This window comes from Mytilus californianus, unplaced genomic scaffold (assembly GCF_021869535.1).
Source record: "Mytilus californianus isolate M0D057914Y unplaced genomic scaffold, xbMytCali1.0.p SCAF_11, whole genome shotgun sequence".
Classification (NCBI taxonomy): domain Eukaryota; kingdom Metazoa; phylum Mollusca; class Bivalvia; order Mytilida; family Mytilidae; genus Mytilus; species Mytilus californianus.
Window position 1 is genome coordinate 61732022 of NW_026262593.1, and position 69128 is coordinate 61801149.

The 69128-nt window shown below is 32.3% G+C and overlaps 3 protein-coding genes across 3 annotated transcripts; 1 reads left to right on the plus strand and 2 right to left on the minus strand.

Moving 5' to 3' along the window:
- Positions 1-658: 658 nt before the first annotated feature.
- LOC127719270 (alkaline phosphatase-like) lies at positions 659-12215 on the minus strand. The gene is made up of 10 exons (XM_052225285.1): positions 12206-12215; positions 11298-11518; positions 9144-9321; positions 8068-8246; positions 7537-7644; positions 6847-6949; positions 5452-5598; positions 4211-4402; positions 3146-3271; positions 659-997 (listed from the first exon to the last, which is right to left on the minus strand). Exons 1-10 carry the CDS (start codon positions 12213-12215, stop codon positions 690-692), a joined length of 1572 nt encoding a protein of 523 aa, XP_052081245.1. The 3' UTR covers positions 659-689.
- A 16089-nt stretch (positions 12216-28304) lies between these two features.
- Positions 28305-38606, plus strand: LOC127720469 (cytidine deaminase-like). Its single transcript, XM_052227053.1, has 5 exons — positions 28305-28372; positions 30827-30946; positions 33743-33854; positions 34705-34762; positions 38404-38606. Exons 1-5 carry the CDS (start codon positions 28339-28341, stop codon positions 38524-38526), a joined length of 447 nt encoding a protein of 148 aa, XP_052083013.1. The 5' UTR covers positions 28305-28338; the 3' UTR covers positions 38527-38606.
- A 2224-nt stretch (positions 38607-40830) lies between these two features.
- On the minus strand, positions 40831-59668 carry LOC127720464 (uncharacterized). The gene is made up of 5 exons (XM_052227049.1): positions 58966-59668; positions 54561-55172; positions 47698-47744; positions 46346-46492; positions 40831-45255 (listed from the first exon to the last, which is right to left on the minus strand). The coding sequence occupies exons 1-5, from the start codon at positions 59471-59473 to the stop codon at positions 45169-45171; spliced, it is 1401 nt and encodes a 466-aa protein (XP_052083009.1). The 5' UTR covers positions 59474-59668; the 3' UTR covers positions 40831-45168.
- Positions 59669-69128: the final 9460 nt, after the last annotated feature.

The window sequence follows — 69128 nt, forward strand, 5'->3', positions numbered from 1 at the left end:
TGTTCGGTGTGAGCCAAGGCTCCGTTTTGAAGACCTTACTTTGACCTATAATGGTTTACCATTATAAATTTTGACTTGGATGGAGAGTTGTCTCATTGGCACTCATACCACATCTTCTTATATCTCTTTAGAATTCTTTTTGAACACTATACCAATTGGCATAAAAAAGCTATGATATTAGTATACCTATTATAGTTATCTTGCATACATTTAATCTTTTTTTTTTAAGAAAGAATCTATTATTCTATACAAGTACTTTATTTCAGTTTCAAAATGATAAAGACAATCCATTCAAACTTGGTGTGCATGTTTAAGATCACTTAATGATACTTAGAATCGTACATTTAGGATGACAGTTGATATACAATGTACCATGTACCATGTCAACATCGTACAACTTATCGAAAACTTTAAGTTTGGTTTTTTCATCTATCTTCAACTTTGTATCTTATTTGGCCGTCCAACTGTTTCGTTCCGAACACAATGGTGAGTTTTGTTTATACAAAATGCACTTATTTGCGATTAAAATATAAATCTGGTATGTTTGATGAGTTTAACATGGACAGGTATTGAAGAGAATTATTGTTAACCTCTTTTTTTTTTTATTTATCAATATATCTAATAATTCTACTGTAACAAAGAGAAAAACAAAACAACATTTAACAAACAGTTCACCAGTATATTTTTTTTTAAACAGTAATAAAAACTAATAACATCAACAAAAATATACTATTAGTATTCTGCTCTCCTCTGTTACTTGGATTGGGGTTAACTGGTTTAGATTTTGGCGGATTAGCAATTGCAGCAGCACAGTCCTTTTCTTTAGCATATTCTCCAACACAGGAGGCAAACGCCATGACATGCGCAATATAATGCTGCTCATGAACACCCTGAAACAGATGTGACATTGGACCTCGCGCGAAGATAGCAACGTCATCTCCCCCATGTGTCTCCAGACCCATTTTTATTGCGGATTGCTGATGAAAATCTTTCTCGTCTATAAACAGAAAAGTAAAAAAACCTTTTTATTTGTATTATACATATTGCTGTATTTACAAGAAGTCAACCGCAAAATCGCGGGCATGTGCATTGATTTTTATGTTTATTATCAAATGGGCTTGGTAAATTAATAACGTACATAATATATTAAAATTTAATACTTAATAGGTTGAAAAAAGTTGACATTTTTTTATCTTAATTACTTTATTCTGTTTGTTAGGGATCAGATTTTGTAAAAAGTAAAATAACAAAAATACAAAACTCAAAGGAAAATTCAAAAAGTAAAGACCCTTATCAAACTGCAAAATTAAAAGCTCAAACACATCAAACGAATGGAAAACAACTGTCATATTCCTGACTTGGTACAGGTTTTTTCTTATGTAGAAAATGGTGGATTGAACCTGGTTTTATAGCTAGCTAAACCTCTCACTTGTACGACTGTAAGTCATATTCATTGTGTTTTAATTGACACACGTTGTGTTGAGTTGTTGTTTAAAATTATTGGTGTTATAAAAGCAACTTTCAATTGGTTGGCTAAAGTCCCATCTGTTTTCTTAAGGGAACACGGTGCATTTAGCAATAATTTAATTTTGGATGTAACACGGCTTCTGATTGGCTGAAAGTTTTTTGTCTATCAGCTCATAGACATAATTTTGTCAAGTGATCGTGACGTCATCAACATGTTTTCATGATTTACTCCTTAAAAATGGAATTTAGAATTAAATTATAAGAAATGACTGTAAAAAAATTCTGTCTATTCGAAATAGCCTCAAAAAAGGTGGTGCACACTTTAAATAACCCGCAACGATTGTTATTCAGAGTGCACCACATTTTTTTAATGTTAATTTTTCAAAGACAGAAAAAATATTCAGTCATTCCTTAATCATATTGAAAAATTAGCTGTTATGTATTATTGTTATATAGTCTCTAACAATTTTGATCATTCGTTTTCAGACATGTGTTTGGATTTTTAGTGATATCATTCGTCCAATAACTATGTGCTAAAATAAAAAAAAACGAACTCCAACGTAAGTTAATTAAAACAGGGGGACCGAAGTCCATAATTTAAACTGACAAAACCAAATGATCGACTATATCAACCAACGGAACGAATGGAAAACAACTGTCATCTTCCTGACTTGGAACAAGCATTTTCTGAAGAAAATGAAGGATCAAACGCTGGGTTATAGTTAGCTAAACCTTGTATTATCTTCCGTAGTGTTATATTGATATTGAATTTGTTGTTTGAAATTTGTGGTGTTTTTTTGCTCCAAAATTGATTAATTTAATGTTGTAGTTAGGTGAGCTTAAAAAAAAAATCTTGAATTAAAAAAAATTGATACTTTAAGTCAGAAGAGCATTAGTTAAGGAACAAAATAAGCTAAAAATATAGATAGGTTATAGAACTATTTTTTTTTATTTTTAAAATATGGCGGGAAAAGACTGACTCGGACTTTTACCTTATATTTAGCATTGGCATTATTTGGGTCTCAAATCGCAATGGTAATGACTTTTTTATGAGCTATTGAAGTCTATTATGAAAAAAATGTGGGTGGTATGGGGCAAATGTTTTACCCTGTATCGTAGGAAAAAAAACCCAAGAGTCCAAACAGCTGACAAAAAATCCTAAACCTGACATGACTACATCCTTAAGTCCGTTATAATATGTTGTTGTTTAAATGTGCCATTATTTTTTTGTAATGTCTATCACTAACTGACAAAGCTGTTGAATTTGAAATGGGCGTATTCAAATAAATCCCTAATCATTTTTTTTTTATTTAAGAACGTTGTGTTACACTGTTGTTTGATTTTTGTCCAGTTTGCGACATTAATGTCGCGAAAGCGAGACAAAGCGATCATAGTTAGTTTGTATTACTCCATCTTGTTTCAATAAGGTTCGGAGTGATGCGTTTCCGTTTGAAACTAATAATCGTACACGTTTTAAGCAGTTCTAATTATTTGCCTTTTAGAAGATTATGGGTACTATACGATTGTGTGTGGTGTTGTTGTATACTGTGACTTTTAAAATATTATATATGATTTCTACAGACATAATGATGAAAACACTACTAATAACTGTAAGACATGCAAAATGTTCAACTATTAAAGGGTAGATCGTAAACATTATTTTCACAGATAATTTTACCTGTATGTTCACCAGTTAGATTCCTCCTTGGACTTTGCACTGCACCTGGTCCATTTGCATATGCAAGTGTGGTGTATGGCAAATTGTCCCCAGCCATAGCAACTTTCCCATTGGTTTTAACTAGACCTTTGAATCAACATATTGTATAAACTATTATTTGAAAAACTTCACTTGATCTGATGCAACTTGAAATATTAACCTTTTCTGATGGCATTATAGAAAAATAAGAAGATGTACTGTGATTGAAAATGAGACAGACTGAGTTCTCCGCTAGTGACCAAATGACGTATTTCTTATCATCTAAATCAAATTATATCCCAAAAAGGATTTAGAATAACAGACCTCTTGGTCTGTGTCAATGAAACATCAGTCAAGTACCTGAAATCACCCCCGGTTATTTGTGGGGTTCGTATTGCTCAGCCTTAAGTTATCTATGTTGTGTTTTGTGTACTGTTGTTTGTCTTTTTATCGTTTTTTGTCTTTGCATTTTCAGTTTGATTTCGACTTATGAGTTTAAATATAGCTTTGGTATTTTTCGCCTCTCTTCTATAATACTTGAGTGAAAATGTTTTTTACAGCATATGTACCCGAGTTAGTGCAAATTACTTGATTGTTAGCTACTTGCGTCATAAAATCCATTTACATTGTGGAGATTTAACTTAACAATTCATTTTTAAGAGTAAAACGGTGGGTATCACATGTAAAGCAGGATCCGCTTACCCTTCCAGAGCACCTGTTTTGTTTTGGTGGAAGGGATCTTGGGTTGTCTGTTTTTCTTCGAATTATGATTTGTAGTTGTCCCCTTGGTAGCTTGACAATAATGTGTCTCTTTTTTATAAAGTATATTTTGAAAAGATTTTTAAAACAATACTGTTACAAATTGATTGATAATTTCACTGTTATATACTGAAACAACATAACTACTTTACATCATTATACGTGTTGAATATCTACGCAGGATATTATGTATGAAAAGTACAACTATTTCGAATGGACTGCAATTAGTTATAAGATGAACACAATTTGCAAAAACTATTGTTAAACTAAAATGTATTTCATTATTACCAAGTACAGGATTGCCTCTGTCAGGATATCCAACAATAGTCATCGTGTGCGAATGATCAGCTGTGACGATTATGAGAGTATCCTCATCACTCGTGAGATTATCAGCTACAGCAACAGCATCAGCCATTGCAATAGTTTCAGATAATGCGTAATCCGCTTCTCCAAAGTGATGAGCCCAGTCTATTTTTCCTCCTGAAAATATCACAAGTTTAGACATTGTGAGAAGCATTATAGGTTATAGCTTAACAAGGAAAGCATTTGTTGATTTATTTTTTGAGCGAAATACCTCATGTTCGGGTTCCAAGTTTAGTTACGACAATCACTGAACTTCCATTTTTTGCCAGTTTATCAGGGATTTTGTAAAATCCCTGGAATAACAGTTTTAGTGATTTTGTAAAATCCCTGATTACAAGTTTATTAATAAACTTGATATTAAAAATGTGTTTTTCTAAATACAAATAAACCAATGATTTTGAAATATATTTTTTTAATAAATGATACTAGTTAAAACTATTGTACAGTGATTATGAATGATAAGCATATGAACTGATATTAAGAGTATAATGTTTATTATATAGTGTTTCTGTAATTACTGGAAAGTATAAACCAATTATATCAATTTTGTAATCAAATATAAAGACAGTACATCGGAGCGATTGCCATTTAGAGAGGAGGAAAACACATATGGAAAGAGTAAGATATTGATTGGTTTAGGCTATGCCATCCAGTAGCAAATATTACATGCATATCAGGATGAGAGTATCTTATTATGACATGAAAATTGATATACAAAAAGCATATAAGTTTTGTATTCTTAATTTGCAGCCTATAAAACACATTTATATCCACACAATATTAGTTAAAAAAAGGACAACAGATAGGTATTTTTCTACAGTATGTCAGTTGTTTGATGACAATAACTCACTTAGTATTAATATAAAAGGCTAAATTAACCTCAAACTTGTTGAGTGACACTGCTTTAGACTTTTTTTCAAGAATATTGTAACGAAAAGAATCATATTCTTTTTAAAATTCACTGCATTTAATCAGGGAATCTGTAAAAAAAGATCTTCATTAATTCAGTGATTTTGTAAAATCCCTACTCAAAATCAGGGATTTTATAAAATCGTTTATCAGTTCAGTGATTATACAAATTCACTGTAACATATATTCATTATATCGTTATTTACATGTATCACTTTGCTCTATACTATAAGTATCATAAGATGAACTTGACATACCCTCTACAAGAAGAAAGTAGCCTTTATTATTGTCGTGCATACGTAATGTTCTGATAGCTTTTTCTGTCATTTCTGCTAACGTGGGTTCCGGTACAGGCTGACTAGCTTTATCCAACTCAAATGACATGTGATCAGAGTTGAATAAGCCTACAAATATTAAGGATTGTTTTAGAAAAAGATAGTTATATCTTCAAGCAAACACAGGAACCCCATCACACAACATCTACTTTACACAAATATAAGTGATGATGATGATGATGAGGGGTGTCTACTATATCAAAGTCATGAATTCTAACCACTAAGAATGATAATTTATTATAATGTTTTAAAATGATTTCTTTTAATTCTTCTTATTTCCTTACATGATAGATATGTCAACTTTATTTGCCGTCTGCAGATCTTTGCTATTTGAAAAGAAATAAGTTAAACATAGCTCCTGTAGTACATGTATCATTTAAATCAAACCGACAGAACAATATGTCGTATGTAGTTCAGCTAATGTGATTGAGGAACTGTATTCAAGCACTTTTCTATAATATATGATATGTTTCAAGAAAAAGCACTTTTTCTGTAATATATGACTATTTCTAAACGTATCACGGAACTTGCTATCTTTTTCTCTCTAACATATTTAAATTGCATACTGCACAGAGAGTTCGACATTTGATTCTTTTCGTGTAAGTTTGTCGTGTGGTGACGAATTATTTTGTCTTTCTCAGTAGGTTTTGTCCTTCATTTTTTTACTTGTAATCTCAATCTCTGTCCTGCCTTTTTATTTTTCACTCTATTCAGTTCTGCATGTTTTTTTATTAGTTTATCCTGACTTTTTTTACATAAATTGTTATCCTGCCTTTTTTTTTGCCAAGTTACTCATCCTGTCTTTTTTTTTACTCAAAACTCCTGTCCTGCCTTTTTTTCAAATTTCATCCTAGTCCCCCCCCCCCCCCCCCCCCCTAAAAATCAAATGGTAGCTCCCTAAGCACTCGCTCCTTTTTTATACTTGATCGATGTTTTGGAGATCCGGAGATCTAATTTTCTGTTAATTTAGTGTCAGACAACACAAGTTCTCTCTAGGATATTAACAGTTAAAAATGATATAATTATACAATTGAAACTATGCATATGCTGGTGGTCTCAAATGAATTTAAAGGCATGCCTTCAAGGAGGCTCTTAATCCCTCTGAATGTGTTGGTCGATGTTACTGATGACAGTAGTTTGTTCCAATCAATGATGGTCTTGGCAATATTAATTGCCCGTATGCAACTATACATGTTTTTCACTGGGTAAAATTGATTTTTTATTTGGTTATGAACTAATCTGATGGAGCATTTTGTACCTTTTTGGTCCGAATTTTTTTTATATGTGACATTAAGGCTAGATTTACTTTGTTCATACCTAAAATATATTCAGTAGATCTAGGATCAATATTATTGAATTCTGTAGCATTCCATACGTATTCATAATTAACTTTTCTTTGTTGCTTATCGTTAATCCATTCCTAAAAAAAGTTTGTTAAAAACAATGAATATGAATCATACGCTATCGCAAATATCTGCCATTTTTTGTTACAACAATGTTTAATGTATAAAGTAAGGATGAAACCAAAAGAGGATGAAAACTTGGTAACCACGGGAAGCATAAGGTTACATTTGAAAGTGCAAAAACTGAGAAGAGGTCAATAAAAACCCGTAAAATGAAGAAAAACTTACATCACCATGGCCAAAAAGAAAACATAAAAAATACAAACAACTATGTATAAAGCATCACACAAAAATTAAAGATTGAACAAAACCCGTGAGTTAACTCAGGTGCACCGACAGGGATAGGATTTTATACTACGTAGATAATGACATTCCTTTCGCGCCTTCTGAAGATAATTTGATAAAGTCCTTGAATGTGTTATTTGTGTTAAATACATGTAGTATAAAACTAATGACACTTTTGTTTTTTTTTCAAATTTTTAAATCATATCAAAGTTATTTTTTCGATGCAAATGACCATTAGCTGTATAATAATGACGCTTTTGCAATGCTTTAGGTTTTTTAGATTTTTTTTTATAGGTTCTTATTCATTAATTCTACTAACTTCAATCAAATTTCTGTTGTCTCTCCTTCCATCTTTGTTGTTCAACCCAATGACAGGATCAGATTCGTTGCTTGGTAGGAAATATCGCCGTCCTCCTCCCATCAATACCTACATAGAAGCAAACGATGACCTGAACATGCTTGGTGATCTTTTGCAATATCTTCAGGCAAATGCTTTTTGAATTGTATAGCTTTCGAAGAGTTTTAAATAGTAGACATGCACAAAAGATACAACTAGACAGTTCTCATCCGAGCCTTGTTTGGTACCGTACCATTTATAAATTACTTATCCAGGTAGAGCCTTCTTAAATACATTATTATAATTTCGAATCCGCGCTTGCTCGTAGAACACTGTTAGTTTGTCTTAGAATATTTTTTTTGAGCTTTTCGTCTTAAGTTAATAATCCGAATAATGTGAGTGAAATGTGTATTTAGAGCTATTTGATTGGTTGCAATAAACATATCACTAAACTGAGATATGCTTTATGCATTCTCTTCAAATCTGTAAATTTTCTATGTAAACATGACATACCTTAATGCTTGATTTGTAGTCATTGATTAATTGTTTTGCGATATCAGGACAATTTTCTTTGTTGGTAACATTTTCTAATTGCCAGTCAACTTCCCAGTTCCGATATGCTGTATTGGCATATGCGGCCCCTGGTGTTGCATGAGTAATTCTTGTAGTTGTTATAATTCCTACAGATTTGTCTTAAACAAACAAAACAAACTAAATAAAGCGAAAAAAAAACTACACTGCTGATAAAAGATTATCGATTTAAGTTCCATACCTACTCAATTTCATATCAGAAATTTATAAAAAAAAAACTAAAGGGAGGTTATTTTAATAGATATAAACCCGTCATCACTGCTCAAAGCACTTTTGAGTTGTTTGTCCGAAAACTGGAAAATCCCCCTTTTTTAATGAATAAAACTCCATAACTCGGAAACGTAAAATCCAAAATTTATAAAACTCGAAAGGAAGATCGCGCCAATAGATTTAAACAATTCAATTCACCAAAGTTTCATGAATACTGCTCTAAGCATTTTTGAGTTATTGTCCGAAAACTGGAAAATCGCCCCTTTTTTAATGAATAACACCCCATAACTCGGAAACGTAAAATCTAAAATTTATAAAAATCAAAAGGGAGCTCATGTCAATAGATATAAACAATTCATCAAAGTTTCAAGCAAATTGGTTAAAGCGTTTTTGTGTTATTGTCCGACATGTTGACGACGGACGGACGGACGGACGGACAACGGTATACCATAAAACATTCGGTAAACGGGGCATATAAAAATTGAAAACAAAATATATAATTAGTTTATTTTTTCAAACTGTCAGTGTTTAATGTGCAGTATAGATAAGGGTTTCATTGAAAATAGTTTACATTTGCAAGAGGACTTATTTCGTATAAAAATATTGCGTACGGCACGAACTCGGATTTTTGCTCTCATACGAATTTTCTTTTCTTTTTATGGCAGTTTGTTTTGTCTTCTTTTTCCTTTGTTTGTTAGCAATTTTTGGGTATTTTTTTGTTTCATTTTCGTTGTGTGTGTGTGTGTTGTTTTCTCTCTCTTCAAGAAAGTAACATTTAGAAAATTTACCTTTCTCTAATGACCAGTCTGCAATCGATGTGACCTTTGACTTGTCAGTCATTGAAGAACAATCTTTTGGCTTAACACTACCATCTACTCCTAAAACCCCAGAGTTAGTTTTTATACCACACAGAAATTGTGTTGCAGTCCCCGCCGAATCTGGTGTTTGATGATCCTGATTATATGTCTGCAAAAACAAAGTTCGCAAGATTAATACAAATATATTTCATTTGGTCGTGTTGTTTGCTTCAAAAATGAAAAAAATTCGCAAAAAAGAACTGATAGTAAAAATGACTGGGAGACAACCCGATTGAAAGACCTCAACTGAATGACATACATGAATGATTCTTTATTATAGCACCATTTAAGATATAAGTCATATTCAGAAGATCAGTTAAGGTATAGATATTGAAAAAGTGAGAACAATATTTTTTTATTTTTTTTAGATCATTTGTTGATTATAATATGATAATTATAGAATTATGAAGGAATACAATTTTTGCTTTATTCAGATCAAACATCAAACTATATTTTGTTGGTAAAAGTAAATGGAGTGTCTAAAATTAAAATCGACAGAATTGTATCATAATTTACCAAAATGAAGTTTATATTATGCTATAAGTGTGGGCCACGGAGCTTTTTCATAAGCTACAAGTTGTGAAAATTAGTCAGATTTTGCAAAAATTATACCCTTTTGAGTCAAATAAAACAATAGAAATTTACAATGGTATATAAGATTTAAAATAAAATGTAATCTTTAAAAACGTTCCTGTTTTTGTAACGCTAATGTCTAGTTAGTGGTTTAGGAGGAGCTGCAAATACAAATCGCGGACTGTCGCGTGTACGAAAGATCTGAAATACGGACCAGTCAATCTTTCATGTACATGTAAACTCCTCTTACTCAAAGGGGGATGAGTATTCAGTTATAGAAAAAATATGTAATTATGTTGTGGTCACTTTTCATATATATGTCAATTGTTGTGGTCACTTTTCATATATATGTCATTATGTTGTGGTCACTTTTCATATATTTGTCATTATGTTGTGGTCACTTTCCATATATATGTCATATGTTGTGGTCACTTTTCATATATATGTCATTATGTTGTGGTCACTTTCTATTTATATGTCATTATGTTGTGGTCACTTTTTATATATATGTCATTATGTTGTGGTCACTTTCCATATAAATGCCATTATGTTGTGGTCACATTATGTTGTGTTCACTTTCCATATATATGTCATTATGTTGTGGTCACTTTTCATATATATGTCATTAAGTTGTGGTCACTTTCCATATACTGTGGATTCATTTATTTTCGTGGGTCCCAATTTTCGTGGATTTATGAAAACTTTAATTTTCGTCGATATCAAATTTCGTGGATTTTGCAAAGTTTGCATACATTCCTTTAGAAAATTTGTAATTCGTTGAACTTTTAAATTCGTGGTTCCCCTGTCCCCATGAAATCAACGAAAATTGGTATCCAACGAATATTAATGAATCCACAGTATATGTCATTATGTTGTGATCACTTTTCATATATATGTCATTGTGTTGTGGTCACTTTCCATATATATGTCATTATGTTGTGATCACTTTCCATATATATGTCATTATGATGTGGGCACTTTCCGTATATATGTCATATGCGTTCTGCCTTTGATCTTCAAATTCAACTGAAATCATGCTGTTAATATAAATCTGTTCACATCTTCGAGAGGCATGATCACAAAAACAAGAAACATATCATAAACCACCAACAGATATAGATAACAAAGACAAACACTAAACTCATGTCTTATCATAGTCTTGTCAATATTGAACTACGTATACATTTCGTCCGTAGTACCTCGAGGTAACCAGTTTCTACTGGTAAAACAAAGCAATCTACTTATATATTTTCTACTTATTTACGTATTTGTCGAGATTATTAAAAACATTTTTTCGTTAAAAAAAATTATGATTAAAGTTTGCAATATGTAGATATATCATAACACTTACAAATGTAACTTTAAGTCACCAACATTTCGATTTTTTTCGGATAATCAGATAATATAAAAAAATAGAAATATTCGAATGTATAAAATAGGAATTAAACAATAGAATCAATTGATATTAATCGCAGTTGGATCCCAAATTAGGAAATATATCATAAAGCTGACCTTGGATAATGCAACATGTGGGAATTTCTCCCAGCTGAGTACATTTTCTTCTCCTGTTTTGTTGTTAAGTTGACCTTGTCTTATTCTAGCTGCTGTTATAGTGGGTATACTCATTCCATCACCCAGGAAGAAAATCACATTTCTTGCGACTTTCTCAATTTTCTGTGATTTTAAATATTTATGAAGTTCATCTTTTGCTTGATTTCGCCAATATACTTGTGCTGTATAAAAAAACATACATTATAAATAAGAAAGAATAGTAAAATTGAATACTATCAGTGTAAGCCGTTTTGAGAATTATCAATTGGATTTCCTCTCCAAAATCTAGCTTTGTGTGTACTGCAAATTGCATTGCAGTTCGTTTGATCATGAATGTTTATTGCATACTGCAAATGTTTGCACCTGTCCTAAGTCAGGAATCTGATTACAGTAGTTGTCGTCTGTTTATGTAGTTCATACGTGTTTCTCGTTTCTCGTTTTTATATAGATTAGACCGTTGGTTTTTCCGTTTGAATGGTTTTACACTAGTAATTTTTTGGGGCCCTTTATAGCTTGCTGTTCGGTGTGAGCCAATGCTCCGTGTTGAAGGCCGTACCTTGACCTATAATGGTTTACTTTTATAAATTGTAACTTGGATGGAGAGTTGTCTCATTGGCACTTATACCACATCTTCCTATATCTATCTATCCCAGTACTTGTTTATGGAACGAAAGTAAATTAAATCCAATGTGTATTGCTGTCAATGAATGTCATCAAATGCATAGAGAGTGCAAGTGAGTAATAATTTTCAGAGTAAACGCTAACTTTTATGCGTTAGAAATCCACTGATAATAAGATATCAATTTCTTTACGGCCAGTGGCAAATATTTCACAATTAAATATTAAATTGAGATGCTTCTATAACTTACTGTTAGACATAAAGTAGGGGGATACAAATGATATTAACAAAGCTTAAGTAAAGAAAACTAGTACTCACTTTCACCGTTTCCTGAAAATTTGGAATTCGTAATCGGACCAGTTTCCTTTGATGGAAAACCAAATCCAGAATGCATTAAAGTTACAAAAAAGAAAAAAACTTCAACATTTTTAACCAGGTTTAACATGGTTATCTTTCGGATTGCTTAAGATCGAATACGAAGTAATTATCTAGCGTAAGAGGTGTTTCACAGTTCTGTAAATAAATATTCACAGATAACTATGTAATATGGTTGGAAACGAAGATATTTACCTACTGCTCCTTCCGTACGTTATCAAAATATTGCGTCTTTTTTTACGACGTATTGTATTTGTGTAATAGCAATACAATATTGAATACGAATAAAATAATTGAACATTTAAGAAATTTCAACTCTTAAATCAAGTTTACAATTGGTAAATAATCTCTCTCACTGGTAAACTAAGACTTATACGTATATTTTATGTGACAGATTAAGATAGCCTAGTAAAATATATGCACATGAAATTAACACTTAATAAATGTTGTTCGTCTGAAGCACTTTTCTGGATATACCTTCATCAGGAACGATCAATCCCAAACATCTTAAAGTCAAAAGAAGTATAAATACCTAAATATAGGAGGAGTTATATGAGTTATATGAGGTATATGAGTTATATGTGTTATATGAGTTATATGAAAGTATATGAGTTATATGAGGTATATGAGTTATAGGAGTTATATGAGGTATATGAGGTATATCAGGTATATGAGTTATATGAGTTATATGAGGTATATGAGTTATATGAGTTATATGAGGTATATGAGTTATATGAGGTATATGAGTTATATGTGTTATATGAGTTATATCAAAGTATATGAGTTATATGAGGTATATGAGTTATATGAGGTATATGAGTTATATGAGGTATATGAGTTATATGTGTTATATGAGTTATATGAAAGTATATGAGTTATATGAGGTATATGAGTTATATGAGTTATATGAGGTATATGAGTTATATGAGTTATATGAGTTATATGAGTTATATGAGATATATGAGTTTTATGGGTTATATGAGTTATATGAGGTATATGAGGTATATGAGTTATATGAGTTATATGAGTTATAGGAGTTATATGAGGTATATGAGGTATATCAGGTATATGAGTTATATGAGTTATATGAGGTATATGAGTTATATGAGTTATATGAGGTATATGAGGTATATGAGTTATATGTGTTATATGAGTTATATCAAAGTATATGAGTTATATGAGGTATATGAGTTATATGAGGTATATGAGTTATATGAGGTATATGAGTTATATGTGTTATATGAGTTATATGAAAGTATATGAGTTATATGAGGTATATGAGTTATATGAGTTATATGAGGTATATGAGTTATATGAGTTATATGAGGTATATGAGTTATATGAGGTATATGAGTTTTATGTGTTATATGAGTTATATGAGGTATATGAGGTATATGAGTTATATGAGTTATATGAGTTGTACGAGTTATATGAGGTATATGAGTTATATGAGTTATACGAGGTTTATGAGTTATATGAGGTTTATGAGTTATATGAGTTATATGAGGTATACGAGTTATATGAGGTATATGAGTTATATGAGTTATTTGAGTTATTTGAACAAAAGGAACACAACAAGAATAGCCAAACCATCTAGGAAGATATAAGAAGATGTGGTATGAGTGCCAATGAGACAACTCTCCATCCATAGATATAAGAAGATGTGGTATGAGTGCCAATGAGACAACTCTCCATCTAATTCACAATTATAAAAGTAAACCATTATAGGTCAAAGTACGGTCTTCAACACGGAGCCTTGGCTCACACCAAACAGCAAGCTATAAAGGGCCCCAAAAATTACAAGCGTAAAACCATTCAAACGGGAAAACCAACGGTCTAAACTATATAAAAAACGAGAAACGAGAAACAATTATGAACCACATCAACAAACGACAACTACTGAACATCAGATTCCTGACTTAGGACAGGTGCAAACAATTGCAGCGGGTTTAAACGTTTTAATGGTACCAAACCTTCACCATTATCTGAAACAATAGTGTAACATCACAACATAGAAAGACAAACTATAAAATATCAACTGAAATGGCTTAACTCAATCAAAGGACATATTAACACCAGTGAACATACACTGAACAAATAAATTTGATCTATGATACAATGTAAATATAAAATAAATAAACTAAGGGAAGAATAATAAAGGTCAACTTTGAATGCAAGTGTTGGGAAATACTAGTAAATGAAAAGGTATGATCTAATTAAGCTGAATTTTTGGTCCTTAAAATATGAAATCGTAATTTTTCACAAACCCGAAAACATTATTCATATTGTATTAAATTCTCGTTTTAACATGTGCTTTTTTATCATTATTGACGTAATAACATAAGATTAAGCTATCATATCCTACATTCGATCATATTTTGCTACATGTACATGCATACAGGTGTATAAGTACACTTCAGATACGATATCTAAAAGGGTATTCAATAGTCTCCTGCATAATAAACTGCATGCATCATTCTATTGTTGTTGTTTTTGCTTTCTCGTTTTGAAATAAAGCTTGCATAAAATATTCTATTTATTGTGTGTTTTACGTCGCGAAGCAAATATGTCATGCAAGTTCAGGACAAGAACAAATAAAATAATACATCAAATATGGAGGTTCCAATTGGGGAATTTTCACTGGCACTGAAAAAAAGGATTGTTGGATAGAGGCTTATTAAAGTGTTGCAAGGGAACTTTATCGTGGAGAAAGCTAGAATTCTTCTAACAAGGGTGTGCCTGTTTTAATTGATTGATCGATTTTTGGTCATCGTCCAGTGGCAAATATGTCATACAAAGGTCGCCCGGGATGAAGGTCAGGGAACTTTGGACTGCTTCTTGAAAATGGGAATATATAGGATACAGACAGAAGTTTTGCCTTACAACAGGCCACCTACTAGCGTGGCACTCTCTACATGAGGCATCGAATTGAACGTCCCCAATCTGACCGGACGTGACTGCGTACTTATACATCCGTACATGATTCAATGTCGAAAATTCAATCGGACGGTTGATTATTTTTTCATTACTTAATTTCTCTTGGACGCCAAACAGACAACTATCACCAATTGATTATTAATTAACGAAAAAGAAATCTCCAGATTCGAAGACCATCTACATCACATGTATACTAAGATGCATCTACACTTTGAAAAACAATAAAGAATAATTCCTAGCTATTGTTTACTGTCATAATAGTCAACTTATCTATGTTTTTAATTGTCAACTAACCTATATTTTTCTCTATTTTCGGAGGAGAATGGAATTTAGAATGTCCGATTATCTCAGGCTTGTGTTTTTGACTTTTTGTCAGATATTCGGAAAACTCTGGTTGTATCCATGTGGTGCCAATTGAAAAATTTCCCCGCTAACCCCTACTTTTCTTTTCAAAATTTTATTAAATAGTTTTAAAAGCCATTTTTGAAAATCTTTTTTAAATCCTTGTAATTTTTCATAGTTTTTGAAAGACAAAAAGGCGTCAATGTTAAGTGCATGAAAAATTTAGAGAGAACCATTTCCCGCCTAATTTTCAAAGACTTAAATCTCAAAAACAAGGACACATACATTTTTTTCGGCTTATTCAGTTCTGTTAATATCAGTTTATAACAGTCTCCTATAAGGTTTGTTATTTTGAAAGAGTAGCGAACATCCTTAAGTCGCTATGTGCTTAACGTTTTCATGCTCTTGACCTTCCGTTTATTTTTTTTCACCTTGAAATTTTAATCATTTGTATACTTACTCATTTCAAAATGCAGTTTCAACTAGATCTTCACTATGTTATTAACCCTTACGTATGGGAGTGACGGTATATCATGTTTTAAACACACGTGATGTCATATTGAAGGATAAAGGAAAAGGTCACAAACCGACAGACTGACAAATCAGGTCAGAATTTACAATAAATCATATACGATATCAGCTAAGTTTACCAATACTTCCAGGCTTCAAGCGAAATTGATACGTTGATTATCAAGATCTAGACATACTATACTTTTCAAACAAGAAATGGAATAGGCACAATTGCTCTTGTTCTAACATACATATTTCATTATTTTGTAAATTATTAGGGCCGTTAGTTTTCTCGTTGGAATTGTTTTACATTTGTCATTTATAGGGGCCTTTTTTGCTGACTATATGCGGTATGGGTTTTACTCATTAATGAAGGCCATATGGTGACCTTTAGTTGTTAATTTCTGTGTCATTTGGTCTCTTGTGGAGAGTTGTTTCATTGGCAATCATACCACATCTTCTTATTTTTATATGTAAGAGTAAACTTTCGTAATTTAGCGGTAAATTGGTAAACATACTAGTCACGTTCAAAAATCAAAATTCAAATTGTTTATTTTCAACTATTTATATGACAAATGTCTGAAAAGCTTCTTTACCTTTGAAATAATATATCCGCATAGATAAAATGACATTTTGATTAATGCGCAAGTGATTAATGTGGTACATGTTATATTGAAAGTAAGAGAAACACTAAGTGAACAAGTTTAAACCACAAGTCGAAAAAAACAACCGAATAATAAAGGAAGAACAAACGGCAGATTTAAACAAAAACGCTGCAGAAAACTCAAGATTAAGGTGGTACCTAACACTACAGGGAGATAACTCTGTAAAAATCAGCTAAACGTTTTAATTACGTTGTATTGTTAAGGAAATATTAAGCTTCTCAATGATCAAAATTAGTGTTTGTCAAACTGCTATATAACCAATGAAATTTTTCTGATAAAGTGGTTGGTTCAAATTTTTTGAAATTTTTATATTTTTGTCAAAGGGTCAAAGTAAACATTTTGTCAAATTTTTATGAAAATTAAACGAGCCAAATTAATATCAGTCAAGGTGTTGGGTACCACCTTAAGCATCCCGAACACCGCCAAAAAAACAGCCGGGATCAACCCGGGCAGTCAGGAAACTGGTCAGCAGTTCCTTCCCTATACGCATAAAAAAGATGAGTCATATCCTGCTGTGATAAAGCATCATACAATACCGGATTGGTAAATACAATTTCTCTTACCCTGCAGCATCAGCAAACTCATAAATCATTGGTCCTGTTAATTCTTTGACCCTAAAACTTGACCGTATGTAAAAGCTTTGAAGGTTTGAAGTGAAAAATATATAGATTTAGGACAAACATTGTTAATAGAAAACCAAGGATATGCGGTATCCATCCATGACACAAAATCAGTACATGCACAGCAAAAATCGAACACAAATCTTCATCTCAAGACTGTTAAGATACAAAAAAAAATTGATGTTTTTTTCTTTCTCTATTTACTTTTTGAAATTATTATAGTTTTTATAGTTTATGAGACTATAGAAGCTTTGACCGTGTGCACATTTTTAATACTTAGTATTCATGTGTTCCTCCCCATTTTCACACATTCAAAATGTTCTTTGGTCAACGCTTTCACGTGCCAATAAGCTACAAAAAAAGAAGCATTCAATTTGTTTTAAAGTTAAATGCAAGTAATATATGTAAGAGTATCCTATATGTTAATGATATGTTATTTACACATAAGCCATTTATAAGTATTGTTTGTGTTTTTGATAAGCTTGGTCTAAAGTGTCAATTAACTCTTCGGCTATGGTAAAAGTTCAATTATAACAAATATATATATTAGTAGTTGATATCTGTTATCTATAGACCTTGGACATGTCGCCTTTTCAATAAATTGGCCTTCAACCTGAAGGTCAAAGAAACTTGACCACAGAAATATTTCATGTACTTAAAATTCACAGACATTAAACAACTCGACATGGAACCAGATATAGACAGTTGACAAAATATTTAGGTATCTATGTACCTATAACATGATATACTAACTACTTCCGTTAAGAATATAAAGTGTACATGTACTAGTATATTAAACTGCAGAAATAAGTTCGCATTGGAAAACCTGTAATGAATAATTCATTTTACTTCATAAATAGATATTTGAGCTAGAAATATATACCAAATGACATGATACCTATATATTGTTTAATATACAAACTGCCACTTTGAAATTATTTTCTTATTAGAGATGCAGATAACAAAAAAGGACACCAATACCAGAGAAACTTTAACACCTTTAACATCTCAAATCTAGGACAAAGCTGACATTTTTTACCACCATAAGATATACGGTTGATGCTCCTCCATGAAAATATCGAGGACAAACTACGGGATGCCAAAAACAACTTCGACTGTTACAGGAAATTGGATAAAAATTATATTCAATTTCTTGATGTATCGTAGAAAGCCAAATCAATGCATTTGGTGTGCACAAAGTGAATTGTGACTTCGTCCTTTTCTGTCGGACATTTAGGAATACCACAATCAACAACAACTTTCTGAGGTCCGTAGTTGGCCTATTACACGGCAATGGTTTTGTTCCTCTCCAGCAAACCCACATTTTCCAAATATTCCGCAATTCATTTCTGTAGTCTTACCTTGAAGAACTTACCTGTTGTATTAATTGTTAAGTTGTTTTCGTCCTGCTTTGTTTCATAAAAAAAGAATGGCCAGCGTAGAAACAAATGTCCTGTCTTAGGGAGGGATAAATCGTATACTTTGTAAAAAATCACTCTGATTCAAACAAAAACATTCTCTGCAACTAACATTATCAAGATGCTTTATTTCTTGATTGACAACGTATTTGTAACATTTGGAAGACATGTTTTTCTACATACAATTGCATTCTCATGGGAACAAACTGAGCTCATCTTCTTGCCGACTTGTTCCCTTATTCATATGAGGCTGACATCATACAGGATCTACTTAGGACGAATGAAAAGAAGTTAGCACCAATCTAATTCAAATACAGATCCTGTATTCAAGCTTTGCTTAAAAGGATCTAAAAACGCTCCATTCCACTTTTTTCTGGAATGTGACCTACCGAATTAGACTCATCACAAGGTTTGCACTTCAACACGACGGGTGCCACATGTGAAGCAGAATCAGCTTACCCTTCCGGAGCACCTGAGATCACCCCCGGTTTTTGGTTGGGTTATAATTGCTCAATCTTCAATTTTCAATAATGTGTATTTTGTACTGTTGTTTGTCCTTCGTCGTTTTCCGTTTTTTCCCTGGCATTGTCATTTTGTTTTCAATCTATGAGTTTGAATATCGCATTGGTGTGTTTTGAAAAGTTATAATGCATGAAATAGCTTTCCATTGGACGTTTTTTTATTCATGCAAAACTCGCCACTGGTATTTAAACAATGCTCAATGAAAAAAAAAAGGCCAAAATGCATACTCACTTTAATTCATTGTCACAAGCACAAAATCCGCATTTCGATAATCTTCTTTGTGATGATGAGGCCACAATGTTTGAAAATACAAAACCTAACACAGAAGTTAAAGAGTTGATCAGGCCAACAAAGAAAATGATGATTTTCGGCATTCGGTACACCTCGGCAGATCTAACTTGGGTTACGGATTCTGCCGAGGTTTGCAGATTGGACTTTCGGGACACAGATGATAGGGAGACAACTCAATGTAACAAAAAACGATAAGAAAGGCTTTCATTTCTTCATCTAAAGTCATTTTGAACAACTGAAACACTGAGGATGTAGTGAACATTGTGTACAGGTTCTTTTTTCGGTGTTATTGCAATAAATATTTTTACATATGACGGGGAAGTGAATTTGAAAAAAAAATAGGATTTTAATCTTTATTTCTATTGTCATTCAAACATAAAATTATATGAAATATACATGTAAAAACAATAACATAGACAAAATTGAAGGGAGTGAAACCCATATATTGAGATTCAAAGTTCCAGCAAACGAGGTTATTCTCTTGTAAATATAAATGTCGAATCCATTAAGCCCTACAAGTATAGCTACAGACCCAAGAGACAAGAAAATAGCTCAACTGTATGGCTGTTATAAATACAAGAGGTTTATATTTAATAAAAAATATGCTTTTTTGTACCTTCAAAATCTTTTTTAGTGGATTTTTAATACTTTTTTTTATTGTTTTACTTTTCTTTGTTCAAGTTCTACGTTCTAAACATGATGCTTTGAGCAAGATAAAATATGAATGTTAGGAGATACAAAAAATATTTCTAAATTATTTCATTGCACAATTGTGTCATCATGGCTGTTAGTGTGAATTACATGTAGTAAATCAAGGATTCTTATTTAGAATTAAAAATATTCTTCATTCGTACAATAGAGTTCGCTTTACGCACATACGATACGTATTTCTGGCATATCTTACATAGCTGGGAGAAATATAGCATTTGCGATCTCTTAAACCTCATTCAATGTTGACACGCTATTCATCTATCCGCCCATCTAATCAGCAGTGAGTTGGAACTAGGTTAAAGAGAGTTTGCAATAAATCGATCAGTCCGCCCATTCAACAATGAGCAGGAACTAGGTTAATGACAGTTTGCAATAAAAGGAATTATGATATAAAGTTTATATTCACATATAGTAACCATGTAATAATAAATGTCATGATAAATGTACAAAATGGATTTTTATTGTTCATCAAACTCTGAGCTGAATTTCCGGTTGACCCTCTTCTGTTTATAGGTATCCTCCTAAACACAGGAGTCGTTACAGTAGATCCAGGTTTGGTATTGTCTACATTTACATTAATGTTGTTGTGATTAGGGATCTTTATAATCTGGATTTGGGGTTTACTTCCGCAGGGCAGGGCACTTACAGCAGTGACCACTGAAAAATGCAAAAAATTAATGTTTATTTACATGCTGATTATTTATTATTATTTAGATATATATGAATTTGTTTAAGTAAAATGAATCAATACAGTCATTATGAAATTACACATAAGAGTTAATCAACCAATTTACTTATTGCATTAAATCATGCGACCCATGACGTCATTGCTTTAAACATCTGTTTGTTGCGAGTCGCTGAGCCTGCGCAAAGAAATTTACGTTGACAGAAGTTGAATTTCTGATTATTTTCTTTATTTGCTAATCATAATTATTTCAATTAAACGGAAACTACATGAACATCGTTGTGATTTTCTTAGTTCATTAAATTGTGTTTGACAATGGCTGAGAGTGTGGATGGGGGTTTACAGAATAGAGAATAATAGGCATAATCTATAAAGAATAGAGAAAAATGGACCAAAAAAATAAATAAGAGAGAATGAGGTGCTAAAATATAAAGAATAGAGAATAATGGGCAAAAAGTATAAGGAATAGAGAAAATGGTCTAAAAAATTAAAGAATACAGCAGAAACGAAGGACCCACTCATCCAGACCCCATGCATGGCTTTACACATAATGACGTCAGTCGTATTTGTTTTTGATTTGTTTGGCTAAGTATTGTCGTGTAAATTTCAAAGTCGAATCTTTCATTTTAGCTTCCTTTTTGAATTTGTATACCCTGTTTGATTCGATAATTGATGAATCTTTATTTGATATAATATATATGTAGGTCAAACAAAATTTAGCTGATTTATACATGGAAACATTTCAACTTCTCATTCAGGATTTAACAACAAATTAAGAAGCCTCTGATGTTACATTGTATCTATCTATACTTTAAACCAATGTAAATACCTTGATACATACCGTAATTTCCTTGTAGTAAGAAGCAAAGTATTGCACAAAGGAAACATATTCCCGGTGTTGACATCTGCAAATTAAGAAGTGATTGATTGTATGCTTGATTGGTGCTTGCTTAACGTCCAGTGGCAAATATTTCATGACGAGAAAAAAATAACAATTACATAAGTAGGTTGGTTCTGCTAGGTATTGTTCGACCAGAATGAAGGACGGTTAAGTAGGATAGTCAATGGGAAATGAGGGTATGTTGGAAAAGGGCAAAGAAAGTTTGCCATTGAAACAGGCCACTACCGAATCCGTAAGAGAGTTATTGCAAGGATTCTTTAACATACAGAGATCGACGCTCTCAATCTTCGATAAGACTTAGCTCCATATTTGTATATTTTCTACAGTCAAACGGATGCCCACTTTAGCTAGTGTTTTACTGTTGATTGACGAATGAGAGTAGACCTGGAATGATCATATTTCTACACTCCAGTCCACCTTTGCAGGTGGTTCAAGTTATAAAAGGTGAAAATTTAGAGATCTATTTCATAGGCAGGCACTTGCTATCGGCTTATAGTTAAGGTCGTATTCGAAACTTCCGACATTCAAAATTTATGGGAACTACACCAAGGTTTTTATCAAGTACGAATCGGGTAATTGATTCTTCAGCACATACCAGTTTTATGTACAAATATATTTAAATAGATGATAACAAATTGTAACAATACATCAAAGATGATGCAGGTTCTAAAACGTGGTCCAACCAGGATGAAGGGCAGTTAATGTAGACTCTCAGAGAAAAACTGGATATGTTGGGTCAGACAAAACATTTCGCCTTGCAATAGGTCACCTCCGCACAAGTCAAGAGTGTTCTTAGAATACGAAAATGTAATCCTTTCGCTACTCTCCTGACAGGGTTAGCATTCCATCGTTTTACTTGAAATGGAACAAAAGGAAATTCGTCAATTTAATAGAATAAAGTTATATGTTCCCATTAAACAGGTTTGATGCTAAATGAAGAATTGATATCTCCCACATTTTAAGAGAATTTTATTTGAAACCATAATTTGAACTGTACACTCATCTCATAAGAGGTCGGGGGCCTCGGTGGCCGAGTGGTCTAAGTAGTCGAACTGCTGTATCACTAGCATGTCAACACAGAGGTTGTGAGTTCCCAATCCCGCACGGGGCAGGTGCACTCGACTCCAATCTTAATTGACTAGGATTGTCAGTTTTTCTACCAAAGGTCGGTGATTCTCTCCGGGCACTCCGGCTTCCCCCACCAATAAAAACTGACCGCCACAAAATAGCACAATAGTGTTGAAAGTGGCGTTAAACATCAATCAATCAATCATAAGAGGTCAATTTTAAAACCATATATACAACCATAAATTGTTGGTTTAAACTATATTCTCCCATGTTCTTCAGTTCTGGTGTTTCATTTCACGATATTGCACACGAAAACGAATTTGTGTGATCGATAAGATTTAATATCAACATTGTTTAATCGGACACGGCTGCTTATTTATAAATCCCGATAGATTGGTACAAACTTTCATCTGATTAATTTCGAGATGCTTGGTTTTTTTAATAACAACATATGTGTTACGTTTGGAGGGTGTGTTTTTTTCAACAGACAATAGGCATTTCTATGGAATATTAATTCAGCTCTCGAATTGTGAAATATTCATTTGTATGTAGAAACATTTGTGCAGCGACCGCATATCCTGCACATTTCCCAGTTAAAATAACGATATCCCAGAGATTTCGTTTTCTATCACGGAGGACACTTTTAAACCAAATCTACTTCTAGTCCCTATTGTCGTAGCCACAATCCGACTTATCACCGAAATTGTCCTTGCCATGACGAACACCACGGGTGCCACTGCTGTAGCAGGACCGAAGCACCCGACTTAACACCGGGATTGTGGTGATGTTCATATTGCTCGGTCATTAGTATTCTGTGTAGTGATTTTGAAGACTTCTTTGTTTCTTTGGACATGCTTTTGTTCTGTTCTCTCTTATGACTTATAATATTTTATTGTCGCCTTGTTGTCGCCTGCATCTTTTTTGTAACCATTTTAGGAATATATATATATGTTTTCAACAATGACTATTTTCTTAAATACTTACAGTCCGTTCAGAGAACTTACCTTAATATTCATTGGTGAAAAATGGCAACTTTACATTTCAAAATATGCACATAATATACCGTTTCCTTCAAAATTATGAGTAATTTTAAATTGTATACTGATTAAGGGCTTTATCATATGAATGATCTATCCTACGACTGTGCATTGATTTTAAAAGCGTTAATATGGTTAGCCAACTTTTATCTCCAATTTGATAAATTAGTTCATATGGATTCAACATTTTAAATTTATATTTATTAGTCAAAAGTTTATCATCAAATTTGGCAATGTCTCTTGCATTATCAGCTTATAAGAATTACTCTGCGTTCGCTTGGTGTTTTCAATTTCAATAAAATCTTTTCAATAAATATTTATGTAGGTGCACGATGAATAAATGTTCTCATTTTTTGAATTCTATATTTAATTTATTCCTTTTCCTGAAATTTTCATCCAAATAAATATAAAAAAAGTAGTACATAAGATGTGCAAGATGTACCAAGCGATTGGTTCCGTTACGGCTCAATATTGACGGAAAGTAGTGGTCAAGGTTAAGACGTCAGACTCGGAATGTGGGAAAATTCTTTATCAAGGCGTTGGTTTTGAATAATTATATTTTTATTCAATGGTCATTATTGTAGAAAATAAAGGTTCATTCCTCGTGGTTATTGGACATAGTCTACCATTCATCTTAAGAATTTGTTTCTCCTCAATAGTTCGGACCAATAATTTGAGTCATTTAAATTTAGATTTAATTATCGTTATTGGTATAATGTATCATTCGTATATATACCGATATGGAATGTAAATTGGAATTCACGTTTTAAACACTTTCATATCATGGACTTCCGGATGGCAAATTTCATTCCCTTTGAATAAGCAGATGAGACCAGTTCACCATGATTTTCATATATATTTTTAATGACAAAATTACATACTCGATCATAAATTTAACCATTATGATTTCCTATGTTATGGAGAGATAAATAGATTTGACAAATATCTGATGTATTTAATTTCATCTGTGAAAAATAATCGAATTTTGATTTGTTTCATATGCTTATGAGTTCGTCAGCAACCTCATGCATGAGATATGTCATCTTAATTTCTCGCCCTTATTATATAATACAAAGCTTGAATGGGTGACCTGCGGCTCATCCCTATCACTCATTACATTGTAATCAGTACATATTGATGAAATTCAAAGATATAAAAATTATATTATTTTATTTTAGAAAATAGCAGAACAAAGTTTAACGTACTTTCTCAAAATCTTGTCCTAATGGAATATATTTATAATGACGCTTAAGTAAATTCAATTTGTTAGTTTCAGTTGAGGTTAAAAGTGCATACTATAAATTACTTTTTAAACTAGTTTAACTATCCCCCGTCACATTTCCATCTTTCCGCCACCCCAAGGGTTGACTAGTAGTGGGGCGTTCGTTTATGCGGAATGAATGAATACACATCCACGTTCGGTCAGAATGAGGACATTAAATTCGATTGATTGATTGATTGGTGTTAACACCACTTCAGCACTATTGGCTATTTTCTGGCGACCAGTGTGTACTGTTGGAGGAAGCCGATGAGAACCACAGACCTTCGGCAGGCAAACTGACAATCCTAGTCAATTAAGATTGGAGTCGAATGCACTTGCCACGTGCTGGGTTCGAACTTATAACTTCAGTGTTGACAGACTAATGATACAGTATTTAAACTACTTAGACCACTTGGCCACCGAGATCCCTTGATTTAAACCGATGCCTCGTGTATAGTGCTTGTCAGGCTTCCTGCACTGCACGTTAAGTAACCTTTGTAATGACTCTGTGAGAGGTCCTTAGGCCACACCAATTTGATTAATAGTTCTTCGGACAAAAGCTCCAAAAAATATGGGGCGAACGAGCGAATTTTGTTTTTTGTGTTTTATGTATTTCTTGAAAATGAGGTTTTTCTTTTTTTTTTTGGGGGGGGGGGGGGGGTGGGCTAGTGCTCTACAAGTGAAGCGAGCGGTATAATTTTTTTTTAATTGTGTGATTTAGAAGTTGTACAATTTATGTACATGTTATAACTGGGTTATTTCATAGAAAAATGAAGAGCAACAAATGCTCTAATGCATATAATTTGATTTATTGGTGCCTGTACCATATCAGACTTTCTTGTCTCACTGTGGTTTAGTTAGTTTTGAATATTTTCTTCAGGTAAGTTGTGTCTATGTGAATTTTGATTTAAATCCAAATATATTTTTAGGAAGCATAGCAGATGCAGTTCATATATGAGGAAGTATGTTAGTTAGGTAAATGACACATGTTGAATAAAATTAAAATATGTGTATGTATCCAATAAAATGCCCCTGTAAGATATTTGATACTTTTCATTATATGGTAATGATTGTTTATTGCTGTAGTTCAGTGTTTCTGTTGTTCCGTTGTTTTCCTCTTATAGTTGATGTGTTTCCCTTGGTTTTAGTTTGTTACCCGGATTTGTTTTTGCTTAATCGAATTATGACTATTGAATAGCGGTATACTACTGTTGCCTTTATTCATTGGCTGCTTGACATCCAGTTGGAACTATCTGTGCATACTTAGGATCAAAACAATGAGTGAGGTGAATATTTCTTGCTTTGTACTAAAACAAAATCCTGAGTAAGATAGTTAGTTATATTGCTTTACATGTATTGGTTCATAAGTGTTTCTCGTTTCTCGTTTTTTATATAGATTAGACCGTTGGTTTTCCCGTTTGAATGGTTTAACACTAGTAATTTATTTGGTCCTTTATAGCTTGCTGTTCGGTGTGAGCCAAGGCTTCGTGTTGAAGACCGTACTTTGACCTATAATGGTTTACTTTTATAAATTTTGACTTGGATTGAGAGTTGTCTCATTGGCACTCATACTACATCTTCTTATATCTATAGATCCAAATGTATTAAAATATTCCCTTACAATACCCGTCACCCCATTCACATGAACTTTTCTTACTGAGCAAAATACTCTTTTCTTTTGCTCCTAAAAGCTGTAATGCATTTAAAACTCTTTAGCTCGACTAGAAGTGGTTGAACTAATTACACACCCCTTATTATTATGAGCATTTCAATCACAATACGGCATCACCTTGGTCTTGTTGGATCTCTTTAAATTCCCTCTAACAAAAGAAGACTTCTGCTTGCATGCCAAAAGACTAACAAGAGGATATGGGGTTTCATCAATATCAAATACTTATGTGATTTTTTAAAAAAGTTCATGGAATTTTACAATTCATTTCACCCAAAAGATAGATAGGTCTATGTCTGTTGAAACAAGGATCGGGGGTGACGATGGTTCTAACAAATATTTGGATGTGTTTGTGGTCATCTAGAATGAACGAATTTTAATTTTTGCATCCTACAACAGTTCTTTAAAGGTAAAACGAGATGCATTTCGGATAACTGTGTGTTCAATAACTACTTGTTAACGGCAATGAGCTGACGCAACTGCATGTTGGCATCCCGATTATTGACCATTTATTTACAAATTGATTTATCGCACGTGCTTTCAAAACAATAGGAGCATTATATGCAACAGAAAAGCGTCTATGTGAAAAAAAATTTCATGGAGAAAATAATTTTGGAGCGGCATGCGGACCAAAAATTCGCAGAAGCTGTAATTTTTTTATTTTCTTTTATTGAAAAGTAAATTTCCCCAAAACAGGAGCGGGAAAATCCAAAGAACTATTAATCAGATTGGTGTGGCCTTATAGATGCACGGCAACATTTTTGCTTTATCCAACATACCCAAATTTTCCAGAGACAGTCAAAATTTCGGCCCTACATCCCGGTCGACCTGTATTGCAGAACAAAGCTACCTTTTGTACCATTTGTTCTCGTCCTAAATTTGCTAAAAAATATGTTTGCCACTAGACGCCGAGCAAGCAAATATCAATCAATCAATCAATCAACCAAGTGTCCGTTAAAAGTCAATGTGTTTGCTATATTTATTTAGTTTTTTTTTACATTAAGAAATTTAGTATAAAAATGAGATCTTTGGTATTGTCAGATAAAACAAAAATTAACTCACAACATATCTAGATTTAGGATCATAAGAGTTAGACACCGTAGGTGACATTTGCATTGGTGTTTGAATTTGGGGGTGTTAGGGTCGTGCTAGATGCTCACTCGTGATATATATATTCCATGAATACATGTAGATGACTTAATGTTTATTGTGTACTGATTTCGTCGTTGAGTTGCTGTCTTATTGACGTATACTCTACAACTCTTTTTATTCAAAAGGAAATTAAATGTGTGTAACCATTAACCTTGTACGGGTGGCGTGACAAACATAATAATACACTTTACAGGTACATATTATCTTTTTGTTGTTTTTATGACCACGTGTACAATGAATTTTCAGTCATTAGGTAAGTGTTTCGAGTTATACATCGTATTATTGTTAATTTTACATAATGCAGAAATGTCGCTACATCTACATTGCGGTTCAGCTTAGCCTTTTGGCAAACATGGTGCTGTTTACATCGATCTACCTAATTTATTCTGAGTACAGACAAACCTGTGCAACGTAAAACAGTTTTCTAGCATGGACCTAGATAAAAAAAATTTAAATGCATTTTCTGTTTCAAGAAATTTAAATCTTTCCTTGATTTTGATGTGCATATTTTTTCGTTTCGACAGAAGGTGCAAAAATAAGCCAAGCCGGAGGGGGAAATTTTTTTGATGTTAAGGGACGAGCTAGGAGTGTCCGATGTCGGATGTCTACATAAACAATAGAGGACACAGATATCTGCACAACAATAGGTGTTTTAAATCATATGAAATTCAAGTGTTTGTTTGTTCGTTTTAGCATCTTCTTCAGGCTTGACAAAAAAGTTAATCTCAAATTCTTAATTTGTTTTTTTTTAATTTGCTGAACCCAACATTGCATATTGTTTTTTCATATATATTGGCCAAGTCACGCTTTAAAACTTTTGCAAGTGTCTGTATACTCACAGTGAATTTTGATCATTATGTTTGTCAGAACTTCAAATTATGACTGATGCATTCGTTTTAGGCGAATCGTTATAGCCGGTGTCATTTAGACACACAAGGGGAGGGTGTAACAAATACTCGTTCACACATGTATAATCAAATAGGTATACAGTAATATTATCTTAAATAAAATCTTTCGGTCCTGATTAAATTTGTATAGATATGTTCTCGACGTATATCAATTATCCCAACATTTTGAATCCTGAAAATGTTGTATATCAGCTCTTACGACTTGGTCCATTCAAAATAGAATTAACCACTTACAGTGGCGTAGCGATGCCATTTTTAAGTGTACGCCCAAGCCTCGGCAAAAGGTCTGAAGGTCCCCAGCGGCCCCAGGGCAGAGGACCTCCAAGTAGAGGGCGAAACCCCTGGAAGCTCACGTGTTATCCTGAAAAAGAGACCATTTCTGTCATTAAAAATTCATCAATAGCAACATACTTTGTCGGTTGAAAACACAAAACTTTACTACATAGAGATGATTTCAGCTTCCCAGTTGTGAACTTTCAATTTCAAGGTAGCAACATTCCAGTAGACGTTTGATATGTGTATATATCTCCCAGTTGATACGATATTTTAAAACTTGCATTTCCTTGAAGAAGATTTCTACTAGGAAGCTTTTAAACCAAGTGTTGCAAGTGGTGAAGTTGAAAGCATCCCTTTAGAAATTTTAAGATCGCTATCACGAGTTGGTTGACTGTTTCACAATTGACGACAAACATGTTCCATTGTTGTAACCACAATTCCGTCTTCTTTTCTTCGAATTTGAATTTCCGAATAAGACTTATCTCCGAGTTTTTACTTACATGAGCAATACGACGGGTGCCACATGTGGAACAGGACACGCTTACCCTTCTGGAGCTCCTGAGTTCACCCCCGGTTTTAGGTTGGGCTCGTATTGCCTAGTCTTTTGTTTTCTATGTTGTCTTTTATATACTGTTTGTCTTTTCGACGTTTTTCGTCTTTTGAAATGACATTGTCAGTTTGTTTTCAACTAATGAGTTTGAATATACATTTGGTATCTTTAGCCTCTCTTTTTAAATTTGATTTGTTTGGGGTTTTTTTTCATGTTGATTTCATTGTTTTGGTTTGGACTCTAATTGTCCTTTGCTTTAGAGAAAAATGTCCAAACCGGTTACTTTAGAATATGTTTAAAAGAAGATGTTGGGTAAACCAATCAATAGACAAAAAAATCAAGACTTTATAAAAATTGAAAAAAAAACAAGTTCTATATTAATTATTTTAACTTCATACAATTTTCACACCTTTTTCCCGGGAAATGTCGTTAATGGACGCATGAAATGATTAATTTTCATAGATGGTCAGGTGTAACATAAAAATGCAAGCCACGCATATAGTATTCCAGCAGATACTAAATTGCTTTAAACAAAAGTAATCTGAGTAGAATATTCACTGTTAATTCAAAGTTTGACAGAAAATGAACAAATATATCATTTGATACCATTTGAAATTTAAAAGTAAATTTCGTCACTTTTATGGCTTCAATTGTAGTCATTGAAAAAAGCATTACAATCTAATTGCTCGTGTGCTTCAAAACAGTTTCTTTAATTTATTTGGATGAGATTTATTTTCCCTCCGAAATTATTGTGCACGCTCGGGCGTTTTGACGTAAACGTAGCAACGCGCCTGTCTTGTAGGAAATGTGGAACAAACTTGTACGATTTCTGCGGTTTAAAAATACCTACATATGATCATTAATCTTTTTCATCTGCACAAAGTATAACATATTAAAACAAGACCATCAATGTAATCTCTGTGGGTCCCTACTAGTGTAGTATAAAGTAAATAGACCAGCATTATAATTACAGATCAACCTATCCAAGACTTAATTAATGCAGCAGTGAAGGCCAAAGACAATGCATACTGTCCATACAGTGATTTTCATGTGGGTTCAGCTGTTTTAACAGAAGATGGACACATATTTTCAGGTAAATATTAGCATAATTGTACTTATTGATTATCTTGTGTTATTTTAATTAAAACTAGGACACACACGCGACATCGCGGTTCCGTGACTGAATTCTACGCCTTATTTACATCCTGGATTTTTAGTATTCGTATTGTCATTTGATAAAGTCATGCTGATTATAAGGTGCACAATTTTCTCTGCTTTCAAAATCTTTCTGTTTGAATCCGTCCTGGTTTTCTTACTACAACCGGAAACTACAGATATATATATTTTTTTGGTCAATAATTGAATTTAGTAGTGTCAATCCCTGTCGACGAAGTTCAGGTGTGATTATGACCCGTGTATATAGCAAATCCAAAATACACCGTTTGGTGGTGCGCCTGAAAGAGGCGGAACGTACAGATTAGATAACAGGTACTATTGGGCCCGAACTTGTTATAATATTAATCAATGTGGAAAACGAAAGTGCCTGAAATGGTGTAATTTTTAATCAACACCATTGTCTAAATTAGTTATATATAAAGTTGAATTCTTTGATTCGTCGTTTTTACGTCATGCTGGCTAACAGACTGGACTTCGTTATTTTAGTGGTAAAGCCTACAGTAGTTGAGTTCTTACAATGTTCGAAACCTATACTGTAACAGTGATCTTTGCTATTTGTTGTTTGGTTGTTGTTTTTTTTTTCTTCATATAAATAGTTTAAGGTCGATGGCATCTGCTTTTCAGCATTCTGACGAATTACTAGGTTGGTTGTTATTCCTTCAGACAAAGATCGATGACCTTTGTCACGCGCGATATTTAACCGTTTTATAAAGGCTCTTTGGTTTTGTTTTTTATATGTAAATCGTTTCATTTGATTGTCCTCTTTCCTTCGAAGTTGACATCAGCGAATTTGCCCTTCGTATACTTGTGCAACTCAACTGGTGCTACGTGTAGAGAAAGATGCTTACTCTTCTGGAGCAACCGAGAACACCCCTGGTTTTGTTTTTGGTTTGTAATGCTCGGTCTTTAGTTTTTATGATTATGTTATATCTTGTAGACTATTGTTTATCTTTTGAACGTTTTCGTTTTTTGGCATGGCGTTGTCAATTTGTCTTCGACTTATAGGTGAATAACCCTTTTGTTTCATCTGCCTCTCTCTCTCTCTCGCTTTTATTGTAAATTAACTTTTTGGTTTTGAGCGTGAGTAGCTGATGATGGTTTATCCAAAAACGCATCTCATGTTCTCGGCGATCTCTTTGGTTTCTTCTGCCTCTCTATATATATCTCTCTCAAGCTTTTATTTTAACATTTTAGTTTTGAGCGTGCATGACTGATAAAGGTTCATCCAGAAACGCATCTCATCATGTACTCGGCGATTGTTTTCTCCTCGCGTCTTTGGTAGACACTTATTTTGGTATACCAATTTTATTTTTATAGGAATTTTGAAAGCTCCCTCCTCGTTTTTTCCGTCGTTTTAATTGTATCCAACTCGTTGTAGGTACGACTATAATCAAAATTGTAATTTTCCAAAAAATAAATAAAAGCATAAGAACTCGGCCATATGATGAAAGAGTGACTAACTGACGAATGTGTTCAATACATTAACAACACGAAAGCAATATATTAAACGGAAGAGCAACGGATATATGGTGGATGTAAATAAAGACAAATAAATCCTCGATTACTAGATGTGTCGGAACGACACGACTGGCCGCGCTTGCAAAAAAAGTTTGAAGGCATTTTTATGAGTGGAAATTTCAAAGTTCAAAGCCCGTAAATTCGGCAAAAATCAGCAGAGCTGAACCAAACGTAATCTCGATCTAGTAGACATACTACAATAAGATCAATATGTGAAGGCGGTTAGAAAAAAACTCATTATAACTGTTATTTTCACGAAATTTTCAAAGTATAAAGTCCGTAATTTCGGCAAAAATTAGCGGAGCAGAACCAAACGTAATCTCGATCTGTAACTCATCATAGCAAAAATCAGCTCAATATGTGAAGGCGATTAGAAAACAGTCCATATAACTGTTCGTTTCGGAATGACGGAATGACGGAATGACGACCAAAAGTAAAACTACATATGGCCCCGACCTATGTCAAAGTAACATTTAATAAAATTGGTGAGTCAGAAGCCCTTTCCTGGGTTTACCTTCATCAGGATTTAAATAATATTTATTTGTTTATACTTGAATACTTGGTGAGCTATATATGACTAAAAGAGACATAATAAAAAGAATAGACAAATCTAACATTTCCTGATGGACTTTTTACTTTATAGTTTCCTTATACTATTTAAATTTATCAACGGAGTATTGAGAGAGGTATATTTTGATAAACAGGGGTATCGAACCAGTGCTAGTAAATGAAAGCAACATTTTATGAATTTGATGTGTCCAAGCGCTTTACTAAATTTTTCATTGTTAGGAACGCTCAAATCACCAAAAAATTACAGTCAAGGGTGTATAAATACACATGAGGAGCCAAGAAAGGCCAAAAGTGATCTAAACCACATGTTGAGTTATAACCATAGATGTGGGCTTTAAAATTGTTGTGAATTGCTGGAAGGTCATTAATTATTCTCCATTTGCCGGAAGATCATCAAGTAATCTGCAAATCATATAAAACAGCCGTAAAAACTTTCTGTAAAAAGTGTCATTAGTTGCCCTGCAAACGACTTTATAATATCAATCAGGAACGTATTGATAAGTGTGCAAAGACACAATATATCGAGAACATGAAGATAAAATTGATATTCAGATATCATTGTTAAACTGTACTGTAACAATAAGAATGGCATAAAGACATTATTGCCTTTTTCGAATGATTGTAGGCGCTAATGTAGAAAATGCATCATATGGTTTGAGTATCTGTGCTGAGAGAGTCGCCATTTGTAAAGCTATTTCCGAGGGGAAAAAAAATATAAAAGCAATAGCAGTAAATTGGTAAGATTTTATACGTGACTGATAACCTGATAACATTTTGTAGTGTATTTGAAAGTATAATTTATTTGCAATATGCTGATACACGAAACATGCGTGATGACATCTTTCATTTTGTTTTTGTCTCAAGGCTTTAAGACTGACGCTTTAAGAGAGTAAGTAAGTAATTGAAGACTTAGTCTTAAGATTACACCACAGTTACAAAAAAATGTAGCAACTATAAAGCTAACATTCCCTGATGCCCTAACATAATAATTCTAAATTGAAAAATATACAATATACAAATGTGACCTCATTGGATGTTAATCGAAGATCTTCATTTAACAATGAGTCGAAAATCTTGCATCTTGGTTTTGCAGTAAAACGAACATTCAATAGGCATTTATATTCAACGATAATGGCATACTTTGAAGAATACGTTTTTAAAGTTGCGTAAAAAATGGTGAAATCTTCCTACGAAATTACTTTTTCTTACGAATTCATTCAGTTGTTGCCCAACAACAATTAACATTGTTTAAAAGAACAAGTGTCAGGATATACGATCAAGCATACACTATATCAGAGACATTGTATTATATGTCTCTGACTATATCTATCAAGATACACTGCCCATAATATTTTTAGGAATACTATATGTTTATTTGTTCGTAAATCGTCTAAAAAAAGTCTTACATTTGATCTGTATAGCACTCCGGTTTCCGTCGCCAATAAGATTGCCATGAATTCTGAAAGTGGCGTTAAACACCAAACAACCAATCAATTACTAGTAGATCAGTAAGATGATGATTTTCAAAACTTGTTTACCTCACTTCATAATGGCCATCAAATTAAAGTACTTGTCCAATATTTTCAGTGATGTGAAGAATGAGTTTAAAGGATCGTGTGGAGCCTGCAGACAGTTTTTTGTAGAGGTATGCTTTATATCTTTCTATGAGCATGTTTTAAAGTATCAATTCCACTTATGATGCAATATTTAACTCTAATTCTAAAAGAAAAGATTTCTCAAATAAAGAATAACACAGTCAGGTTGTTAGCTTTCAACATTGGCAAGGGAAGATTTCTAAAATTAGGGAATAACACAGTCATGTAGTTAGCTTCAACATTGGCAAACAAAGGGAAGATTTCTTAGATTAGAGAAGAACACAGACGTGTTCTTAGTTTCAACATGGGCAAGGAAGAAAAATCAAAACAGTTTAAATTTAGTATACTGCTAGTTTAGATTAAAATTCCTTTTCAAACGATTATTTTTGGAACTACTGACTAGTTTATTATAATAATTAAACTTGACTTGATAATTATAAAAGAGAAATTTTGGGTAAAGTGATAATTTCTGTCAAAGTTTTTCTTTAATTTTCTTTATTATATATTATATGTATTCATTTATTAAAAGAAAAATTAAATTGTCATGTCTTTTGTTGTAATGTTTTCGATAGTAAATATTCAAAAGAAGAACATATAATGTTATTTTCATCTTATTATTAATTTTACACATGTTTAATTTTCCTCCAAAAATGTTTGCTCTACTTTTTATCTCACCTGGCCCAAAGGGCCAAAGGGCCAGGTAAATTTTTCTCATCACTTGGCGTGTGTCGTCCGTCGTCCGTCGTCCGTCGTCGTCGTTGTCGTTGTCGTTGTCGTCGTCGTCGTCGTTTGTTAACTTTTATAAAAATCTTCTTCTCTGAAACTAGTAGGCAAAATTTAACCAAACTTGGCCACAGTCATCATTGGAGTATCTATTTTTAAAAATGTTTCCGCCTGACAACCAAGATGGCCGACATGGCTTAAAATAGAACATAGGGATAAAATGCAAGTGTTGTCTATTATTTTGAAAACCGTTATAAATAGAGAAAATCTGACGGTACAAACATGTTTAGAATGATGAGCTCTACTAATTGTTCATAAACGTCAAAACTGTAAACGACTTCTTATAGGAGTTATTGCCATTAAATGACAAAATTTATCATTTTTTTCATTTTTGTCTATTATCTTGAAAACTATAATAGATAGAGAGAAACTTTAAATTACAAAAATGATCAGCAAGACAAGTTCTACAAATAAGTTGAATGATCGAAATCGTCAGTCGACTCCTTATTAGAGTTATTGGCCTTTGATGACGATTTTTACCAATTTTTTGCGTTTTTGACTTATATCTTAAAAATGATAATAGATAGATAGAAATTTAAATAAGCAAAAATGATCAGCAAGACAAGATCTACAGTTAAGACAATACGGAGGAAATCGTCTGACGACTTTTTATTGGAGTTATTGCATTTAATGACAATTTTTACCATTCTTTTTGCGTTTTGCCTTATATGATAAAAATCATAATACTAGTACTTAGTAGATAAGTAGACACTTTAAATCACAAAAATGATCAGCAAGGCAAGATCTACTAACAAATCACATTTTGCCGATATAGTTAGTAGACTGTCACTCTTTATAGGAGTGATTGCCCTTAAATGCGGATTTTTTTTTTACCCTCTTTTGTGTTTTGAGCAAAAACTAAAGAAGACGGAGAGAAACCAAACAGACTAAATGATCAGCAATACAAGATCAAACAAAACAGAGATTTTTGTCATGAATTCTATTCTTGTCTACAATGTTAGAGAGTGTCCTTTGTTGAATATGCACGTAGACCTGGGTGAGCGACACAGACTCTTTAGAGCCTTTAGTTTAGTGAAGTATTAGTTAAAAAGATCAAAAAGTATATTGAATAGATATAAGAAGATGTGGTATGAGTGCCAATGAGACAACTCTCCATCCAAGTAAAAATTTATAAAAGTAAACCATAATAGGTCACAGTACGGTCTTCGACATGGAGCCTTGGCTCACACCGAACAGTAAGCTATAAAGGGCCCCCAAAAATTACTAGTGTAAAACCATTCAAACGGGAAAACCAACGGTCTAATCTATATAAAAAACGAGAAACGAGAAACACATCAACAAACGACAACTACTGAACATCAGATTCCTGACTTAGGACAGGTGCAAACAAATGCAGCGGGTTTAAACGTTTTAATGGTACCAAACCTTCACCCTTTTTCTGAAACAATAGTGTAACATCACAACATAGAAAGACACACTATAAAATATCAACTGAAATAGCTTAACTCAATCAAAGGACATATTAACACCATTGAACATACACTGAACAAATAAATTTGACCTATGACACAATGTAAATACAAAATAAATAAACTAAGGGAAGAATAATAAAAGTAACATGTTATATCGGTAAGAAATGTTAAACAATTAAAGAAAAACAATATGCTCGAACAAAAATACCATTCATTTGCAATAACTTTAAACCCAGGTAAATGAAAATAATGAACCATTTTTTGACTACTGGTCAGATCATATAAAAGGACAGGATGTATTAAAAGAATTGTTCCACCAGAAGTGGCATTACCTCTTTTTTAAGGATGTACTTAGGTCAGGTTTAGGAATTTTTGTCAGATATTCGGACTCCTTGGTTTTTTTCCTACGATACAGGGTAAAAATTTTTGCACCATAACACCCATTTTTCTTTTCATAAAAGACTTCAATAACTCATAAAAGGTCATTTACCAAAATTTAAGCAGATTCTAGATTTCTTTTCTTTCGATTTGAGACCAAATCATACCAATGCAAATATAAGGTAAAAGTCCGAGTCAGCCCTTTCCCGCCATTTAAAAAAAAAAAATATCTCGAAAAGGAGCTCCATAACCTATCAATATTTTTTTAGCTTATATTGTTCCTAAACTAATGCCCTTCTGACTTATAGTATCAATTTTAAATGATAGATTTTTTTAATTTCACCTAAATACATCCTTTTAAGCAAACTTTTCGTTCTGTTCCAGTTTATACCGGATTACCATTGATAAACAAATAGTGTTGAAGTCATTATATGAACATCTTTGTTGCATGATCTTAATATATCCATGTGACTTTCTAACGATGTGTTCACGTTGGCTCAATAAGAGGGGAAGGTTGTGTTGAAAAGGTATTTTGGAGATTGTATATCCTTCTGTAAGAGGACTTTATAATTCGTATGAGCAATCATTAATTTTTGTATCATTGAAGCTTTTATATTTACCACAGGATGTTAACACTAATCATCTTCTTGAAGAGATCTTTGGGATGTATAAAATATTTGTGCTGCTCTTTTTAATTTCTAGTTTTCTTTGCCTGGTATTTTGTTATCCTCTATTTCAACCAAATTTTATTTTTTATAGTACAAGAATCAATTAAGCAGTATATTTAGGGAGCTACCATTTGATTTTTATGGGGGGGGGGGGGGGAGGATGAAATTTGAAAAAACAGGCAGGACAGGAGTTTTGAGTAAAAAAAAAAGGCAGGATGAGCAACTTGGCAAAAAAAAAGGCAGGATGACAATTTATGTAAAAAGTCAGGATAAACTAATAAAAAAAGGCAGGACTGAATAGAGTGAAAAATAAAAAAGCAGGATAGAGATTACAACTGAAAAAAATGCAGGACAAAATGTTTCATCCTAGCCCCCCATAAAATCAAATGGTAGCTCCCTTATTATCATGTTGATTCCTTGTATTTGCAGTTCAACATGAAGATGGATATATACATGGTAAAGCCTGACCTAACAGTAAAGAGAGTAACAGCAGAAGAACTGCTCCCTATGTCTTTCAATCCAAAGTCTCTTCAAGAAGAAAGAATTCCTTAATATATTTATCAGATGGCAGAAAAAATTCGTATTAAAAACTGTACTTTTATAAAATTCAATAAATAATATTTTGTCAGTTGTTTCCAGTCTTTTTAATTAAGGAGAGCAGATTCACTGCAGGTTGAGCTGCTGACCTTAATTTCTGTCTTTGATATAGTTCATATTGTCCAATCTTTTGTTTCTCTGTAGTATTGTGGACTGTTTGTTCATCCTTTTTTTTCAATGGTTATGGTCATGTTGGTCTTTCTTTAATGTATGGTATTTTAATCCTTTTTAATGGTAACTTGCTTTGCAACATCTATCTTATTAATAATTATTATACTTCCTGTAAGAATGTCCTTCTATAGTAAAATTGCTTTATTTTTGCATAGTTTTTGAAAGAAATATATAACTGCACTATGCGAAAATAGTATGCCTTGCTGTTGCAACAGACTATTGATTTTCATGTCAGTCATTTTCAATTTCACGTGCAAAGGCGGAGCTTAGTTGCTTTGACATAGCAATCAAAGCTATGACACGATGTCTTTTTGGTACTTTTTCATCTTGAAGTCAACATGAGTTCATGCCTTCAAAATTGAGCAAAATATAGGTACTTCATAACAAGTTTAAGACAACCTCTAGCACCAGCTTAAGCAAAATTCTACTTGTTTAACTACTCAATAATGATTAATATTCAGAAAGAGTTAAAATCAATCTGTTCACCTCAATACACATACTTTTGAATCTATTTATTTGTAACTCTTTCTAACAGTCAAGTAGACAAAATCAACTTTCTTTAAGACAGCATATATACATGCAGAAAAAACATAAAGGGCTTCTTTTCATACTATAAAGCATTTTTTTTACATAGAAATACACAATTAGCACTATTTGAAATAATAAACAGTCAGTATAATAATGATATTAATGTTGTGTTTAACATTGACTATGGAAAATAGTAGCCAGGGAGAGAGACAATATTGTGTCTCACCCTGGCTACTATTTTCCCATAGTCAATGTTAAACACATTATTATATAAATAGTATACTGTGGTTTGTGATATTTGTGATATTTGTGTAACAGTAGGTATAAATAGTTGGCCTTCAACAACTTTGTTCTGTTTTATGATGGGTTTATTTACCTAAACAAATATTATTGGCTAGAGGTATAGGGGGACGGTTGAGATCTAGCAAAACATGTTTAACCCCTTCACATTTTCGGCCCGTCCCAAGTCAGGAACCTCTGGCCTTTGTAAGTCTTGTATTTTAAAAAAAATTTTGTTTCATTTACTGTTTATGTTTTTTGGATTTTAGTGTGATATCCATTAACGCTGAACTAGTATACATTATTGTTTAGAGGCCAGCTGAAAGCCTGCCTCCCGGTGTGGGATTTTCTCGCTGTGTTGAAGACCCATTGGTGGCCTTGGGTTGTTTTCTGCTCTTTGGTTGGGTTGTTGTCTCTTTGACACATTCACCGTTTCCATTCTCAATTTATTCCAGTTATTTTTGTTGTACCCTTCAGTGTTACACTATCACTTTTTCGCAAGCTCTGAGAATATACTGTGGTGTCATTTTTCTTAAATATTAAGGATGTACATAGGTGAAATTTTAAAAGTCTAGAAATTAAAATTGATACTATACGTCAGAAGAGCATTAGTTAAGGAACAAAATAAGCTAAAAATATTGGTAGGTTATGGAGCTCCTTTTCGAGATATTTATATTTTTTTAAATGGCAGGAAAAGGCTGACTCGGACTTATATACCTTATATATGCATTGGTATTATTTAGGTCTCAAATCGAAAGAAAAGAAATCTAGAATCTGCTTAAATTTGGGTAAATGACCTTTTATGAGCTATTGAAGTCTTATATGAAAAGTAAAATGGGTGATATGGAGCAAAATATTTTACACTGTATCATAGGAAAAAAACAAAGCAGTCAGAACATCTGCCAAAGTTCCTAAACCTGACCTAAGTACATCCTTAATGTTACAGAAGTGTTACTTTATTCAATTGACATCCACGCCATACAGTGTGTCATTAAGCATGTGTATCCTTTCAAAAGGTAAGTATAACGTAGTGATATGAATAGCACATACACACAAAATCTGACTCAGTGTGTCAGTCTAAGACAACTGATGGTATATTCACATGACATGAACTTGTTATTGCCGAGAATATGCATGTAATATTTGCCACTGAAAGTTAAGTCTTTATCAATCAATAAATTATTAATAAATTAAACCAGTCTCAATACTATATATGTTAAGACTCCTGTCCAAGTGATGCCATGCTAGTGTTGAAAATGAGAAAATGACAGTAACACAAGATTATGACAAAAAGACTTTTAATATTCCTGTGTAGAAAACAATACTTAATTTAAATGCAACTATCACAGATATTTAATATATAAAATTTAAAAAACATCAACAACACTTAATAAAATAACATATAAATAAATAATGAAAAAGATTGTGATAAAGTCACAATTGTCTACAAAAACAGTACAATTCAAAATACATTTATATGTACTTATATAATCACTTTCATAAAATTTGTTTAAAAATGACACATTTATAAAAAGCTACAGGTAAACTCATGATATTTTTTTTTATTTTTGAAAGATTAACAGGTAAAAAAAATCAATAATACTGTATATAGGCTATTTTTAAAAGTTTAAGACCATGAAATTTTGTTGTTGAAAAGATTAATTTATGATGTTAGTGCTCTGAAATTCATTGATTTAAATATTCTGAAAAGTTTTTGGTGGTTTTCACATTACCAACATTTTTTTAATGATGTTCTCCGATTGTGTTTTAATTTTTTGTCAGATATTCAAAATCCTCTGGTTTTATCCATGAAATGCCATTTAAAATTTTGGCCACTCACCCCTACTTTTCTTTTCATAATTTTATCACATATAGTTGAAAAAGCCTACTTTGAAAATCTTATAAAATCCTTGTTATTTTGTCATAGTTTTTGAAAGTAAAAAGATGCTAATGTTAAATGTATGAAAAATCAAGAGAATAATTGCCTGTCAAATTTACAATGGCTTATTTCTCAAAATCAAGGACAAGATATTCATATTCATGTACTACTAATTTTAAGCAGTCTTTTAAAAAGCTTGTAATTTTGTAACAGAGCAGCAAACATCCTTTACTGAGAAAACAAAGCCAAAATTGATATCGTGCAAAAACAACCAACTATATATTTTGTTCAACCAAATTAAATCAGCAAAAATTAAAATCTTGCAAGAACTGACTAATGTTAGCCTATATATATGACATATTTTCACACATCATCTTTTATATCAGTATTTTCAATCTTCATAACATTTAAATATTCAACATCCAACATGTGAAACCATGCTGTAAAATGATGCCTTGCTATGTAAAATTATGAAAAGCCCATTTAAAATAATAGAAAGTTCTATACTTATTTCTCAACCTTACATCATATCAAATCAATTCTAAAAACATTTTAATTCAAAACTTTCAAATCACTTAAAGTGAAATATTGAAAAAATATACTTCATAGGAAATATAAAATCTATAGGAACTTGTTTTTTCTTACAAGTCTATAACAACTAAGTTTTCTATAAGGCCATAATACAAAAAGTCATGGATTCTTATCCAGTTTTTTTTCCAAATTGAGGAAGGAGGTTTATTTCTTTTTTACCATTTTTTGGTGAAAAATTATTGTAATATACAAGAAAATAGCCCAAAATATTTGTTGCTCTTAAAATAGCAAGGAGAGGGGAATAAAAACATAGTATTATTTTTTTATCATGGCCTAAAAACTGAATTTTCTTATCATCTCCTTGCTTGATGTTTTAAAAAAAGTTATCAACAAATTGAAGCAATGGCTATTGTATCAAGCAGACAAAAACATAAATCAACTGGTGCAAACACAACAACATTTCCTCTTAAACAAATAAACTGTTCATACACAGTATAACGGGTCAATAGCCTTACCCATATTTCATCTCCAATAAATTAACTGCTATTCATTTATTTCGTTGGATAACAATTTTCATGGGATTCATGTCACAGGTGAACCACAAATTTGAATATTCAACTAATTAAAAAAAAATTGGCTTCTTTGCAGAATTGACATATCCATGAATCAAATATCCACGAAAAATGCAAGTTTTTCTCATTTCCCAAAAAATTATTATCCACATAAAATAAACGATTCCATAGTACACAGTGTAACTGGTCAATAGCCTTACCCATATTCACTTTACATGCTATAACAGATTTTTAACAAGAATTAAGTACTTGTGCACTCATTAACAATATGTAAAAAGCAACAACCACAACAAATTATACTGGCAGCAAAACAATTGAAAAAAGTTTCAAAGTAAGCACCAGGCCTAACAGTCGTAAAAATTCTTAAGACTAAATTTGATGAACAATTTAGTATACATACAATCTACTTAAGTTGTAAGATCTGTGATGAAACACAGGACAGAGTTCTTTTGCTGACAAATAAACTTTTTAAGATTTCACGAATTCCTCAATGTAATGTTATAAGTTAACTTCCTTTTAAAACCAGCATGTAATCAAAGAAACAGCAAAATTAAATGATAACAGTTAAATTAAATGATAACAGTTAAATTCACATTATGGACACAATAAATTAACCTTAAGAGTCTTTAAAAATTCTGATGTTGTAGGATAGCACATTTAATTACTTTTGACAAGAATGGCCACATGACAACACTTAAGGATTCTTAGATTAGACAGTGACTTCATACATAACATTATAATGATGAAAAAATCCTTTATAAAAGGAATATCAGTTTGTTTGTTCAATTAATATTCTGACCCTTTAATTTGAGATAGAATAGTCAGTATACTTGAACCAATAGATTTTATAAAATTATTTTTTCTTGCAAAAACAGGAGATGCCACCTGCTAAAACTTACAGTTTCTATGAACATGATGAATAAGTTGTGCTTTAATTTCATATTTGTATTATAAAAATTTGTTGTGAAGCCTATAAAGCATTTTTTAGTGTGCTACATACATTTGTACCCCATTTAGAAAGGTTTAAGGGTGATTTATGTTTTTTTTAAACTGTTTGTTCATCTTTCATTTCTTGCTTCACTTATTTTTCATTTTGATTATCAAGATTCATTAACATCATTTGATCTTTTCACAAACTGCAAACATTTTGCAATTGTATATTAAAAGAAATTCAAAAGTTATAGCCTTATAATAATTTATAACTACATGTACATTCAAATATTCTAATTATCTGATGTAGAAATTATTCACAATCATCACCATTTATAAACAAATCTTAAAACAACTGGATTATCTCCCATTATAAGTCTAAAGAAATTTCTTTTTAAACAGTAATAATTTGTCCATTTCATTGACAAATTTAAAGATAAAAAATAGATTTTTTTCCTGAGTGGAGTGATATTTGTCTTTTTCATTATCAAATTGGAAAAAATGTGAAAATAAATAATCCCTTAAAGATTTTTATTTCAAATATAATTTTTTTTCACTCGACTCTCCTTTTCCTAAGAAAGTTAGGAACAAGTTTAGATAAATCTATTAATAAATTGATAGTACATATTATCTATTTAGTTTCTTAAACAAAGATGACCTTAAAATAAGTGATAAACAATGACCAAAGCAAAAATTTCATTAATTTAGAAATATTATTATTGTCAATCATCACCAAAAAACAAATCTCAGAACATCTGGGTTATCTCCCATTTTTAACAATCTTGAACATTTGGATTATCTCCCATTGTCAATCTGAGATGAGTTTTCAGATTTAATTAATGATATGATGATAATGTATATCTTTGTAATAAATACCAGTTTGAGTGATAACATTTTTCCATATTAAGTGACTTTGTTTTTGTTTCCATGGAGTCATAATGATTTTAATCCATATAAAATACACAAATACACAAATAAGTGACTGATAAATTACCTCACAATGAATACAGAATATCAAACAATATATTTGTTTTTGTATCACAATACTGTAAACCAACTAAATGTCTTAGTGAAGTCTTTTTTTTTTTTTAAATCCATGTTTGACATATACATGACGATCTATATTCACATTATCTAAAATTAAAGTCACAAACATTTGTTTGGACTATATAAATACCAGAATCAGATACTTCTTAAAATTTAATTCACAATATAAACAGTTTTAAAATATCTAAATAGATGTTATGTGATAGCAAATGTGTTTTTATTTAGATACTGATTTTTTAAAAATGATATAGAAAAAACATATTAATGTGCAAAGTGGCAGTTTTTCACAAATGAACTATCAATAACAAATCATCATGATTCAAACAATAAATTTACTAAATTGTCTTCTACAAATAAAAGATCTCACGTTTTACGTCACGACCTTAACATGCTGCCATTTTTTCTGTATGTCGTAGAAAAAAATGCATTGGTACTCTCTTAGCAATATGTCATACAAAAATTTTAAAAATACGTACTATCTTAAAAAATATAAAATATTTAAAAATTAAGTCATCCAAGGATTGAAGAAGCCACTGTTGCTCTTTGAACTATCAATGGCTGGTCGTATAAATTATACTAGCAAAATTGTTGAATTCACAGAATTCAAGTAAAGAAAGCCCTGGTTTTGAGTAATCGTTTAAATCCTATGGTGGGTTACTATCAAGACATTTTTATTCCCTTCTTGGCACAAAATTCTTTAAATCTTGAATTCTCTAACTCTGTCATAACTTTATTGAGTGCATAAATCTGAAAAATATACAAAAAAAAACTTTATTAACCAAGTTTTGTCTGTTTACCATGTGCATTTTTCTTCACCAAATTTAAAGAAATCTCAGAAGATCTGGGTTATCTCCCATTTTTAACAAATCTTAGAACATTTGGATTATCTCCCATTATCAGTCTAAAGAGATTTCATTTGAAACAGTAGTAATTTATCATTTTCATTGTAAAAAATGAAAGATTAAAAAAAGAGATTTTTTTCCTTACCCTTCTGGTAAAAATGAAGTAAACAGAAAAGAAAAGAAATTAGCTTTTAAAAGTTCTTGAGCTTAAAATTTCTATTACATGAAAGGATGTCAGCACAAGTTAGGAACATACATTTTATGATTTAACAGCAATTCATGTATAAAATGAGCATATTGCTATCTAAAGAATTGAAAGAAATCAATTATAAGTGCAATTAAAGAGGAAAGGTCTGAAGAATAAATCATTTATTACATTCTGTGTGTGCCTGTCCCAGGTAAAGAGCCTGAAATTCAGTGGCTGTCATTTTTTTGCTGTATATATAGTATATTTGTTTTCATTTATTGTTTTGTATATAAATCAGGCCATTAGTTTTCTCATTTGAATTGTTTTACATTTTGTCTTGTCTTGGCCTTTTATAGCTTGCTATGTTGTATGGATTTTGCTCATTGTTGAAGGCCATTATGTAACAGTGACCTATAGTTGGTTACTTCAAGTTCATTTGGTCAATTGTGGAAATTTGTCTCATTGAATATCACACCACATCTTCTTATTTTTATAACAGAAACTGCATTTGCTTCATTAAATGTTCCAAAAGAAGTAAACTTCAAACGTGTAATTGTTCTTTTTATCAGGGTTTGCTATATACTGACACATTTTATCATACACTACACCTCACAAATTTCAAAAAGAGACTCAGCTTTGATACTGACCATATTAAAAACACAATTTAATGATATGGTATGAGAAATATTTAAAATTGCCACTGTTGCAACCTTCCTAAAAGACCTTTGTAACTGACCTATATGAATAATCTAGTTTTCAAAGGATTTTCAAAACAAAATTTATCATTTAACCAAATCTGCAATTTTACCTGTAACCTCTGTTGTTGTTTTAAATCCTTTTCCATCAGTTTTTTGTTCTGCTTTTCTATTTTATCTCTTTCAATCTGTTGCTTTTCCATTCTTTTCTGAGCTTCTTTCTCTAGCACCTGTAATTTAACTTTTACTGCTCTTTGAGACTGAAATAAGATAATGATAAAATAATGAATGTCAGCCACAAAAAAAGTTAAAAATATTGCACAAGGTGTGTTATCTCTCTTGATATTCAAGGTAATACATATGAGTATAATTACTTTTGCACATATTTATTTTTCTATTGAAAATGACAAAGGAATCCAGATGCTGATCCAGGATTTTGAAATCCTCACCAAGAAGACAACTTTAGGAGGTGGAACTGTGAATAGTCTATGCTTCTGCGTCATTGGTCTCTGGTGGAGAGTTGTCTCATTGGTAATTATACCATTCTCATTTTTTTTAAGCATTATAAACCATATATGTAGCTCCATAAAGGGGTGGCCAGGATGAATATTCACAATGAATCTTCTCAAAACATCATCAAGACTTGTTGTAATTTAATATTCTTTTGAGAATCATCCAGCTGACTGTTACCTTGTGAACGAGCATTTTAAAAGTTCGACTGAGTGTGTTGGTCTAGTACAAAGTAGGGTTCATATGCATACCCCATTAACATGTTCTCATCCTAAATATGCATTTGATTTGCAACTGGAAATTAAACTGCAATTGTTCATCATCGTCTTCACTCTTCACGCTCAACCAAAAACCCACCTGCCCAGGCTTGTAAAGATGCTATCGTGCCTGTGAAGTCATGTCTACAGGCCAATAGAATCTAACTAAAATTTTCTTACAATTCAGCTTCGGTCCTGTCTATTCAAAAGTTTATTCAATGTGAAGACAGCTGTGCATGTGTAGGTATATAGATTCCACCACTGCATCAAGTGTGTTACGATATTTCTCCACTCCAGGCAGTTAAATTTTTATATTTCGAGCTTTTTAAATAATTGCAATTTAACTGTTGAGAGTGGAGAAATATCGTAATACATGAGTTATAGTGTTGGAATCTGTTTCTATAATGATTTAAAGAACAAAGCTTATCCTTCCTTTTCAAAGATTTGCAGAAAGTTGTGTTCTTTTCATGTGACATCATCAGGCATGGTCGCCTTTTTTCATAACGTCACAATAGGAAATTCAGAAGAAACCAAGAAAATTTGACGTCATAATTAAATTTGACCAATCATTAGCTGAGAACAAAGTTTTATCTAGAGATAAGAAACATTTTTCTCACACCAATCGAGAAATGTGAAAAAAGCATGAAAATTAGAGAAAGACATGATCAATCCTTTGAGTTTAACTTTGCTATACTTACCCTGATATCAGTTAGACTAGGTATATATTCCACCTTCCTCAGTTGTTCTGGAAAAAGAAGTAATGAAATAAGAGTTATAGACCTAGCAAAGATGATCATAATTTAAGACACTTATTGTCTCATTTGGGCAATCTTTCAAACTGTTCTGGATGACAACATTTAATGTGATATGAATCTGAGCCTGTGTAGTTCTAGAAAGATACACACTGAGTAAGATTTTAAACATGCTAGCTGACGATGTAACATTCCACAGAAAGGCATGTCACACAAATATACAACACTTTATTCTGACTCAAGATCTCTTATTTTTTTTTTTTTTTCTACAAGCTGTATGAAAAATATAGTAATTTTTATTTCTGTACGTTTAACACTTTAGAATAAATTTATCCATGACCTCTGGCAACCAGACATTAAACATGTCCTGAAACAATTGGGGGAAGGGGGTAAAGAATTTTACATCAAGTAATTATGGACAATAAATAAATATATAAAATATGATTTCAGCCATTTATGAAACTTTTACTAATAACATCACAAACATGAATATAAGTAAGCAAAAATGTGTTTATGTCTTGGTCACTGGCATGGGTGGGTGTGGAAAACATTTGGCAGTCAACATTGCGACTTGGAATCTCATTTAAAAGGACCTTGACCTTTTACATCTATAGGTTTATGGTTAAACATTAACCTGTCAAATTTTTCTAAAAAGTTACCTGGTGACTTGACACAATTTTTAAGCGTCACCTTGTGACCTAAGGGGATAGATACCCTACAGGAGTCCCAAATTGGGGGATCGCTGGACTTTCGGATTACTACAACTACGATTTATGACCCTATAATTATACACCATGAGCATTTAACAAGAAGATATGGTATGATTACCAATGAGACAACTATCCACCAGTGACCAAATGATGTAGAAGTTAACAACTATAGGTCATCACTATACGGCCTTCAACAATGAGCAAAACCCATATACTGCACAGTAAGCTATAAAAGGCCCCAAAATGACTGTTTATACATATACAATGTATACATATGGCAATACAGAGATATATTTAAGAGTGGATCCGTAAAAATCACCAGAATTTACTGCGTGTGAAAATCACAAAGATGTGTTCAGATTATCATGTTATTTTGTTCATTTACAAACTGTCAAATAATTTCAAAGCCAAATTTTCTTAAGCTTCTATGAAAAGAATCATAATTTGTGTGTGTACTGTATCATGTTATTTTGTTCATTTACAAAATGTTAAATAATTTCAAACCTATAATTAATACATTCAACAATTTTCCTAAGCTTCTTTGAAAGAATCTTATTTATTTTTTTGTGTGTACTGTATCATGTTATATTATTCATTTACTGTAAAAACTGTTAAATAATTTCAAAACTATAATTTATACATTTAACAATTTTTCTTTAGCCTCATTATGACTTTAAAGAATCTGGAATTTCTTTTCAACACAGAAGATGTTTAAAATTTCTTAATCAATATTTCATCAATTACATCAGCAAATATTGATCTACAATATACATGTATGTTTTTGTATATATATAAATATATACTTTGCATGTATCTAAGCATTTATACTTGTAAACAAAAGGAATTTAGTAAACACTTACTACCACCAGTCTTCTTTCTCTTTGAGCTTTTTGTTTCATAAAATATTGACGGCAATTTTACCCCAGGTCTTGCCATTATTATTCTGACACAAATAAATGATTCAATTATCCAAACATAACACCGTATACTATCCAGGTAGTTCAGGTATGTATCTCAGTGATAAAAATAACTTTCCCATCACAAGTCAAACATTTATCGTCTTTTTCTTGACGAAGGTGAAATCAACATAAAACTTTTCTTTTCAATGAATTAACATAACTGGTATAGGAAAAAAAACCTGGTATAAAATTTAAATGTTTCACAAAGTACTATATCGTAAACTGTACTTGTAAGTGGCATAATTATAGAACTATTATTGATTTTTATATATGGCTTGAAAGTTATTAGGAAATAAATCTTATTATCAGTTTATAATGTAAAAAGTGAAAACTAATTTACATGTTTAAGAAAAAGATTAAATAACTTTTCTTAATCATAAAGGCTTTGTCTTGATCATCAGGACATTATTATCAAGAATCTAAATACCCCAGACCATTCAATCATGTTAAATACAATTAAAAGATTAGAATTTTTTTTAATAGTTATCCATTTTGACAAAATCCATCAGAGACCACAAAAACTAACACAAATTTACATACATACATGTACAATCAAATATGATAATCTTTATATACATGTATTATTAGAAGTTTATAATTAGGAGCAACTGTACACAAATGCAAAGCCAATTTATATATATATATATATATAGTGCACACAGCTAGCTGCTCGACAACTACAAAGCCAATGTATGTACAGTATATACATATAGCATGAATAGTGCAGTCAGCCAGCTGCCAGACAACCTACATGTACAATGTATAGGGAGAGGGTTGAGATCTCACAACATGTTTAACCCCCCCCCCCCATTTTTGTGCCAGTCCCAAGTCAGGAACCTCTGGACTTTGTTAGTCTTGTATGTTTTTTAAATTTTGGTACATTATAGGTTTCGGAATTTAATGTGACGTCCATTTTCACTGAACTAGAATACATTTTTGTTTAGGGGCCAGCTGAAACCTGTCTGGGTGCGGAATTTTCTCGCTGTGTTGAAGACCCATTTGTGTCCTTGGGCTGTTTTCTGCTCTTTGGTAAAGTTGATGTCTCTTTGTTAATGCATTCCCTGTTTTCCATTCACAATTTTATTACAAGTCCTTGCAGAGCAATGTGCCAAATATAATGAAGCGTTCCATTTGAATTTTATTTACTAGTTATAATTATCAACTGCAGAGCTTTAAAATTTATATGTTTTAGAATTGTTAAGTAGAATTTCTAATTATGTTCTACTGAGGACATTAAAAGTATAAGACAGCATGAGGCAAAAGTTTAATTCATGTATACATTTTCCCGCTAAAGCCATGCATCTTTTAGAAAAATAATATGATGATCATCAAAATAATAATGTTTATAAAGATAAATAAATAATAATATTATAACTTAGTTAAATTAAATCTTTCAAAATTCCATTTACATGTACATGTACCTCTAGCCAATGTGGAATAAACAATCACACAGTTACAATGTATACACACAAATAAATTCAGTTCAAAAGAAGTCCAAGTCTGATACATGTACATGTACACATATTAGTTAAAATTTTGCAAAAAAATTATGGTAAATGGTAATAATGAAAACAAATACCAATAAAATGTCATCATCATCCTCTAATAATTTAATTTTGGATGTAACACATCTTCTGATTGGCTGAAAGAGTTTTGTCTATCAGCTCATAGACATAATTTTGTCATGTGACCGCGATGTCATCAACGTTTTTATCATGATTTACTCCTTTTTAGAATTAACTTATAAGAAATAACATAAAAAATATGGTGCACATTTTTAAATAACCCGCTACGCGGGTTATTCAGTGTGGACCATATTTTTTATGCTATTTCTTCATAGACAGAAAAAATATTACAGTCATTCCTTAAACAACTGAAGAAGAAGTTTTGTGTCAATTTATTAATTAATTGAAATGTTGCTATACATTGTGTAGTAAACACAAATTCCCCCTTAGTTGCTCAAAATTGCTGAATTGGGAATTTGCAACATGTTTGTGAGCACTAAAGTAACCTTCCCCATGTTCCCCATAGACTGGGACATTGGTGTACAGCACAATGATTGATTGATTGTTGGTTGCTTAACGTCCAGTGGCAAATATTCCATGCATATTCAGGACGAGAACAAATTAACAATAAACACAATAGGTAGGTTCTGTAATAGGGGCGTCCGGGTTTAAGGTCGGAGAAATTTAGACTGCCACGGGAAATGAGGGTATATTGGATAGGGACAGAAATTTAGCCTTGCAACAGGTCACCTACGGACCCCTCAAAGAGTTGTTGCAAGGGTTCTTAACATGCAGAGAGCATGGCACTCTCTTTACACGAGGCATTGTCCCAATTCTGACCGGACGTTGCTGCAAATTTGTACATTTGTACATCCCGCACAGCCAAATGGACGCCCCACTTTAGCAAGGGTTTTACTGCCGGTCGGAGGAAGACCAATGGTGACCATACTTCTATTCCCCAGTCACCCTTGGGGGCACAGCACAATGAAGATATAGTTAGAATTGAATAGTGTATATGATTAGTTACAGCACAAGATTAGAGCTAACTGTAAACATCAGTTGAAAAAGGCTTGACTCATTTGGTTGACACAAAGCACCAAAACCAACTAATAAAAAGACTAAATTTTAAACACCAGGCAATGATCCAAGAGTACATAGAAATTGCAGTTATTCAAAGCCAATTGCAACTAAATCATTTTCCAAGACTAAAATACATTTCTATACTGGAAACAGCTTTAGATTTTGTACATGTATGCATAAAATATTCCAAATTTGTTACGGTTAAAATCTTTAAAAAATTATTATCATAATCAATGCAATTTGCTCCATTATATATGTAATTAGTAATTGAAAGTAAACATGCATGATAAAAGAAAAAGCATTAAAAAATTGCATGTTTATTTTAAATAACTTAGTCATGAAAGTTTTAATTTTAAAAACCAATAATTATGGTTCTGAAATAAAAATGTGGTTACTGTACGTAGTAAACAAACTAATGACTTTTTAAATCTTAATTGCTTGAAGAGTAAAATTCTATTGTTCTTGACTCACGATTTAAGTCCAACTGATAATTAGATTTTACACAATACATGTATATATAATTGTATATATATTTGATTGACATGACTTCCAATACAGATGTCATCTACATTTTATACTTTACATAATATTAATGAAATGAATGGACCTACAAATGTACATGTACCTTACAAACAAATTTACAGACTTTGTAGTAACATTTTGTTGACATTAAAATTTTTGGCTCACAAACATGACAAATATCCGAGTTATATATCACAGATGTGCCATTTACTTTTGTCAATTAGATATAGGCTGTCCACTTCAAATCTTTAGCAGGACACTTGTTTAGGTTAACAATTTGCTTGAGTGAAAATGAACCAACCTAATAAACATGCATTTACATGTTGTCATGTTTTGTACATGTACATGTACATGTCATTGTTAAAGGGATTCAAAACATATTACAAGATACAGGGACAATAAATCTGATGACCTTTGTTGTGAAGTTGGGAGTATTCAACAATCATGACAATCTTTTGATGCAAAAGAACAACTGCAATGTTCCTGTTTGAGGGCCCAGGTCAGTGGGTGACTACACTTTAAATGCATGGCCTGCAGTCAAAATCTGGAAATATTCATATATTTACCAGATACATTACATACTTGTACATACATGTGCATTGTATTTTCAAATTCCATGATCTTAATTATGCCCATTCATGCATAAAACTAATGAAATAGGTGTTCAGAAAATATAACAAGAGTGCACATGCTGAAACTTCATAACATAAGGCATCTATATACAAAGTATGAAGCATCCAGGTCTTCTACCTTCTGAAATATTAAGCTTTTAAGAAGTTAGTTAACCCCTCCGCCACCGGATCACTTGACTATCCCTATGTCTTGCTTTCTGTGACAGAAATAACAAGCTCGATAATAAACTTTACATTTGATTAATACAAATGTATCCATATTGCAACAAACTACACAAAATGTATGACCAATTTGGTATACATTGTATATCATTTTGTGTTAAAAAAATTTGTTTTCCTTGTTTTGTATTAGATTTTTATGATACATGCATGTAAGTACACCATTGTTTAGTATGACAGATATTTTCACTGAACAATTTCACATTTTTATTTAGGGGCAAGCTGAAGCCCACCTCCGGGTGCAGGATTTTCTCGCTGTGTTGAAGACACATTGGTGGCCTTCGGCTGTTTTCTGCTCTTTGGTTGGGTTGTTGTCTCTTATACATATTCCCCATTTCCTTTCTCAATTTTATGTATATCATATAATTAGCATATATTTAGATTGGAAATAATGTACAAATGTACAAAAACAAAACAGTGGTGGATCCAGGGGTTGGAACCCTCCCCCCCTTTTTTTGACAATCAATGCTTTTGAATTGGGACATATGGTTGGAACCCCCCCCCCTTTATCCTGGGTTGGAACACCCCCTGTTAAAAATCGCTGGATCCACTCCTGCAAAATGTACATGTATGTGCACACACGGTTAATAACAGGCAATAAAGAGACAGATAAGATATCCAGAGAGCATTCAAAAAACAATAAAAGCAGACAATACCATCATGACCATTGGATTTTAATTTCAAGTGGTTTTCTAGAAAATTTTCGCTGTACTTTGAAATTCAGAATGAAAAATATCTTTTGTGATATGAATATATAATATAATGAGGAAATTATGTATGGTCATGAGGGTGTTTAAATTTCAGTTTTTAAATTGAAGATACAAAATGTACATATGTAAATTGAAATTTGCAATTACAAAATGTACATCAAAAAAGTTTCATTGTGGGTAATTTTGAATGATGCAAATCATGTTTGATTCAAATAGGAAAGGAGAAAGAGGAATAGTGTAAAGTGTATTGAAAATAGTGTATGATGTATGGTGTACGTGTATGGTGAAATGGAGCATGGTGTATGGGTAATAGTGTATGGGGAAAAGTTAACGGTGTATAAGTATATGGTGTTATAGTATATGTTTTACAGTGTATGGGAATTGTCTTAGTATGGTGTATATTTCATGGTGTATGGTATAATACTCCATACACGGACTGTAGTAAAAGAGTATGTTCAACTTTAACCCTTACCTGCTGTAGGTGTGGCAGGTGGTGCACATGGAATTTCAATCCCACAATCCTTCACTGTCCCTGAGTGTTTGTCAGAAAGATATATTTTAGTCACTTTGTTAGCACTATCAGACTGATTTTGATTTTTAATCGCTGACCCTCCCATATGCATTGGGAGTTTCTGTGTTGACGGTGAGAAGTAGTTGTTAGTCCTTCTTACAATTTCAGTCTGTGTAATTGATTTCACAAGTGAACTATTTGTCACCAGAGGTAAAACCACAGCTTCTTTTGGAACATCCACAATTTCTTTTTGAACGAGAGATTTTGATGTTGACGCAGTATAAACTCTTTCGCTATACCTTCTCGGCACTTCAGATTTAGTATCTCTCCTATCTGGCTTATTGTTATGAATAGTTACAGGTTTACATAAAGATATTTGCATAGCACCAAGACTTAATCCATTACCAATAGACGGATCTCTTACATCATTATGTTGTGGTTTTAATTTAATATCTGGTTTACTAGATGGCGTCTTTGTACCATTACTTGTTGGTGGTTGATAGAGTCGATCTACAACATTTTGACCTTTACTTCTTCCAATTGCTGATCTTGATCTTTTTCTGCTTCTTCTTCCTGTAGAATATTAAATTTTTTTTTTCTCGATTATTTTATGAATTTAGAAACTATTGCATTGTTTTAATTAATGCAAAGAATGTGAATATATCGATCAAGTTCACACTAATTAATACTTGGATTGTTAATTTCTGTAGTTTTTTTCCTTCATAAAATTTTGAATTGGCATTAATAAGGCCAAGGTTTTTCAATTTGTTGGTTTACATATCCCCCCCCCCCCCCCGACATAATTTTTTATTGATTTTCAGAGAAAAAAAACTTGAAATTTCATACTTTTTTTATTCGTGCCTATCTACCAAGTTCATTTACCTTGATATATGAATAAAAATATCTGCGTAGTAGTAATTACCTCAAATTATGAGCATTCTCATACCAATTTTAAACATAAACAGAACTGATAATACATCGTTCATTGCGTTAAATAAAAATCTCAAAATAATCTATTTCGTTTGTGTTCTTAAAAGTAGAATTAGAAAATTAGACAATCGAACAGATCTGGAAATGTTGTGTACACAAATAATTCTACAGAAAGAAATCAATTGTAAATAACCCTTTACAATAAGACTGTTTTTCTTTTCTGTCATAATTCCGTAAGATATTCATTTTGTGATCCTCATATATGAAATGGACCCGTCCAAATGGAAAAGACGTAAAAGTAAAAAGTAACAGAAGATCATGACCACAAACAATTTATGTATTTAATTTTTTCTTTATTGTGATATGACTTTTTTTCATATATCCCATTTGAAAGTGCACATAATCCCAATTTTTACAAACTTATATGAAGATGACACGCATTGCATGTTTCAAACAAATGAGAACATTTTTTTTGGCATTAAAATTTAAGTAATTCTATACATATCCATGTCTTGTGAAATATTTCTTTAACTATTTTTCCCCGAACAACCCGAAACTTTCACATAAAAAATCTGTAAACCAATAAATTAAAAACCCCTTGTCTATTAAGATATCACATTTTTTTTAGTCAGTAGTCAAACATTCGCAATGATAAATGCATGCATTAATCTCTGAATTAACAGTATCTTAAAATTCATAAGCATGTATAATTTCCAGTAGAAAATGATTAAGATAGGGCCTGGACTAAGGAGTATGTCATACATGCAGACACGTACATTTTTTTGTCATCTTGAATGCTTTTTTTTAAATGTAGAATTTAGTGCTAATTGCTGACTCTTTAATAGAGTTTTGATTTAATCTATTTACAACTTTTTTAGTCTTTGGAAGATCAACATATTGTATAAATACCGGTCATTTGTGAAGATTGTATGTTGCCCTCTAGATGTTTTTTGGCGAGGTATTTGTGTCTGTGGATTGCCCTCAAAGTAGGTTAAAAAACAAGGTTGCCATTTTGGCCACCACATATTAAATTTCAGTGACCAATTCATAATTTAAGTGACCAGGCAGTAATTTCAGGTCACCTAAGAAATTTGCTATAATGAAAGAGCATAACCTGAAGACTAGTCCTAGAGAGCATATTTTAGTATTTTTCAATAGACTTACATTTTGTACATGATCATGTATGGTGGTGGTTAATAAAACATTAGACCAGCTTATTTCTAATGGTTATTGTGTGTACTTGTGCAAAAAAAAAGGTGTTTCCTGTTGCATACCAAAATATTATAGGGTAGGTAGGTAGACTAGTGATTTTTTTAAACATTTTTTTTTTTGCCAGCGTGCATTGTGTTTTTTTGTGCAACACCACAGAATGGCATTCGGGAAAACTTCATCTTGACCCCTTTCTCCAGTTTGAGGTGTTTTTTCGTAATTAATCCCTTTTGTCTCATCTACAGCAGTTTAGACATCGATAGCCAACATATCTATCTCTGTTCCCTTGCCAAAATTGTGAGCAAATCATTTCAAGTGTCTTCATTTCTTAACATTTTATATTTTTTTAGCAAATTTATTGTTGTTTCAATTAATGGCTGTCGTTACTCATAGTCCATGAAACGCTTGACACTTAAAAATTTCGTAAGGGTTCCTCGGAACCCAGTGTCTCGCCTACTTTTGCTGCTAGTCACAGGCTCAACAAAAAAGGGGGGAAACCTATTAAAAATTTTCTTATAGATACTATCTTTTGATTGTACGAAGCTTCTGTCCATGTTTGGTAAAAATCCAGAATGGTTCATGAATCTAATAAATGTTTTAAAAACTTTAACTACAGACTGTATGTAATGTTAACTGGAAGAAAAACTAAGTCCGTTTATAAGCAATATACGGAAAAACAGGAAATATATTTTTACAAAATTTCCTTCTAGATACTAGCTCTTGATATAAACAAGCAAACTTCTGTCCAAGTTTGGTACAAATCCAGGATAGTTTAAGAAAGTTATTAAAATTTTAACTTTAACCACAGAGTGAATGTTATGTTAACGGGCAGAAAAACTAAGTCCATTTATAAGTAATATACGGAAAAACAGGAAATATATTTTTACAAAATTTCCTTCTAACATGTCTAAATACTGGCTTTTGATCATAAACAAGCTTCTGTCCAAGTTTGGTACAAATCCAGGATAGTTTAAGAAAGTTATTAAAATTTTAAAAACTTGAACCACAGAGTGAATGTAATGTTAACTGGCAGAAAAGCTAAGTCCATTTATAAGTAAAATATGAAAAAACAGGATTTTTTTTTTACAAAATTTACTTCTGGATACTATATCTTATGATCGATATAGCGCGCATAAACAAGCTTCTGTCGAAGTTGGGTAGAAATCCAGCATAGTTTTAGAAAGTTATTAAAATTTCAAAAACTTTAACCACAGATGAATATTTGTAGCTGACGCCGCTACAATGTACCAAAGGAATGTAGGATCGCTATGTTTCGCTTTTGCAAAAAAAGTCACAGGCTCAACAAAAACCAACCCACTTGCAAGCTCATTGCTGATCCGGCAGTAGAAATGCATTTGAAAATTGGCTAACGGAATTGGCCCTGAACTGTTTCTTTAGGGTCGCCAGGTTCAAAAGGTTATGTTTGCCAAATGGCCACCAAGAGTGAAATTTAGGTCACCTGTGGAGTTTTTAGGTCGCCCACGCGACTGTTGTAGTAGTCTAAATTGAGGATGGTTTTGACTACCCCTTTAGGCCAAACAAGAATATATGTCTGTTTACGGTTACCCGACCGACCCTACTTTTGAGCGCCGACCCTAAGTCATTTTATTTCCGTCGTAAAGTCAAAAATTAACTGAACTCGTGTCATAAATGAAGTTTGTGTTGCCAAAAATATAAATCAATTGCCTGATACATCCCAATGTTCACAATTGTGAATATGACAGCTGTTATAAGGAAATTTGTGACTCGTGTGATGAAATAAACACTTTGCCGCCATTTTTTCCCCAACCAATAACCAAGGGAAATAATCCAATCATTAAAATAATGGGAAAAATTGGCCAAGGATCAACTCGGACCACAACAAGACGAAACGGCATGACTCAAAATCATGTCACAAAAAATAAAATGGAAATACCGACCTACCTAGCCTATTTTTTTAAAGTATGTAACCTTAAACAGACATATCTTTTTTTTTGGGGCCTTAGTTCTTATATATTTTTGTACCTAACAATAGAAGAATTTCAATTTCATGCATTTTCCGTAAATTTCCTATGTCACAATGCTTAGGAAAGTGCACGAATTCAAAAGTTGTCTATTTCCCATAAGCAGTTTTATTACATCACAGTAAGAAGTGATTGTTCGATGAAGTTGTTTATGATGATTGACCTCGGGTCAACCGGTGTAACGCATTCATAAAATATAACTCCAGAGTGGTGAAGTAAATTACCTTTTTTGCTTATATGGGTTTTAGACTCCTTGGATCCTGAGGAGTTATTATCTTTCACTTTATATTTACTGCCTTTAAGCTTCATACTATCCGGTAAACTTTCTGAATCTTCTACAATCTGATTTTCATTTTTTGAACTCCCAGCTGACCTGTTAGTGTTATATATTGGTCTTGCATTAGCAGTTGATGTCAATAAGGTGTTGTATGATGGCGAGGCAATATTTCTAAAAGGGGACAATCTTGAAGCAGTTGATGGAGATTCTCTTAATCCATCTTGACCTGAATCAGTGATTTTATGAAGAACAGAGGAATTAAATGTAATGCTTGTTATTGAATCTGCACCTCGGAGAATATCACCAAGTGTTGGTGTGTTGTAATTTGCTTTATATTGTTTTAATGGAATATCGTAAGTATTTGTATTTCCATCATCGCGATTAAATGGACCCATCGAGTCCCTTGGTGCATGATTGAGCTTTAAGACAGCGGGAACTGATGACAAGGCAGACATTATAGCTTATAGCATCTCTTTTTTCCAACAACATGTTCTTAACTTCATGCGAAAGAACGCTAATAATAGTTGGTCTTTTTTGTATGGTTTCTTAGCATTGATGGATATAGACGCCCTAGGTAAAATGATGTCAGAAGTTCTTCAAGCGTGCAAAGTAGTTATTGTCCTTTCTGCGGCAGCCATTACGCTTCCTTTACCGCCATAGCAACACCAAAATTTATCTAATGACCGATTTACTAAAACATTTCTTTATTTTTAAGAGAGAAAAAAATTATATTTTATAATTATAAATATGTTTTTTTTAAATAAATATATATCCGAAACATTGCATAACTTCCCTCCCAACAAAAGTGTTTGAAATTTTCTAAAATTAAATCTTTTACGTCCGTTTGTTCTTCAAATTAAAATCTATTTTTGGTTCTTGGTATATAATAAATATATAAATGTTTATTGAGAATGTTCTTGTTTAGAAACTTAAGATATATTTAAAAACACAAGAATAAGTTTTGAACAATACAGGTCTACAACTCAACTAAATAGAGGAATACACTGAACCGGAATAGCCTGAACAAATATGGGAAACGTATAAGGAAAATACAAATACATTTACATTTTATAATTTAAAAGTTAAGGAATGTTATATAATCTTCCTCAGGCATAGCTTTGATCCCATGCCAGGGATGGCTTTACTTTTCAGTAACCCTTTTTGATTTATAAGCTCTTCAGCGTTTGTATTGGGTTTTGGAATTTTACATATTTTGGCCTCGGGCATCGCTGAAGAGACTACACTGTCGAAATGTGCATCTTGTGTAGTAAAATTGGTACCATTAATATTTGTGTCGCTAAAACCCCACAGTAAATTAAATAGACCTATATTAGATACATTGCAGGAAAATACTAAATTGATTTTTACAGGCATTAGAACTAAGAAAAGCCATAGGATCTTACACAAAGCCTGTAAATGTATTGTTTTTTTTTATATATTATATTGTGTTTCATAGATTGTTTATTATCATGTATTTTTTAGAGAAAATGTAATGAATGAAATTTCTAAACTTTTTAAAATTTCATTTTGTATGAGTGTATTTAAAATTCGTAGTTTGTCAGTTTCTAAATTCGAAATTATGTTGAATTGTTGTACAATATATTGTATTTCAATTTCATTTGTCTAAATATAAACATCTTTTGTATATCTGTACTCATCATTATATGAAATAAAAATAAGTTTACATGATTTTTTGTCATAATCAAGTTCCATCATTGCATATGCAGAGGATATATAGTTTCACTTTGTTCGCCCGTCTGTCTATTCACATTTCAAGTTACAACTGTCCAGTTCTATGTCATACCTAAAGAATGTAATGAACATTCGCACAGCTTTGGATATATACAGATTTTACTATTACAAGAATGTGATACGATATTTCTTCACTAGAGACAGTTAAATTTTCAAAATTTGAAACGAGAGGCTCGCTGAGCGTTTCAAATATTTAAAATTTAACTGTCGCGAGTAGAGAAATATCATGCGTATTGCACGAGATTTGGTGGTAGACTTTGTTTCTCTTATGATTTCTAGACGATGTGCAGACAAAGTTAATCATCTGCAAAAAGATGTGCTCTTTCTATGAAACGTAATCAGGAATGTGTAATATCTTCGATTATTCTGGGAACGTACCGCACAAACCTTCGGGGCATTAACTTATTACGTTACGTCGCTACGGCGCTATCAATTGTATATTTGTTAGTCATAATTAGAATACCATCTGAATAATCAAGTCTTGCTCGGATCTTTCAGTGGCGACGAGGATTAAAACAAAGAAATTAGCAGAGATTAGCAGTGTAAACAAAGAAAAAAAGTTAATAAATTGGATAAATTTGACGAAGAAGCTGGACAAATGGAAGACATTTATTTACAGATGAAGGACATGGAATTAACAAATAACAGCATACGTTCAGCAAATAAGAGCAACAGGTATCACAACAGCGCACAGGAATTTGAACATGACAGATTTCAACAAGGTTATAGAAATGCTAGAAATATGACAACAAATGTTGATTGTAGTTATTGTGGATTTGATCATGGTGAGGAGAGAAGAAGTCCAGCATATGGTAAACAATGTAGAAAATGTGGACACTATAATCATTTTTCTTCAGTATGCAGAACAGAAAAGAGAAACGAGGTAGAATACGATAATCAGCAACAAAACAGATGTCAACTATAGAAACAGAAGAAATGTGAAGAAAGCAACAGAAGATAGAAATGAAACCGATTCAAATACAGACAAATCAGACTATGAAGAAGATGAAGATTATTTTGGAGAAACTACCAAGCACCTAATGAAAATTCGCAAAGTGAAGACCATACATGGAACAAAAGATATTGAAAAAACGGCAACAGTGAGAATTGATGATGTGAATGTGAAGGTGGAAGTTGAACCTGAGAGTGGAGCAGATGTGAATGTGATGGATGAGAATCAATTTTTAAAAGTTTCAGAAGAAACCACATGGAAATCCAGTGTTAGATAGTAGCACAATCAAGTTAAGTACACTGCAAAATTCACTACCAATAAAGTGAGAATTTACGACTGTCATAAGAAATGAGACATGTGGTACAAAGACAAAATTTCATGTTGTTAAGGGAGAAATTAATTCTCCACCATTGATAAGCATGCCAACCCTTATTGAGCTGGGAATGTAACAGATCAGAGCTGATGGTTCTTTTACAAAACCTAATCATTTGAGGATACCAGACAAACATAAAGATGTAATGATATTTACAGAACAGGACAGAGGAAATCAAACTCATCTACCAAACAGAACAAAAAGAAAATCTACAAGAGAATGACAGTTCAACACCTATAGAGAAGATTTTTATGGGTAACCGTTCAACGTCACACCCAGATACAAAATTAGAGTATATACCGAGAACGACTGACAAGGATGAAAACTTATATGATGATACAAATGAAAGAGATAGACGATACAAGGAGAACATTAACAAGTATTCTGAGAACAGAAACAAGCCGATAAAAAAAATGGTCCACCCACAAGACAGGCGCTGGGCGGGGCGGAGGACAAAAGTAATGGGCCCCCGCAAGACATGCGCGGGAGGGGATGGATAAAGAGATTTTGGAAAACCATTGAAAATATAAATATCATGACAATCAACTGATGGGGGTTCAGGGAAATAAAAGAAATCAGGAAAATCAAGCAGAGGAACCAGATGATAACCCAAAAAGATACCGTCGAGATCCTCAACATGTCAAAGATTATATTATGTGATTAGTGAGAATTTGAACATTGTTCTATTTACAAAAAAAAAAGAATACGTGAACATTTCAGAGACTGTGATAATTTAATTCATTTATACAAATTGAGAATGTGAACGTTATCTTTATCACAAAAACATAAGTGAACATTATAGATACTGTGACAATTAAATTCTTGTATACAAACTTTATTTTACACATTTTAATATACATTTATATAGTTATTTCCAATTCAAAGTAAAGGAGGAATGTAATATCTTAGATTATTCTGGGAACGTATCACACAAACATTCGGGACATTAACTTATCACGTTACGTCGCTATGGCGCTACCAATTGTATATTTGTAAGTCATTATTAAAATACCATCTGAATATGGCGACGAGGAAAGGGGGGGGGGGGGGGGGTGGCAGGAGAGTATAGAGAGGGAATTTCGATATTTTATGATAACTGAACTTGAAGATGAAAAGGATGCACTAATCATTTCAAGATTGGAAAGAAGCTTTAGAAATGAAGAAGGAGAAGATGAGTATAAAATAACAAAGAACAAATTTAATAAGCATTACTTGCCAAAGAGGAACAAACATCATGCCAGGTATTTATTCTTAAAAATGAAGCCATTAAAAGATGAGAATACATGTACAGTGACATTTGTAATAAGACTCAGAGAAAAAACACATGAATATGAATCTGAAGATACATGTGAGGAAAGAATACTGGAACATTGTATCCACACTATACAATCAGGAACTGATAAAGAGGACAATAAGCAAAAGGTTGGACGCTGGATAAATTTGAAGAAGAAGCTGGACAAATGGAAGACATTTATTTACAGATGAAGGACACGGAATTAGGAAATCACAGCATACGTTCAGCAAATAAGAGCAACAGGTATTACAACAGGCACAGGAATTTGACAAGGTTATAGAAATGATAGAAATATGACAACAAATGCTGATTGTAGTTATTGTGGATTTGATGATGGTGAGCAGAGAAGATGTCCAGCATATAGTAAACAATGTAGAAAATGTGGACACTATAATCATTTTTCTTCAGAAATTCAGATTCTGCTGGAATGTAGTAGGAAGTATAGTCTCCTAGACTGAGAATGTATTCCATTAGGATAGATTTATCACACTTGGGTTCAGTCAGTGTGATTATGCTTGAAACAATTATCTTCTGTATTAAGTCTATTTCTCTGCCTTTCTGTTGATAATGATTACTGAGCATTTGGGTCAATGTCGCTATTGCGCCTCAAAATGAGGAACTCAAAAATTGTGTGTAAACAAAAAATCTCTGCGTCGTGATATTTGACACGTTTCTATGATAAACAAGTGACTGAGTTTAACCATTTGTGTTGATTTAGAAAGTAGGGGAACATAGAATAAATGTGTAACAACTATGGAGCTATTAAATGTGTTCAAAGTATTAAATTTTCAAAGAACTTATTGTGTTAAAAAAGGAATTTTTTACCACGAGGAGCCGCATCAAGAAAGGATTTTCGGGGTTTGCTAATTTACGGAAAAAGTAATCTCACTTCGTACCCCGAAAATTTAACCACATATGTGAAAATGTCTAAGATTCGAAACGAGCCATCATACATATCCAAGTTAATGATATGGACTGAGCAGCAGAAGAAAACGTTACCATTACCGCCTATGGAGAAACAATTGCGAACATTGGCCCATTTTAGTTGCCGGATTTTTAACGTGCTAGTTCACAGGAAGACATTCCGACTCCAAGTCGACCAGCCTTTGCTCTTAATCGATCCTTAATGCAGTGTGCTTAACAAAGCAGCAGCTAATACCAATTTTACAGTCTTTAGTTTGAACCCATAACCTCTAAGGTGAACACGCTACCACAGAGGCAGTGTACAACAACAGAAAATGCATTTAACATATATTTATATATATAGGTGCTATAGGTTATTCTCTAGAGTTTGCAGCATAAGATATGCATTGTATTGTAGAAGCAGGTCCATTATGGCTCATATGGTTTAAATTGGTTTGCTAACAGCAGAAAGGAAGTAAAAAATCTTGCAAAAGAGGGTCAGTTTAGTGAAAGACTTCACACAATGTTGGATATGCAAATGTAAGATTTACACTTACAATCTACAGGAAACCTATGCAGCAAATTTTCAAATCATAAGAGTAATGCACATTTTCTTATAAATTACTTATTGCTAAACTGGATAATAGAATTCAAAGAGAATGACTTCATGTTCATATTTAAGAGTACCATTTATTCCATGATGGTCACACTTGTTGATGGGATATTGACTGAAGAAGTTAAACAACAAAACAGTCAACTGATAAAAAGAGATGTAAAGATGGGATAAGATTATATCTTACTATCGTTTTTATATACAAAGCATATCTAAACTGACCCAATAAAATTTGTCTTACTTCATGAGAGGAGAAAGGGATTTCTATATATTTCTAGAGCTCACATACCTTGAAGCTAAAATCATACAATATTAGGAAACCTGTGTTTAAGAACTCCAGCAATCTTTGTTAACAATTAACTTGTCATGTTATCCACTGCAGCATGCAAGTATGAAAGCACAGACTACTTGCCCTTGGTATACTAATTTTACTTTGCCTTGATGGAATGACTCATACATGTAATGGTATGATTGTAAGTCATGTTTATATACATATATTATTTCATTTTAGGTGGTATGTGGCCTCTGCATTAATTTTTCCATCAAGCTTAAGTAAACGCAATTGTGATTTCTGACACATCTAACGAATCTTTCCAAGCTTCAAGTGATAACAAGAGACAAAAAGAGGAATTCGTCATTATAAAGTGTGAAGAGGACAATACAAGTTAATGACAAACAGAATCAATGTTGCTCTAGCAAGAAAAGTAGGTTACAGTGTCTTGAAATTTGAGAATTCTGGAGCTAATCTAAGTGCTTGTGAGGGTTTGAATACTACTTTGAATTTCCATTGTGAACTTACAGATATAGTACTGATAAAGAAGTATATTTGCCAATATAAAGAATTGGAGTTATTTCCCCTTGGCTATAAATTGCGGGTAGAACAGATGGATTCGTGCACCATGTACTTCTTTCTGCAGCTTGTGCAATTAAAATTAAATGTTTTTCTTGAATTGATAAAGTATCAGACACACAACTTCTTTTGTTAGTTGAATATCTGAGCTCGTTTTATCAATAAATTACATGATATGGCTGTGTCAAATGTCATTAATAAATTTTTGTAAACTAGTGTTCCAGAAGCCCGAATTAGCTAAATTTCCAAGTCAATGGCGTACCTTTATAGAATCCTCTTAAACTGACCTCATAAAATGTAACAAACTGCTGATGCTACCGACAGAAACTCCCCTTTACAACATCCTCAAGGTGTTGACAAAAATGGATGGAAATTATCATTCAAAGCCGATAACTCCTTTCAGCAATCAGTTGTTGATTTCATTAATAGTGACTTTTTTGTAGATCTTGTTTAGCTCATCATTTTTGCTGTTTAAAGTTTCTCTTTATCTAATAACATTTTTAAGATTATAGACAAAAACATAAATAATAGGTAAAAGTTATCATTTTAGGGCGATAACTACTGAAGAAGTAACTGAAAGGTTCAGCCATTTTAAACTATCTGTAGATCATGTCTTGCCGATCAGTTTAGCTATTCACAGTTTCAACCTACTATAGTTTTCACTTACATGTAGAAACACTAAAATGGGTATAACCAAAATGTAAGGGTAATCCTGTTAGGATTCTATTGTTTATCAATTAACCTTATATTTGTATTTTTGCAATACATGTATAAGTTTGCTCTTTATTTACAATAGTTTCAATGGGCATAAAAATGCAAAATTTACATAAAGCAGACATTTCAGGGCTAACAACTCCGAACTAAATAGTCTGATAATTTCACTGTACATTTACCTTGACCTCTTGATCATAATTTTTTTCAGAAACAAGACAAGCTTTATTACATTTCAATTGTTAATTATATCAAGTTGCTTTTGAAAAATTTGTGAAATTCAGTATCACAAATTCTATAAATCCTTTAAGATAACACATTGTTATAGTGGAGTATCTTGCTTAGCAGAAGCATCAAAAACCAATTTTCAAGTCTCTGTTTTGATCTAGTCAGGAATCAAATCAACAACCTACTGCACTTAATAGGAGCATCTTTCCACAAGACCATTATCAGAGGCAGTTTGCCATGTCATATGGCAATATCAAAGAAATTGACACACAGACAAAAAAAACAATAAAATCCATGTCTCTACAGGCATGAAAACACCCCTTCAATTGTTCCCTTTTCATATGGATTTCATCCTGCCAAATTCCTATGAAGCACCCACCTGATTTATGTTTTTTTAAATTAATTTAAAGATGATCTGATAAAAGGTTGATATACAGGAGATGGTATAGCCTGAAAATTGTTAACTTTTCTTTTTCCTATAACTGTTGATTTTAAGGCTCCTTCTTGCACTTCAATTCTACTGCTATATCTGAATCTTAATTTCCACCTGACCCATTGAGATGCTGCAATGTTAGTATACATACCTTATGTTAGTTCTTATGATACATATTACCAGGTATGTAATACCTACATTAAAAATAACATAGACAAAGAAAATCTGGAAGGGGAGGGCTTGTTCATCAATTAAACTGTTCTTTATAAAGGCTTTAATATCTGGCCATGTCCTAATGTGTTCACAATTTACAGAAGTAAAAGCTGTATAAAGCAAGGCATTATAACATGTAAACATAACACATCAAAGTAAACAATTTATTAACAGCACAATTTTAAAGGCACTATTGAATACAAGTAAAAAATTTAATAACAAAGGTGACTAAAACTGTATATGGTGATGTAACCTTGGTTAATAAATGTTCAACAATAGTACATGTATGAATATATCTTTCATAAAAAAACACTAAAACACAAATTTCAAAAGCACATCTTCTCATGAGACAATTTATATTAATATTAATTTTCATAGATTTTAACACACATTTTTAGTTTTATGCTAGATTATTGCACTTTCTTATGATTATTTGTTCGAATATGAACTGGGGGAGAGATATCTCGAAACATTGTTATGCTTAATCATAGTTGAGAGACTTGCCACCTTAAACATTCACCATATGGTAATAAGTTATAATAGGTCTATGTACAGAATTCGAAATAAGCAGTCGCCTGCTGGCCTGTGGCCTCTGAATTTCAATACAGGCAGTTGACTTATTAGGTCATCTGCCTGCCTAGCTACTTCATTTCCGGTAGTGTTTTCATTAAAAGTATGTTTTTATAAGTAGAACGTCCTTTAAAATATTCTTAAAACGAGGAGGAAGATACAGAAGGGACATTGAAATTGAAATCCATATGCGTATATAAATAGTTGTGTTATAAAACTAAAAATATAAATATAAAAGTAAAATAAATAACTCATTTGATTTGGTTGAGATACCATTGTGTTGATTGGTATAAATATCAAGCCACATTTGCAATAGTTCACAATGCCTGTTTTTGATGTCAATTTATCAAGTCACATTTTCGAGAATTCTCATCACATGTTGATTGGTCCAAATAATAAGTCACATCAGCCACAAGATTTGTATTGTTAAAAATGGTAGCCCAATACATTAAAGTTAAAATGATCTAAAATTGAAAGATTTCTGAACAATTACATTCCTAAGGCCAAAGTGCCTAAATTAAATAACTCCAGAACTGATAACCAAAGAGCTTATGAAAAGGAAGGTTGAAATAGGAAATATTTACTTCAATGGGAGACTGAACTCACATGGTTAAAATCATGTCATTGTAAAAATGTTCAATTACCAAATATCAAAAATCTTATTACACAGTTAACACATTACTACATCTAGGACAACCAATGTTTTCTTTTTCTCAATCTTATAGGGCCAGTAAAAGTCTGAAAGGGCAAGTTAATTTAGAAAGGAGTTAGCCTGCTTGGCCAGTTAAAACAAAATCTTATTTCTATCCCTGATGTAAACAAAAACATCAGTTACATGGACATTTCTACAACCGCATTGTCAGTTGACATTATTCTTCCCAACTTAAATATCAAACTTATAAAAAATACAGTAACTATACAAAAGCACTCTTCACATATTCATATAATAAAACTAAGAAATTCATTTTTAACTAGATTAACAGGGAGCTTGACCACACTGCATTTACCAGGTAGAGTACATAAAAATTAAAACTAGTTGTTTTACTTCTAAAAAAAAAGGAAAGAATCATGCACAACCTTGCTAAAATTGAGATACTTAAAATGGTTGATAAAATGGTATCTTGTTTGCCAAATTTATCTTTTGAACTGCTTTTCTAAATGGTAAAAAAAATCTTTGATTTATACCTATACATGAACATTTCAATGTATACAAATGTA

Excerpts from the sequence above, each read along its gene's own strand:
- LOC127719270 (XM_052225285.1), bottom strand. Across the intron at positions 9,322-11,297 it reads CACATGTTGCATTATCCAAG|ACATATAATCAGGATCATCA; the intron begins GTCAGCTTTATG and ends TTGTTTTTGCAG. Across the intron at positions 5,599-6,846 it reads ATCTACTGAATATATTTTAG|GCTTATTCAACTCTGATCAC; the intron begins GTATGAACAAAG and ends TAATATTTGTAG.
- LOC127720464 (XM_052227049.1), bottom strand. The coding sequence starts at position 59,473 with ATGTCTGCCTTGTCATCAGTTCCCGCTGTCTTAAAGCTCAATCATGCA. Across the intron at positions 55,173-58,965 it reads AACCCATATAAGCAAAAAAG|GAAGAAGAAGCAGAAAAAGA; the intron begins GTAATTTACTTC and ends AATATTCTACAG. Across the intron at positions 45,256-46,345 it reads AACAACAACAGAGGTTACAG|ATTTATGCACTCAATAAAGT; the intron begins GTAAAATTGCAG and ends TATATTTTTCAG.
- LOC127720469 (XM_052227053.1), top strand. The coding sequence starts at position 28,339 with ATGACCACGTGTACAATGAATTTTCAGTCATTAG. Across the intron at positions 28,373-30,826 it reads AATGAATTTTCAGTCATTAG|ATCAACCTATCCAAGACTTA; the intron begins GTAAGTGTTTCG and ends TTATAATTACAG. Across the intron at positions 30,947-33,742 it reads AGATGGACACATATTTTCAG|GCGCTAATGTAGAAAATGCA; the intron begins GTAAATATTAGC and ends GAATGATTGTAG.